Genomic DNA, 72,089 nt, shown 5'->3' on the forward strand with positions numbered 1-72,089 from the left:
TATCTGAGGTCCCTTCCATCACTGTTATGATTCAAAACCATTCAGAATTACAGAATCTCATTCACTTGGTACTTCTGTCCTGTGTTGTGTGATTAGTTATCTTTCTATGTGTTTATAATTGATGTCCCTTAATAGATGGTCAGTTCTACCCCCACAATACTCCTTGAATTGGTCTTTTCTCAAATTATTTTTCACTTTAGCTCTCTGTATAAATGCTGCACCCCATCACTTATCCTCCCAGGAAAATTGTAAGCATCTGATGTCAGCTTAGTTTTATTTTTGGACTCATTAGGTCTAGCTCAGGGTCTAGTATATAGTAGAGATGTGACCATCTTTAATTAAATTAAACTGGAGGATCACATCTTATTTTTCTCCTACATACCTCACTTGAGATATGGGCATCTTTCTAATTGAAGGTACTCAACAAATTGTTGCTTGATCATTCAGTCATTCAACAAATATTTATTGAGGGTCATCTGTTTATATGGCCCCATTCCCAAGTGAGAAGACTTTTGCCTCATGGAGCTTATAATCAAACAGATATGGAAATAAGATCTACAGTTGTAATATGAAGCTGGGTGGGTTAAGTGCAAGGCAGAGTCACAAACAACGTACGTTGGCCAGTGGATTCAAGGAGATCACGTAAGAAAAACCTTTTGTTAACTTGTAAAATACAATAAAGATGTTGACTTTCATTGGAATTGTGATTCAGAAAAAGGAGAGAAGTTTTTCAAATGGAAACCAGGGAAGGGTTCCACGAGGAAGTGGTACCTGATCTTGTAGGATGAGTAGGATTTCCATAGGGAAAGATAGGTGTGGGATGAAGGGACAATCCATTCCAGGGGATGGGGGACTCTATAAAACAAAAATACGGAGGTGGTAAAGTATGGGAATGCTTGGAGAAAACTAAGTTCAGTTACTGTTCTAATTAGAAATAGTATTTAAAATTCAATTTATAGATAAGGAAAAGAAATGCTTCCCTATCTAAGATCACTAGAGATTAAGAAAATCCTGTATCTGATGCAGTAGGAAATTAGCTAGTGAATCCCAAATTACTTCAATCCTTCAAGGATTTGTGATCACATGTGTGTGGCTTCTCCTCCCACAGATGCAGATACTGTACAAACATCCTCTTCTGTATCTTCTTGGCTTGATGCAGTGGCTTTTCTCATCTTTGTTTTCTTCAGTTCTATTTCTATTTCCTCCATAAATACATATGAGGTTGGGAAAGGAGTCTAAATGAGGTGGTGCTCTCTATGAAACCTCAGGGGAGAGAGCAGGGGGAGCCACTATCCTTGATCATAAGAAGAGTTTGGTATAAGAATCTTTGAAAATGGTTTTCATATTTGGTCTGTCAAACTTCAAATTTCATCCTTAAATTCTCTTGGGATGGCTTTCATTAGTGGGTTTTTTCATCTAACTTTCTCACCAGAAGGAGAAGCTCCTCTGCAGCTTCTTACAATACTACACAAGGTCTTCCATAATTCTTCCTTGTAAAGTTTTATGAAACAATTTATATTCTTTGACTTGAATTCCTCTCTCTACTTGGCAAGTAAGTCAAACATTTGCTGACTGTGGTGACATTTAGGATCTTTTGATTTCTAAATTATGGGGAATTGATTTACATGAGTTAAGTATGAAATTGTATGAAATTGTATGAAATCTGTATGAAATTGTTGTCATCATTGTCCATGTCTTTTCCTCCACCCATTTCCCATTTCTTGGCATCAGTTACTTGTTTAAATAGGTCATGGTGCAGTTCTTTTAAGTGCATGCCATCCTTTTCTCAGTTTTGTTATTTCTAACTTTGTAATAGTTTGGACATTTTTTTCTAGCATGAAATTGGTTTTACTGTATTTGGGAATGGTTCCCACACCAGAAACAAGCTGTCTTCTGTCAAAATACAATCAGTATCATTCTTGTGATGTTCTTAAGTACTTTTCATGTTCTCTACCTTCTGGTTCTTTTCTTTAAGCAAATATTCATAATATATAGGCAGGAGGATTCTGGGTAGCATACCAGTCCTTGGTCTCTCATTCCTTACTCCTGAATCATGTTTTCCAACATATATTTGCCATCCTTCCCTAGCCTTACCTTTGTACTAAGGTCACTGAGTATCAATTTCTCCCTCTGTCTACATGGGGAGTCATAACCTTACATGTGGGTGCTCTGTCCAAAGAAATATAAATTTTGATTGCTTAAACTTTGCGAAGTGTCTTGGGGCTTGGGGGCTAGAATTTTTTCTTTCCTACTTATTTATTCTATCATAGTTGGTTTTTTTAAAATGGGAAATTAACTCTTTTGTTGCATGTAATTTTCATTTATTATTTCTTGAAATATAGCTCTGGAAACAAGGGTTTGATAAAGCCCATTGGGATTCAAATAAAGCTATTTGAGTATTCCTTTAAACCCAAATCACTCTGGCTCTCATTGATTGACCAGTAACAGGTCCCAATCCAAGCCTCTCTTGCTCATTATTTGGGTTTTGATGGTTCAGAGTGAGTGTAAATAGCAAATGTTTCTGTTCTGGCCAGAAACTCTGAGGGTCTTCCCCTCCCAGACTGATTCTTTTGTGAAGGCAAACTAGGCCATCATTTGCCTCCATTCTTACTTAGCCTTTAATTACTGAATGGGCATTGCCTCAGACAAACTGAGACTTGTGAAAGACCTTAGCTTAAAAAGGCCAAGATCCCCCACTGCATCTGGGTCCTGACCTATGTCTTGCCACTGTACCCAGATGGCTCAGGAGAGAGTGAGTCTGGTGACTTTGCATAGCTCTGCCTCACCCTCCTGATGTCATTGATCCTTTTCCAGAAGGAAGGACAGATAACAACTGAGTATCAAAAATATGTGTTGATTTCATTTGGAGGGTCTTATTAAGCTGTTCCTAAAACTTCTCTAGTTCATCAACCCCTAAAACAGACGTCAACACATAAATTGAGATTATTTTCATGATGGTGTTTTGCAAAATTTTATCTAAGCATTGCAACACAACATGACTGAATGCCCTGTGGAATGTTGTTTTGTTGATTGCCTCCCTCCAAGAACACTTGGGGAATCGTCCTTGCACTCAGCTGCAATGGTTTTTGTCTTTTGGTTTTATTTGTAGTAGGAATGCCAAGATTGATGTGATTCATTTCTTCCAGAATTATATCCACTTGCTGTTCATTAAACAAGGATCTTAGAAGACAAATATTGAAGCTAATGATTATAGATGTCTTGAAAACTGCTGTTCCTGACAAACTCCAGCCTTTAGCATAGTGCCCGATACAGAGTATGGGATTAATAAATGTTTACTTATGGATGACTGACTGATCCTCCACTTTGTCATGATCACTCCTCAAGCAGAAGGGGACTTCACAGGCCATTCCTTTCTTCATGGGTTAGAAACATGATCAAAGAATAAAATCACCAAATGGTCAGATCCTTGGTGATGCTCCCCTAAGTACTTAGCCAGGGCGGAGCTTGGAAGGCAGACAGTATGTTTCTGTGACCGTACTGTGACCATCTATTTCTAACTTAGTAGCCCTTGCCAGAGCTCTTTGGCCTAGCCTTTGAAAATACAGGGTCATCACCACACTATAGCAATGTACCAGAGTAGGATTTTGTGGAGAGATCAGAACCATGGCAATGATGATTCTGTCCACTGATAAAGAGATAGTCTAGACACCAAAATATTTCTACTAGCACTTTTGTAAAAGCAAAACACTGGAAACAAAGGAGATGCCCATCCACTGGGAAATGGCCACACAAATTGAAGTACATGAATTTAAGGGAATGTTATGGTGCTATAACAAATGACAAACATGATGAAAACAGAAGCATGGAAAGGCTTACATGAATAGATGATGCAGAGATTCTTGCTTAAGTATGGGCTAGATTGGTTACTTTGAAATTCCGCACCAAAGGTTCTAAAGTTTGTGGATAATCTCCTTCCCACTTCAGTCTGAGCTGGCTATGGGTAGGAAGGTGGACATGAGAATGACCTTGACCTTGTTTTCTTGTTACCTTTCCCAGGACCATGGAGGATCACAACACCAGAAGCCCCTCTCTGGGATCGTCGGAATGGAAAGATGTTGGACCTTCTTTGTATGGCCCACCAGGGCCTGTGGCTATGGGGTTTTCCTTTCAACTTTTTGAGGGCCCCTTGGCTGCTTTTACTCAGTGTCATGCTATTCTGTCTCCTCTTAGGTGCTCCTCTGAGCCCTAACTCAGCACAGGAGAAGGACTCTTTCACTGTGGGGGTGCTGGGTCCATGGGAGTGTGACCTTCTCTTCACCAAAGCCCTTCCCCATGTGGCTGCCCAGTTAGCCATCATGAGAGCCAAGAGAGATTTCTTGTTGGAGCTAGGCACTCGGCTGGATTACGTGATCCTTGAGGAGGGTTGCAATACTGCCCAGGCCCTGGCTGCTTTCCTCTCCTATAGAGATGCTGTGGCCACCTTTGTGGGTCCTTCCAATCCTGGCTACTGCCCAGCAGCAGCACTACTGGGCCAGAACTGGGGCAAGGCCCTTTTCTCCTGGGCATGTGGGCCTCCAGAGTCAGGAGGTACATTAGTTCCCACTTTGCCCTCCACTATCCATGTCCTGTTGGCTGTCCTGAAGCACTTTGGTTGGGCTCATGTAGCTGTCATCTCCTCCCACCAGGATGTCTGGGTGGACACAGCCCAACAGGTTACCTCAGCCCTCAGGACTCATGGAATACCTGTGGGGCCTGTAACCTCTCTGGGACCTGGAGGCCAGGGATCTGTGGGAGCCCTGAAGCAGCTTCAAGAGACAAGTAGGTTGAAGGGTAAGTAAGTTTATGGCCCATTCCCTCCACCATGGTGTAAGGCTGTCCTTTATTTTGAGGCAGGAGCAAAATCTTCTGAACTGAATCAGACAAGAACTGTCTGATGTAGGCTAGATGATAGCACAGTTAATGAATAATATGTTGAATATCTGAACTCAGAGACTACTCAATAATGGATTGAAGTCAACATGTAGGATAGTCTCTAGTGGAATGTTCCAATGATCCGTCTTTGGTTCTTCAGTCAACATATTAATCAATGATTGAGATGAAGACATCAATGGCCTATCTATCAGATTTGTGGGTGACATGAGAAACTTGGAGAGAGAATTAATATGTTGGATGACATAATCACAATTTTAAAAGATTTCAGGAGCCTAGGAATGAGAAGCTGATTCTCACTGGATGATATTTAAAGGGAACAAATGTAAAGCTAAAAAAAAATCAATTACACAAGTACTGGATGGAGACAACATCAGCCAATCAATGAGGAAAAGAGCTATTTTAGTGTGCTGAGGCAATAGTGTAATATGGAAACCAAAAGGCTGTATTAAGAAAGGGAAGCACAGAGTCTGGAATAAGGAAGGTGATAATCTCATTTCATTGTCCTCTGACAGTTCACATCTGAAATTTTGTTCCCAATTCTGGGTACCATGCTTCAAGGAAATCAGTAAGCAAACTACAGTCTTCCAGAGGAGAGAGATAAGAGTGGAGAAAAGACTAGAGACCAAGTCTAAGTCACACCAGCAAGAATTTAATAATTGCCTACTATATGCCAGACACTGTGTTAAGTGCTGGAGATACAAAGGGAAAAATAGTTTTTACTTTAAAGGAACTCACCATCTATGGGAGAGGCAGCATACAAATGCCTACGTACGAACAAGATAAACACAAAAATTGGAGATAATATTGGAGTATTAAGGGGTATCAGAAAAGGCTGCCTGTCAAAGGTAGGATTTTAGTTGAATGCTAAAGGAAGCAAGAGAAGCCAGGATATGGAGTTGAGAAGGGAGAGAGACCCAGGAATGAGAGATAGCCAGAAAAAGTGACATGAGACAGAAGAGTGCTCTAGAGTAAGTGAGGGTGAGAGAAAAATGAAGTAAGTAGGCTGGAAAGTAAGAAGACTAGACAGTAGGAAGGGGACAGGTTATGAAGGGTTTTAAAGGCCAAACAGATTTTACATTTTAGCTTGGAGGTAATAGGGATCCAGTAGAGTTTATTGAATAGCTGGTGACGTGGTCAGATCCATGTTTTAGGAAGATCAATTTGACAGCTGAGTGGAGGGTGGACTGGAGTTGAGGCAGAGAGACTGACTAGCAGGTTATTGCAAGAGTCTAGATGTGAAGTGATGACAGGCCCAAGAGAGAAGAGCAGGACATCTAGTGATAAGATAGAAGAATTGGGTATATTTGGAAAAAGAGATGAAAGGGGGCTATAACTTTCTTCCAATACTGGAATTGCTGTAGACAGAGCAATAACCTTTGTTCAGCTTGACCCTAGAAGGCAGAACCAAACATAATGGGGAGAAATTGTAGGGAGACAAGAGTCTATTTGCTATAAGGAAGGATTTCCCAAATTTGGTACTTCCTCAAAAGAGGGCTGAGGGCAGTTAGGTGGTACAGTGGATAGAGTGTTGGGTTGGGAGTCAGAAAGACTTGTCTTCTTGAGTTCAAATCTGTGTGACCTTGGGTAAGTCACTTAATGCTGTTTGCCTCAGTTTTCTCATCTGTAAAATGAATTGGAGAAGGAATGGCAAACCATTTCAGTATTGTTGTCAAGAATATCCCAGATGGGGTCATGAAGAGTTGGACATGACTGAAATGACTGAACATCAACAATAAAAGAGGGATGAGCTGGCTCAGGAGCTTAGGGTGTTTTCTTTCATAGGAGATGCTTCAACAGTGGAGGTTGGATGGCCACTTCCTCTAGGGGTGGCATAGAATAGATTTTTGTTCAGGTGAGGGTTGGATTCTACATCCTCTGAACTACCTCCGACTCTGAGATCTAGGATGATATGATCCCATTAATTTGTAATAGGTTGTTGGAGTTGGAAGGAAACTTAGAGATCATCAATTCCAATCCATTATTTTATATAGGAGAAAATTGAGACCAAAGAGGGGAAAGGTCTTTCCTAAGATTGTGCAGTGCATTGGTGGGTATGATCAAGACTGGATTTGAGCTCTGCAAATTCCATTATTGGGTTTAATCCAACCACTACTGAAAAGAAATCTCCATGACACTTTTACTGTTGGTTTTTTCCTTCTTTTTCTGTATTTTAATTAAAAAAAATTTACCTTAGACAAATACTAAAACTTAAATACATAAGAAAAGAAATACATCATAAAACTTAAATATAAAATAAGAAAACAAAAACATATCACGTGCACAATAGAACATAGGAGAGGATTCAAAATATATAGCAATAATTTAGCATTTCAAAAAGTCTCTATAACTTTTTTCTTCTTGGGTCTATGGGTCAGCCTTGGGCCTAATGCCCTCTTGCCTCTTTATTTTGCAGTGGTGCTGATGTGCATGCACTCAGTTCTTGTTGGCGGCTCTGAGCAGGCAGTCCTGCTTGCCCAAGCTCATGCACTTGGTCTGACTGATGGCAGGTATGTCTTCATCCCCTACGATGCACTGCTTTATGGGATGCCCTACCGCAACCGGTCCTACTCAGTGCTGAGGGATGGTGGTGGCCTTCAGGAAGCATATGATGCTGTGCTGACCATCAGTCTGGAGTCTGGTACAACTGACTTCGACGGAGCCTTCTCAGCTGCGAGGAAGAGTGGGGAAATCACTGCCAACACCGAGCCTGAACAAGTCAGTCCCAACCCATGGGGGTTAACTAATGGCATGTGGAGGGGCAGAGGATCCCTCTGCTCTCCACCATCTAGCCACACAACTTCAGGCTCTCTATACCCCAAAACCCTAAATTTAACCGTGTGTGTGTGTGTGTGTGTGTGTGTGTGTGTGTGCGCACGCACATATACACTTTTACGTGACTTGCCAGTATATGTGCTTTTTGGTGTGTTAACTGTGTTTTCCCTTTTCTTCTCCTTCTCCTCTTTCTTCTTCTTCTTCTTCTTCTTCTTCTTCTTCTTCTTCCTCTTCTTCCACCTCTTCTTTCTTCCTTTTGTTTTCTCTTTTTTTGCCTCTCTGAGGCTAGGATTTTTTCCTTTTTCTTTAATAGAAAACTCACATTGGAACGAGGGTGACATAGGCTTGAGTCCCACCTCTCATATCTTTTGCCCATGTGATCTTGGGCAAGTAGCTTAACCTCTCAATACTCTAAGACTAAGTGATTCCTTTAAAATATAAACAGCAGAGATGGTGCTGATATGCATTAGAGGAAGGAATTTCCTTATCTGGGAGTTCTATATGCCAATAAAATCACAGGTCCTAGTCTCTATCCCTATGTCTTTCACTGACCCTTTCTGGTGGGAGTGTGTACTTTTTTGTCTCTTTAGTTCTGTTTTTCCCCCTATCTCTCTAAAGCCAGAGGAAGAGGGCCTTTGTTTCATCTCTTTCTATCTCTGACTCTTCCTTTCCTTGTGTGTCTGTTGCCTCTGTCTCTCTTTTATCAGGCTCCTGGTAAAAGGAAGGAAGAGTATGAAATAGGGGCAGGGGAATGAGGAGTGCGATTTCTAATGTTTATATTTCTGTGATGAGGAGAGATAGGGTAGAATTTTCTTTTGTCCTAAATGATTTATCTGGTGTTGCCATTGGTCATGTCCACAGGACAAATGCTAACCCTATCTACTCAGTTCCTTATGTCTTTCTCATATCAGAGATTAGAACATGAATTTAGGAGCAAGGACTTGGGAATGGGTCTGGGAGAAGAGAAAGGGATGGGGAAGGAAAAAATAAACATTTATGTAGTCCCAACTATGTACCAGGTATTGTACTAAGTACTTTCTACATTTATCTCATTGGTAAAATCTGATGATAGAGTAAAGATGTTAATTATGATAACATGATAACGATGATAATGGTGGCAGTGCTCATCACTGGGTATCAATAAGGGTGTGGTGGTGATGGTGACTGATGCTGAACATGATGATAATGTGATGATTCTTATGGCAATAGTGACAATGGTGGTGGTAGTGGTGGTAATGATGATGGCTATTGATTAAAATGATGGTGATAATCATGACAAGTGTGATGAGTATTAGTGGTCCTGTAGTGATAATGATTGTAATGATGATGGGTATTGTGATGATGGTGATGAGGATGGTAATGATTTTGTGATTGGTGATGATGGTAATGTCTATGGGTATCAGTGATGATGGTGGTAGTTATGATGGTGGTAGTTAGCGATGATGGTGCTGATGATGGTAATGATGATATGGATGATGATGGTGGGGATTATCATTGTAAGGATGAAGATTGGGAGAATGGTCTGGATGGTCCTAATGGTCCTTATAATAAGATTAGATCAAACCAACCAAAAAGAATACTTAGAGATAGTAATAGTGATAAAGCCAGTGACAATGAATATACAAGGCTTAAATCCCTAGATTTTTGAGCAAACTAAGCCAGGAAAACTTTTCTTACTATCTTCTGGACTAGTAATATTGCCCTTGATCCCACAGGTGTCTCCACTCTTTGGGACTATCTATGATGCCATCTTTCTTCTGGTCAATGCTCTGAATCACTCAAAGAAACAAGGGGGTCAACTCTCAGGAAAGCATCTTCAAGATCACATTATGTCTCTGGACCTGGCTGGCTTTAGTCAGAGGATCCAGACAGATGAGAGAGGGAATAGGTTGGCCAACTATGTGATCTTGGATACAGATGGTCAGAAGAGCCAGCTTATTCCAACCCATTTGCTGGACACATCCACTCAATTGGTGCAATCACTCGGTAGAACTATTCACTTTCCACGAGGAGAACCACCTCCCCCTGACTCTAGCTGTTGGTTTGATCCAGATACTCTGTGTACAGAAGGTAATTCATTTAATTATTCAATGATCCCATTATTCTTTCAACCAGGATATATTAAAAATGTCTTCTATATGCATAGCTCTATGCTTTATCACACTGTGGAGGAAACACAAGAAGAAAGAAACAAGTCTTTGGGGAACTTGCATTTTAGTTGGGGACCCAAAATTAACACATAAGAAAGAGTCATGCAAGAATTACACACAAGATACTCAACTGGGGGATTCAGATTCTGAGTTCTAGGGAGCCCCAGAAGATGGAAAGCTCATTGAGGACTTAGAGTAGTTAAACAAAGCTTTCTTGAGAAGGTAGGATTTGGGCTGGACCCTAAAGGACAGGTAGAATTTGATTAAGCAGAGAGACATGATTGAGAAAGTTCATTTCAGGAAGAGGGGAGCTTGTATGTAAAGGTATGGGGGATATATTTAAGTCAGCAAGGAAGAGGGGAACATGAGAAGTTCTATACAGAGAGTAATCTCTTACAGAATTTTGATGAAGAAAAGTGCTGTATTTGTCTAAATACAGGCCACACCAGAATGTAGGTTATTGTCTAATCCTTGAAAGATACCAAAATGTGGAGATATACTCTCAACATTATTGATTAGGAGCCATATAGAAACCTCACCAGGAAGAAGGGAGTAGATTATAGTCAGACCAATACTGTTCAAAATGTTTTTTGTTGAGTTTTTTATTTTGTCATCTTAATTTCCAAATACATCCATCCTCTCTACTTAAAAAAGCAGTTCAGTAAATGACTTCTGATAGCACATACAACGTCCAGACTTCTAGTCTTCAACCTTTGCAAAAGATGGGGGTTTCTGAAAAGCCAACCATGGACAGACCCAAATTATTGCCAAGAATTCACTTCCTTCTCTCTTTCTATACCCCTTAGCCATACTCCTTTGTTTTGTTTGTACTCTGTAATAGTTGCGCTTGATCTCTAAAAACTTGATTGTAATGAACTCCAAACTACAACCTTTACCAGGAATATTGGCAAGTTATAGGGGACCCTGGAAAATCAATAAAAGCACTTCAACATCCAAGATTCATCCATTCTTCAAATAATAAATGGCCTGAGAATATAAAAAGGCACTTCTCAAGGGAAGAAACCCAGGATATTTATAGTCATATGAAAAAAATGCCTCAAGTCAGTAACAATTAGAGAAATACAAATTAATGCAATTGTCAAGTTCCAACTCATGTTCATCAGATTGGAAAAAATGTAGGAAAAACAAGCATATGGGTGTATTAATGTACTGTTGATAGAGCTGTGAGTGGGCCCAGTCATTCTAGAAAGCAATTTGGAATTATGCCCCCAAAGTTACTAAATAGTGACCTGGTGACAAAGCCTTTGATCCAGCAGCATACCATCCCTAGAGATCAAAGAAAGAGAAAATGAGTATAATAGGTGAGTAACAGGCACTGGGATGGATATTTTCAGGGTTTAGAAGACCCTTCCTGGGACCTAACCAAATCACTCCACTGAGGGGATTTTCCTCTGTAGAGAATGGTGTAACTAATCAAGTTGATGCTAGAAGAAGATACAGAGGAACACAGGTAGAAGATTACATTGGATAGCCCCTCAATGATTCTTTCTTCATATTTGACATAGACTGGTTGGAGAATTTTCTCTTCCTCATAAGGAGTACTGATTGAATTTACTCAACAGATATTCTCTGAGAACATGCATTCTACAGGGCCATGGGCTTGGTTCTGTGTGGGAGGCATAGTTAGATAAGACAGAGGTCCTGCTTTTAGAGAATACTCTATATAATAAGACAGATAGCTGCTTTACAAGGCAGACTGTGACAAGGGCCATAGAGAAGGTCATGAAAAAGGGGCATGAGGTTCAGACTAGAAATTCCCCTTTCTGGACTTGGGGGAATTGGGAAGGTTTCCTGGAGGATATGAAAGGGAGTAGGGGGAGAATCAAAGGTAAAATTCTCTTCAGCATACTTTTTTAGGTTGTTGGAGGCTCTTGTCTGAGTTTTAGAATGTGGAATATAGTGGAAAGAACCCTGGTCTAGGGATCAGAAGATCAAGATTCAAGTCTTAGCTAGTTATTAGCTACGTGACCTTGGACAAGTCATCCCCCTATTTGATAATAATCCTTACCAAATGAACTGTTGCCCGCAATGGGAGATAATATTAATCCAGAAAAAAGAACACATTTAAAAATAAATGCTTCATTACCAAATAGGTTTAATGAATATTCATGCCAAATGACCCCTCCGTTCTCTGGTCCTTCTGCAGATGGGTGGTCCTTGGTTCCCCTCCTGGCTCTGATATCAGTATCTACCCTAGTGCTTGGAGGCCTGGGGCTCATTTACTTTCTCAGGTAAAACTAAGACCTTGCATGTGAAAATGATTTCTTCATCCCCTTGAAAGATCCCCTGTTCATCCCCCTCAACATTTGCCTCTTTGACTTATGCAATGTCAGGACTGGAAGGGACCTTAGAATAATTAGGGATTTAAGAAATCTTAGAATGGAGAATTTAAGAGTTAGAACAGATTTGAGAACATCATTGTTGAAGCTGAAAAGGACCTTAGAACATAGAGTGTAGAATATCAGAATACAGAACATGGAGTATCAGACCTTGAAGTAATTTTAGAACATAGCATGTTAAAGCAACCTTAGACCATAGAATCTTAGAGCTGAAATGGACCATAGGACAGGAAAAGAAATTGAGAGCACAGAATTTCAGATCTGGAAGGAGACGACAGAACACAAAATATCAGAACTGGAAGGAGCCTTAGAATGGAAAACACAGAATGCTCCAACAGTAATGTCTCCCCACAATCAGGACTCTGCAGTTCCAGTCTGGAGGAGGTCCCAACAAGATTATACTCACCCTGGTGGACCTCACCTTCACCCATCCTCGACTGAACCAGCGGGTAAATTCAGCAGCTCACTCAGGGGCCCTAGGGGTGAGGTTTGGGGAGGGGGCTGTGGTTGTTACTCCAGTTGTTCTTAGGGGTTGGTTCTCACCCTTATCCCCAGAAACTCACTCTGGACACCCTCAGCAACTCCCGGAGCCCCTCAGATGGCAAGAGCCTCAGCTCGGAGGTCCAGTCTCCAGGGAGGGTCCTCCCAGCCACACCAGAGACTTCCAACATGGCCTTGTACCAGGTGAGGCCTCACATTACCAGTCCTTAGGGAGAGTCTCTTGGTCGTTCTGGGAAATAGGTTCTATAGACACTATTATTGCCATTTCACAGATGAAGAAATTGAGACTCAGGTGAAATGACTTCTCTAGAGTCATAAAGCTTTTACGTATTGATCAGGGAGATGGAGGCACAGAAATAAACATTTATTAAGTCCCTACTATGTGACAGGCCCTAAGCTAAGTGCTTTACAAATATTTTTTCATCACAACCGTATGAGGTAGGTATTGTTATTATCCCCATTTTACAGATGAGGAAACCGAGACATATAGAAGTTAAGTGACTTGCCCAGGGTCACACAGCTAATAAAGCTGGATTTGAACTCATATCTTCTTAACTCCAGGATCAGTGCTCTAGCCACTGCACCACCTAGCTGCCCTCAATATTAGGATAATAAGATTTCAATAATCAATGATCTTATTAGTATGAGTCCTTTACCTGCTGATACAGATCAAAGACTTTGAGTTTCTGCAGCTAAAATTCTCCATCTGCTGGGGTGGCCAACTCTCAGGTGATGAGCCTTGGGCTCTTCAATCTCGCTCACCTCACCTATCCCATCTGTTGATGGATCTTACTTTGTATCCGCATGTTTTTTGTATATATTCCTTCTCTTCACTCCACATTCTCTCTTGCCCCACCCTTTCAGGACCTCATCACTTCATGCCTGGATCATGACAATGGCCTGCTGGTTGGTTTGCCTGCCTCCAGCCTCTCCCCGGCCCAGTCCATCTTCCACTTGGCTGCCAAACTGCTTTTCCTAAAACACAGGCCTGTTCATGTCACTCTCCAACCCCTTGAATGAGCTCTAGTATTTCCTTGTAATCCTCAGGGAGTTCCAGGGTGAGTGGAAAGAAGGGGATATATAGAAGAGATTTGGTGAAAGTACAAAGGATGAGATCTGGTCACAGATGGCGTGCATGGGGTAAACAAGGGAGGATGGCCCTGAGGCTCATCACTGGAAGGTTAGTCATCCCAGGCAATGACTACATAGGTGATAACTGGTTTTGGTTGCAGTTTGAATGCCAGAGTCCTGATCAGGACTCACAAGCCCAAGGCCTAGGTGCCCAGGCAGGACAGCTCTTTGGGAAGACTGGGCCTCATGAACCATGCTGCTCTCTGTCAACAGGGAGACTGGGTTTGGCTGAAGAAGTTCAAGGCTGGGACATTCCCTGAGCTCCGTCAGAATTCTGTGAAACTACTGAAAAAGGTAGCAGGAGGAGCACTCTACAGGCACAAGTCCTAGGGGTGAAGGGGGGGAGGGATGAGAAAGAGTGCTTAGGGAAACCTAAACTCCTAATTGAATCATGGCTTTGTTCTGTGTGTACATGGGTGTGTGCATGTGCACGTGCATGTGGATGTGAATTGCATGTGCATGTGTGTGTGGATATATGTGTGTGGGTATGTGTAGGGGTGATCCCTGTGTGTAGAGGGAGCTCCTGCTAAGGAATTGGGGTAGTCTCAATAACTTGTGAATTTCCTTTTCTCTAAAAAAGTCCCACTCATGATAGGAAGGTCTGGAGTAGAGCCACCATCATGTTCACCACTAGTACATAGAAGCTGTAAGCACTAGTCTTGAAGTCAAGACCCAGGTTCAAGCTTCACTTTTGATACATTCTGTCTGTGGGACCCTGAGCAACTCACTTAACTTCTCAGTGCTCTAGACAACTTTCTTTTCTACGTTTTGAAAGTAAATTCTAGTGATATCTTGTGTTTTTTATATAAAAAATCTTCCTTAGGTTCATCCCTCACTCCTCTCCCAGAGAAACATCCCATTTAACAAATAATGTTTTTAAGTGTGAAAAAAAAGAGGAAGAAGAGACCTAAAAACCCCATCAATACCAATCAATACATTGAAAAAATTTGAAAAGCTAGGCATGTATTTCTTGCAATCCAGGAGGCTAGTAATGGATTTCTTAGGTTCGGGAGTTCTGAGCTACAGTCAGCTTAGCCAATCAGGTTTCCACATTAAGTCTGGCACCAATATGGTGAACCCCCCAGGGGTGGTGGGCCATCAGATTGCCCAAGAAGGAGTGAACTAGCTCAACAGGAAACAAAGCAGGTCAAGGATCCTGTACCTATCAGAATTTGATCAGGATTATAACTAGCCCCTGAACTTCTAGCCTGTTGGAGATAAGGAGACCCAACCTTTTAAAAAACCAAAGTCTGCAAATATACACAATGCTTTATCCTGTGGATCAAATACTTTTGCAAAGGAGTGAAGAGAATTGTCTTTTTGTGCAGCCAAGCTTGTTCTTTATAATTTTGCAGTGTTCCATATGGGTCATTTTGTGGCTGTTACTTACATTTTACATTGTTATAGTTACTGTGCATGTTGTTTTCTTGGCTGTGATTATTTCATTCTACATCACTGCATGTAGATCTTTTGATGCATGTATTCATCACATACATTATTTCTTACAGCATAGTAATATTACAGTATATTTATTTACCACAATTTGTTCAGCTACCTCCCAATGGCTATCTGCTGGTAGCCACCAGTTCTTTGCTACCACAAAAATGTTGCTATAAATATGTTAGTGAATATGAAGACTATCTTCTTATCAAAGACCTCCTTGGGATAGATGTCTAGACAACTTTCTAAGATGATAACTTTCAAAAAAGGTGATAGGCTGTATTGGTAGAGCAAGTTTCCCCACCTGAGAATTCTCTATATCAAAGACATTACAGATCCACTTGCTAGCCCTAACTCCAGGAACAACAGTATTTCTATGACCATATTTTCTCTGACTTTAGGAAGTGACTTTCCATCTCTGATTCTCACTCACTTCCTCTGTACAGTGAGGAGATAGAGCTAAGAGTTTGGGGCAATTAAAAAGATCATTAGTAACTTTGGAGAAAGAAGTTTCCATAGAATGATGAGGTAGAAAACCAGACTGGAGAGAGTTAAGAAGAAAATGAAAGGAAAGAAGGTAGATATATGTATTGTGGACAGTTTTTTCAAAGACTGTAGCCATAAATGGGAGGAAAGATATGAGAAGATAGTAGGGGTGGATGGATCAAGAGGGGTTTTTGAGCATGGGCAAGACATGGGCGTGTTTGTAGGCAGTAGGGAGGCAGCCAGTAGACAGGGAGAGATTGAAGATAAGTGAGAGAGTGCAGTTGACAGAGAGGGTAATCTGCTAAAGAAGATAGGATGGAATTGGATTAGCCTACTTCTAAGGTGCTTTACGTCTCTAGGTCTTTATGACCTAGGAAGGTCTCTGAAAATCATTCTAGCTCTGACATTCTAAGATACGTAAGAGAAGTTGCTTCCCACTAGTACATTCCATGTTTCCTTCTCTCTTGCCTTTATAGATGAGGGACCTGAGACATGAGAATGTGAATGTCTGCCTAGGCTTCTTTACTGATCTGGGTGTTTCTGCCATTGTGTTTGACCACTGTTGCCGGGGCAGTTTGGAGGACCTGCTGAAGAACGAGGCCCTGCGGCTTGACTGGACTTTCAAGTCATCCCTCCTGATGGATTTGATTAAAGTAAGGGAAGCAATTCTTTTATGTGTCTGTGGTCATGGCTCCCATGTCAGTAGTTGAAATTGGGAAGAGGAAAATAGAGTGGTGGATAATGGTCACGTCCGACCATTTGTTTAGGCAGGAGAGGATTCTCTTCTGTACCCCTTGCCCCAAGTTAATGTAGGAAAGAAAAATCCAGCATGTGATCACAGGGTATTAATGAGATATTAAACTGAAAAAGATGCACCAATTCCTTGATCCCTTGTTCCCTACTAACAGATACCTCTGACTGTACCAATATGGAACAATGTGAAGGACTGAGCTAATGAGAAATAGCCACACTTCTACAGGATTTAAATGGCTAGGCACTGGGGAAAGATCAGCACTTGTGAGTGTGGGAGAGATTTCCAGCTGGTAGCTACATTGTAGGTGCTTCTCCAAAATAATGTTGAGGTCCTCTATGCATTTGCAGAGACATACTGGAGAGAATTTCCATTCAGAACTTTCCTTCTAGAATACTCTAATTTTGCAGGAATCTATTGTTTGTTTGCTTTGACTATGATCAAACAGTCTATTTTTCATTGTGCTTCCTTTACAAATCATATCACTTCTTTATCAAATGCTTATGTATTGCATTATTTTGCCTTATTATTATGACCATCAAAGCTAATATAGAGTTTGTACCCTTAGAAACATTGTGTCCTTAGCAATTCACCAAGAGAATGCTATGGATGTTCATTCATATTCAGTATTTGGTTCTTTTAAACTTTTAAACAGACCTTATTTTGACATCAGAGCAGATAACTTACCTGAGACCCTTATGGACTATAGGTCCAAATGATAGAGTTTGTATGTTGACCCAGAAATTCTGAATAACTAACTCTAAATTCTTATTCCCTTTTGGGAAGTCCCACACATCTTTGCAGCTAGTATGTAGTAGAGCTGGGATCCAAAGCCTTGTCCTTTCACTGCAAATCTAATGCATTATTGCATGAGCATAATCCTCTCGGTAGGGAGTATGTTCTAAAGTGGAAGGGCCCTAGCTAGAATGGGAATCAGAAGACCTGTTCTAGTCAGGGTTCTGGAATTAAACTTGGACAAATCACTTACCAGAAGGTAAGTCTGTCAATTCCTCATCAGTAAAATGAAGACATCATCCTGTATGGTCTGGAAGGCTTCTTTCACCTGTAACATATCATACTTTTCCAACTCCCACAAATATTCTATTACTCCAAATTACTCTTTCCCTTCCTTGAAACTCTACCATTAAATGAGGATGTGAGGCAGGCTGGGTTTAAAGGTCCCTTGTCAGCTCTACAGCATATACAGGAGAGCATATTCTCCTTATCCTCCAGGGTGTCCGGTATCTCCACCATCAGGGGTTTCCCCATGGTTCCCTCAAGTCTCGCAACTGTGTTGTAGATGGGCGCTTTGTACTGAAAGTCACAGACCATGGCTATTTGGCACTCTTGGAGAGACAGCAGATTCCTCATTCCCAGCGCTTGCCAGAAGGTCAGTATCCACCAGGGGCCATTCCTCCCTTCAAAGTTGTTGTGTCTAGTAAGATTTATCTTGACCAGCAGAAGGCTGAAAGCCTATTCTTTAGAGAACTCTGAACAAGTAGGTATTTCTTTTTAATCTGGTGCTTAAGGCCACCGTTTAGGAACTATAAGTAACATGTTATAATTCATGAGGTGATGTAGGCCAGTAATCATACCCCTTGCCCCAAATATCTCCTTTACTCATCTTATATAATTCCTTGAAATTTCATCTTTCAATCATTTGGATGGATATATTGGAGGACTCAATGGAAAAGTGTTCAATAATCCAATAGAATAAACATGGATCAAATGCTTATTATATGCAAAACCCTATTCTATTCTGAAGGGGGTGGAGAGTTTAGATTAGGCCCTCCCCTCCCCACATTTAATTCATAGTCGATTAGGGAGACAACACAGGCACAAATAACTATACTTTATAACAATAATACATATTATGCACTACTAGAGAGAAGGAATCAGGGAAGGCTTCCCAAAGGAGATTGTCATTGGCTCCCTATAAAAAGTCTGGTTTCCTAAATGCTTATGTCTAGTTCTGCTTTCCCCTTAGGTACCCTATTGATCTTCACCATAGCTATCATCATCAACATTATACATGCTGATGCCTTCCCCTCATAGGTTTCAATTAATAACTGTGAGTCATAGTGAATAGAGTGATGGACATGGAGTCAGAAGACCTGATGGAGTTCATATCTTGACCCTCAACTTTCTCATCTGAAAATGGGCATACCTTCAAAGGTTGTCATGAGAATAAAATGAGATAGTTTTAAAATGCTTTGTAAACCTTAAAGTGTTATACAAATGCTAGCTATTATTATTCAGTCAACCAATAAACCCTAATTTTATGATCTATAGAGATAGAGTAATAAGGAACCTTTGACAATATCTAGTTTCAATCTCTTCTTTTTTAATGAGAAAAAAATGAAGACCAGAGATGTGAAGTGATATATGTCCTAACTCATAGAGGAAGTAAGTGGAAAAGCTGGGATTGGAACTCAGGTCCTGTGATTCTAAATTCATCTTGTTTCCATTGCCCCATATTGAGCTTCCTTCTCTGTAACAGACCTATATTTAAATGCTAAGAGGAAGACAGAAATGAATAAGACCTAGTCCCTCATCACACAGAGTTTACAATCTAGTTGGTGGGACAAGCTTAGGGAATACCTTGCCCATTTCCTTGAAATTATAGAAAGTTGGAACTGGACATTAGTTTAGAATATTGAATAGCTAGTTCCATTCCATGGAATACTAGAATTTTGAATTTTAGAGCTAGAAGAAATCTTAGAGATCATTTAATCCATATCCCTCATTTATAGAGAGAAAAAATGAGTTTCATAAGGTGGGTCAACTAGTCAGTGTCAGAGTTTGGACTTGAACAAAGGTTTCCTGATGACCAGTCCAGTCATCTTTTTACCCTTTCCTATTGGCCTTCTGTCTTCTTTGCAGAGTTGTTGTGGACTGCACCAGAATTGCTCAGAGAATCTGAAGGGCCTTGGAGAGGCACTTTCAAGGGTGATGTCTACAGTTTTGCCATCATTTTGCAAGAGGTGCTGGCCCGAGGGCCGCCCTACTGCACATCAGGACTCTCTGCAGAAGGTAGGACCTCTTTATCCTCTGTCATTTTCTTACCTCTGTTCTCTGTAGGGCTGGCCTTGTACATTCTGGGAGGTGATATTCACTACCCTTCAGAGATCCAAAATGATCTTTCACTAATACCTTAAGTGGCACCATTAGAAATCTATTCCTTCATATAAATCCTGATGACCTCTGTCCATTGTGCTGAAAAGAGCTAAACACAGAGAATTGACTTGCGTCGTTCCGATAATTAACACACTCCCAGTCATTTGTTGGAGGTCATTTATGAAGAAATGTCCCTTTCCTTAAATTGGTCCAAGTCATACACACTTTTGACTGTATTGCTCAGTGATTATATTGTACTCAAGGATAGAAAGGCAGTGTAACACAGAGGAGAGAGGACTGGCCTTATAGTCACAAAGCCCTGTCTCTGACACATATTATCTTCATGACCCTTGGCAAGTCACATAATTTTTCAGTGCCCCCTGGCAATTCCGTAAGACTTTACATTAAGGACAATTATCTGATCTGCATAGAGGGATGAGTGTCCATACCTGGAGCTCACTATGCCAACACCAAAAAAAGAAATAAAATAAATCAAATTCAAAGAATCTGTGAGAGTTCCTCAATGTATGTACTTCCACTCCAGTGGTCAGGATCCTAGCCTCATATCACCATAGGAGATGGTGTGTTGCCATGGCCCCCTCAGAATTCACCATCCAGTGAAGAGCCTTCTCTGGCCACAAATAGGCAGGTTTGCAGATGATAGGTATACAGTCTTATTACAGCTGGACCTGAATCCAAAACCTTTACAATCTGGTAAGAAGGAACTCTTAAAACTTTTTAGTTTTTGCTCCCCTGACTGAACCCTCAATGGCCCCCTCACACTATGAGGAGATCTTGGAGAACCTTGGTAGATATATAACAGTACAAAACAAGGGCTTTGCAAACAGTAAAGCATCATAGAAATTATATTTGTTCAAAAATGCTATTCATCCCCAGGCAATGAATAGATGAAGTTTGAATATAGATCAAAGCATACTTTATAAACTTTATTTTTCTTGGGTTTTTCTTTTGATGTATGTTTTCTTTCACAATATAATATGGAAATGTTTTGCATAACTACACATGTATAACCTATGTCAAATTGTTTTCCTTCTCAACAAGGGGGAAAGGGAGGGAGGGAGAGAATTTGGAACTTTTTTTTTTTGGCGAGACAATTGGGGTGAAGTGACTTGACCAGGTCATACAGTTATTAAATATCAAGTGTCTGAGGCTGGATTTGAACTCAGATCCTCCTGACTCCAGGTCTAGTGCTCTATTTACTGCACCTCTTAGCTGCTCCCCAAATAAAAAAAACACTAAATGTCAATAAAATAAAATACCAAATAAATAATTTTTAAAAGAAATTATATTCATTCACAATTATAATTCACATTACATTTATACATAAGCCACTCTGACTCATGACCATATGTAAGACCTCCTATCACCTTAATTCTTTACCATTCACAAATCTCTTTCTTCCCCAACAAGTCTACGAAGGAAGGAACTTAAGGGTTATTATGACCATTTTTAGGGTCAGCTAGATGGCTCAGTGGATGGAGTATTGGGCCTAGCATGAAGAAGATCTGAGTTAAAATCTAGCCTCAAACAGTTATTAGCTGTGTGACCTTGGGCAAGTCACTTAATCTCTGTTTGCCTCAGTTTCCCCATCTGTAAAATGAACTGGAGAAGGAAATGGTAAACTTTTCCACTGTCTCTGCCAAGAAAACCCCATGGACAGTATTGGTATGCTGTGGTCCATGGGGTCATGAAGAGTCAGACATAACTGAACAACAACACCCCCACTTTATGGGAAATGGAGTAGGTTAAATGATTTTTCCTATGGTTGCATATTCATTTATTTTTTCATTCATTCAACAAGTAGTTATTAAACACCCACTAAATGGCAGATATGGTGCTAGATTCTGGGGAAAACAAAGATAAGAAGAAATAGCCCTTGTTCTCAAGGAGTTTATATTCTATTGGGTAATAAATGGTTGAACTAGTCCTCAAAGTGAGGTTTCCTGGGCCTAATTAGGCCTGGTATTCTTGCACTTGTCCCTGCTGCCCTATACAGGGCATCAGAAAATTATGAGGCCTCCGTAACTGGTGTCTCACAGAGGTGGAGGCAATTAGTATCTGTCAAGGTCCTTGGACTCTACTAGTGTCTAACTACAAGACTCTTCTGAGCTTTGACTTTGACAAGCCCTAGGGAAGAGAGAAGGCATCCTAAAGAAGGCATCCATTGTTTATCACTGCTACATGCCCTTTACTTTGATCTCTTTGGGATACAGACTTATTCATGGATTTGCTGAGTCAAAGGGCATGAACAGTTTTATAGCCCTCTAAGAAGAGTTCCAAATTAGATTATTAATATATGTAAGATATTCACAATCCCATTCTTCATAGAGCTTAAAATCTTATAGGACTTAAACAACAGGAAGAAGCATTAAAAGTCTAGTGTCTAGATTAAGAGACCCTATAGTTCTACTGTCCTTTGTCTTGGGGACCGGAGAACATGGACGATGGAATGTCAGAGCTGGAAGGGACCTTAGAACATGGAACATGGGAGAGCAGGACTGGGAAGGAACTTAGAACATGGAATATGGAATGTCAAAGTTTGGAGGGATCATAGAGCACAGAATATTAGAGCTTGAAGAGACCTTAGCACCTAGAATGTTACAACACAGAACATAGCATGTTAAGTCTAGCAAGGTCCTCAAATAATAGAACATAAAATGGTAGGCAGAGTTGGAAGAAACCTTACAATGCTGACTATTGAAGTATAAACCTAAAATGGAAAGAACCTTTGGAAACAGAATACTGTGGCTGGATGGAACCTTAGAAATGACCTAATCCAATGTCCCTCTTCTTTAAAAAAAAAACAACAAAAAACTTCTATTATACTTTTTTCAATTAATAACATTTATGTTCTCTCCCTACTAACTCCCTGCCCCTTGCAATGAAAAAGAAAAAAGAAACTAAACCTTTTTAACATATATATACACATATGTATATACATATATGTATAGTCAAGTAAAAAAAATTTATTTTAATTCATGGCCAAAATCCCATTCTACGTCTTGAGTTGATCACCTTTCTATCAAGAGGCGCAACCTTTCTCCTCTTATAGATGAGGAAACTGAGGCCCAGAGAATGGAAGTGATTTGTCCAAATAAGTCAACCGGACCCAGGGTCTGATGATCTCTATCCAAGGGTCTTTCTATTACACTATGGCCTTGACATTATGAGAAAATAATGAACAACTTTGCTGTGGTTTCCTGGCCTTTAGACATTCTTCTCTCTATTAGCGTCAGATGTCAACCTCTGACCTGGGTGCTTGGGGACCAGGCTGAATGAAACACTACATCCCCTTTCATCTTATCCATCATGGAAGTTATATTGTCAAGGAATCCCTGTAGATTAAGCCTAGCATGATCTCTCCCCCTGCTTGCATCGGCAACTTACTTTTCCAGATGTTGCCCTGCTCCCTCCTCCAGCAGGGCTCTTCTTCTCCCACCCCTCCCCCAGCAGAGAGTTTTCCCCAGGCAGGTGTTAACCTCTCTTCACCCAGTGCAGGGGGGAGAGCAGAGTTATGTTTGCCACCTTTCAGTCTTGTACATGTATCCCGAGGCTGGGGCAGTGAGCTCCGGTCACCCCTCAGTCACTTACATTTCCCTCTCCCATCCACAAACACTCACCCAGAGGCAAGAATGTGTGTTCCAGGTGCTGGGGCTCCTGCCAGATATTTATGAAGTGGAAGAGAAGGAAGGAGGAAGGGATTTTAAGCAGCCATTTGTCCAACAACCCCCCTTAGGCCTCCAGAGGTCAATCCCAAAGACTTAGAAATGAGGCCAGACATCACTCCTTGGACATCTATGTAAAACTGGGTTATTTATCATGAAATTAAGAAAATGAGGAAAATGTCATTTGCAAAGCCAACTCAACATCCACTTATTAAGCACCAACTACGTACTTAGAACAAGACAAGGTAATGTAAGAGCTGGGGGCAATGGAATGTACATGCTGGGTGCTGCAGCTACAAGACTTTGCTCCCAAGTAACTGACATTCTATTGGGACTGGAGGGGTACAACATGTCTACAAATAAGCCAGAAGAAGGCAATCTGAAGAGGAAGTGAACATTAAAAATTGGAGGGAACAGAAAAGGCTTTCCTTAGGAAGTAGTTCCTCATAATGATCTAAGATTACCTCTGTGAATGCTTTAAGATGACCTTGCACAGGTATCATTGTGCCCATTATATAGATCAGGAATTTGAGGCTCAGGGAAGTGAGGGGAGAGGAGTCATATAACTAGTCATCACAATAATAACATCCATATCTATGGTGCTTTACACTTTGCCACACACTTCCCTCACAAGTCTACAATGCAAGCAGTGTGAGTGCAATTATGTTCATTTTACAGATGAGGGAATTGAGGCTCAGAGCATTAAAATTGATATAACACCTACTGTGTGCCAGGAACTGTGCTGAGCACTTTACAAATATTATCTCATTTGATTCTTACAACAATCTTGTGGGGTAGATGCTGTTACTATTCCATTCTACAGCTGAGGAAACTGAAACAAGCAGAGGGTAAGTGACTTGCCCAAGCTCATACAACCAGTAAGTGTCTGAGGGCAGATTTGAACTCAGGTCTTCCTGACTCCCAGAGTGCTCTGTTTGCTAGAGTAAGATAGTATACCAAATAAACACACACACACATATGTATGTATACACATATATTCTATATGTTCATGTATATATGTACACACATGTGTATATGTTGTATACTATATGCAAATATACATATGCACATATATTTATTTATATTTACATATGATTTTTTTAAAAACTGCCTTAGCAGGGTATGATAATTTTTATCTCTTCTTTTAAACAAGAAGTGAATTACTGTTCAATACTGTGATTGTAGGAATTGTCTCAAATTTTTTTCTATTTTGTCATTATTGTTAGACACATTTACTATATGTATTTTAAAATTTATTTCATTTATCATGAATTTTTTTTATTCAGAATGAAAATTTCTGACTGGAACTGTTGTACAACGAAATTTGGGTGTTTGCATTTTAAAATATTAATTGAATAAATACCAAGGATTCATTCTTCATTAAAGCCTGCTCTGATGCTTCCTCCTGGCATGGATTGCATCCTCTGGTTTCCCAAAGACTGTGCTAAGTGCACACAAGCACCACATGCCCTACCAAGCTGGAAAGGACTCAAGGATAGCCCTCTCAGTGGAATGTGTTTGTTGTTTGAAGTCCAGCTTAGCTAAATGTAGAGAGGTTCGCCACCAGAGGGCAGGCCACTAGGAATGAATTTTTCAGCCACAGAAACACAAAAAGACCTAATAGGAGGCATGGAGGGCTTAGAATCTGAACTGGTAGATTTTCAAGACAGCTGCCCATATCAGTGAAATCCCAAGATCCTTGAAGACAATCAACAAGTTAAAACATTTCTTAAGTATCTGCCCCGTGCCCCACACTTGGCCACTGGAGGCACAATAATAGAAAAGACATAGATGTGTCTTTTTCACAGATATGAAGCAGTGTGGTTTACACTGGACTTGGAGGGAAGAGATGTCAAATTAAGTCCCAGCTCTGCTGTGCTCCAAATGTGTGACCTTGCATAAGTCATTTTTCCTCTCTAAGCCTCAGTTTCTCCATCTCTGAAATGATGCAACTGAGTCTTAGGTCCCGTCTAGATGTAACTTGCTGTATTTGGAAATTCCCTCTGGTTATGATATCTTAGATTTCACTGTCTTTCTCTGTAACATAAAGGAGGGGATGGCATAGCCTTCAAGAACCCAGGGTCACATCTATGCCTCAAGGTGCAATCTGAGGAAGACTCTAGTAGAAGAGCCCTACTTTACAGGTGGGAAAACAGGCTTAGGCAAGCTGCATAATTTACCCTAGGCTACACAGCTAATATAAGGATTTAAATTCTGGTCTCTTGAGTCTAAGCCTTGGTGCCCATTTGCCTTTCCTCTATTACGATCTAATTGAGCGCTAGAGGAAGGGAGATGTACATGCATGGACATGTACATACTTAAATATGACACAAGCTAGAGTGTATTAAGGTCTAAAGAGAGATCCATACAAAGTACTATTGGTCACATGAGGAAAGAGAGATTACTTTGAGCTAGGGAGAGAGGAGAGTGGAGAACCAATCTTCCAAGCTAGATCTTAAAGGATAAGACAGATTTCAGTAAGAATCAATGATGAGTAAATACATTTCAAGTATGGGATTGGGGGCGTCCCCCTCATGAGAACTCAGAGAAGGAGTCCCCCCATCTCTCTGCTACAGAAATCATCAGGAAACTGGTGTCTCCTCCTCCCCTCTGCCGTCCGGTGGTGTCTCCAGACCAGGGACCACCTGAATGCATCAGGCTGATGAAACAGTGCTGGAGTGAGGATCCGGAAGACAGGCCTAGCCTGGATGACATCTTCAGCCAGGTAAGTCTCTAGCCCCTCCTCCTTCTCCCCCTACTTCCCTTCATTAGTGGTCTGCTCTGTCTTCTCTTCTCCACAGCAGTGATATGAAGGAGAAATATTTGAAGACTGGTCCTTACTAGCTGTATGACCCTGAGCAAGTCATGTGACTAGTGACTTGGGCCTTAGATCCCTTCTCTGCAAAGTGGGTATAATAATTCAATCTCCCTCATCTTACAGAAGCCCAGATTTGTGGCATGATTTGCCCAAGGTCACATAGGCCATAAAGAACAAAATCTGAATTGGAACTCTGGTCCTCTGACCATCTTGTGCTCTCTTCACTAAACCCTGATGAGGAAAAAAAATGGGTATAATAATATTTGCACTCTCTCATAGCGTTATTTATAAATCTTAAAGTACCATGTAACTACAGCAACAGTCATGATAACAATAACACACATTTTTATTCATTTAGGACATCTGTGTAGGGAACTCCTGGTACACAGAAACTCTTCCCCTCCCTTGGCTATGGATCAGCCACTTAGTCTTAAAGGATTTCCTTTAAGAGAATAAGTAACTCCTCTGTGGTCACCTAGTTAGCATGTTCAGAGGCAACATTTGAGCCCAGACTCCAAGCTGATCCCCTCTCTCTACTGCCCCAGGATGCCTCTCCAGCTCATACTTATATAGCTGCTATTATGGGCCGTAGAGTATTACATGGTGAAGGTGGCTGTATGGTCTCTATCACCATTAAAGCATTCATGGGTGATGGAGTCAGCCCTAGTGTGGATCTGGTCCTGCCTCTACCACTGAGGATCACAGCTCTAAAGCTGGAAGAAGCATCAGAGGCCATCTAATTCATCCACCTCATTTTATAGATGAGGAAACTAAGGCCCAGAGAATTTAAATGACCCAATGTCACACATAGATTGTTTAATATCTGAGCTGAGATTTGTACCCAGATCCTTTGATGGCAGAACTGCTGCACTTTTGATGGTACAACACTACTTCCCCAGTCCCTTTCACTCTCTGGGCTTCCATTCCCTCTCTTGTAAAATAAGGGGCTTAGACAGCTTGGTCTCTGAGGGTTCTCCCAGTGCTAAATTCCTTAATTCTAATGCTAGTGAGGCCTTCTCTTGTGGTCCATGATGTAGCAGCCCCAGGAAGGCAGAGATTAGGAGGGGAAGGGACCCAAGAAGTTTGGACGTGTAATATTCCTCATGATGATGGATGGTGTGCGATTGACTAAACAGGGTAATAACTCCTGGGAGACCAGTGGATTTCTCTTGGTATGACATGCTCTCCTGATTCCCCTCCTCCACTGCCCCATTCCTCATCTTCCCAATCCCACCCCAGTCTTAGGAAAATTGATGAAAGGAGGTTAATCAAGTGAGAGAAGGAATGCAGTAAGAGGTCTGGTCTGGGAGAAAGGAGAGTAGCCCCAGCTCTGCCACTGACTTGTTGTGAGACCTTGTGCAATTAATTTTCCTTCTCTGAGCCTGTTTCCTTTTTCATAAAATGAGGGGGCTGGACTGCATCAGGAAGACACTCTTAACCTGTGCTTATAATTTCAAGGTGGAGGGGTGTCCAAGAACTTGGAAATTTTGATATTTTGACAACTATTTCAATATGATTGATTTTCTATGTATTTTCTATATGTTATATAATTGAGTGCTTTGTACGTATTTGTTTGTATGTTGTCCTTCCATTAGATTTTAAACCCTTTGAGGACAGGGACTGGGTTTTTTTGGGGGGGTTCTCTTTTTGTATCCCCAGCACTTAGCTGACTGCCTGACACTTAGTAGGTACGTAATAAGAGTTTGTTGACTGACTGATTGATTAATGTAAATATTTTCTATGTTTTTTGTTTGAAAACATTATTCTGACAAGAGGTCCATAGACTTGTGAAGCCTGTTGCCAATAAAGCATGTGACAAAAAAAGACTGAGAATCTCTAGACTTTATAAACTTGAAGATCTTGCCCAGCTCCAATAGAGCTCCCTCTTAGCTCTGACATTCTATGTTTTAAGGTTTCTTTCACTTCTGACATCTTGTTTTCCAAGATTTCTTCTGGTTCTGATATTCTGTATGCTAAGGTTCTTCTCAGTTCTACCATTCTTTGTTCTAAGAAGCTTTCAGCCCTGTAGATTGTGTTCTAAGGTCTCTCCTAGCTCTGAAAGTCTATGTTCTAAAGACCCCTTCCAGCATCTCTGTATCTTTCTATAATCTCTCTCTTTCTCTATCTCTTTCTCTGTCTCTGTGTCTTTCCCTTGCCTCTGTCTTTGTCTTTCTCTGTTTCTGTCTTTCTCCCTGTTTCTGTCTCTCTGTCTCTCTGTCTGTCTTTGTCTCTCTGTCTCTCCGATGTATGTAGTCCCTATATCTCAGGATTATAGCAAGGACCAATTGAGATAATTTATAAATAGCTCTTCAAAAATGTTAAAATGCTCCATAAACATTATGGTGATTATTATGACGCACCATTGTTACCTAAGCTGCAAAATTCCCTGCTAGTTGTAAAGCATCTTGGGACTCTGTGAAGCATTCTCCAAGCTGTAGAGCGCAGTCTCCTAGGAAGGGGTTCTGCTTTTTTACTGGGGGGAACTGATCTACATCTCCCTTCCATCTTCAGTTTAAAAGCATCAACCAAGGCAAGAAGAGCAGTGTGGCTGACTCCATGCTGCGGCTACTGGAGAAGTACTCCCATGACCTGGAGGACCTGGTCCAGGCCAGGACAGAAGAACTGGAGATGGAGAAACAGAAGACGGAGAAGCTGCTCTCACAGATGCTTCCTCAGTAAGTAGGAAGGATGAGGCTTAAGTCTGTGCACTTGGCAATCAGCAAGACTGGTAGCCATCCCTGCATGGCTGCCTCCTTGGTGTGAGACTCAAGGCCACATGTGGCCCTCTGGCTCTTCAAGACTTCACAGAACACCGCCTTAATAGGAGGATTTGTTTGTAGCTGAGTAACTATGAGCAACTCATTCTCTTTTCTCATCTGTAAAATGGGGATAATAATAGCACCTACTTCACAGGATTATTGTGGGGAGATCAAAGGAGATAACAGGTACAAAGAGCTTTGCAAGCTCTACACATTCTAGCTCCTCTTCTTCTCCTCCCTTCTGGGACCAACAGAACAAATCTAGTCTGTCACCCTTCAAATACTTGAACATCACAATCGTGTCCCCTCTAAGGCTTTTCTTCTCTAATATAAACATGCCCAGTTCCTTCAACCAATCTTAAATAACAGGGACTCAAGGTATGTCCAATACACCTACAAAACAGAAAACTTTGGTGGGGAAAAGGGAATAAAGGGACTAACATCTGGGGGTGGAGTCAGGATGGGTAGGAAAAGTTTTTTTGCATTGGGTGGGTTTTGATGTAAGTCTTGAAGAAAACTAAAGATTCCAAGAGGCAAAGGGGCAGAGGGACTACATCCAGACCTGAGGAATAGTTAAGTTATTAAATCTAGCCCCCTCATTGCTGAGATGAGGAAAACAAGGCCCTTAGAGTGGAGATGATTTGCCCAAGTTCTCACATACATGGGAAGGGGTATTCCATAGGCTATCTCTATACATACAAAATATCACATTGGTATTCTCTGTTCTCTCTTTTCTTATTTTATTATTTTTTATACTTAAGAGGTTCATGACCAAACAAGAAATGGGAGGCAAAGTGGAGAATTTTGATTACACTCAGTTAAAAAGGTGTTGCACAAACAAAACCAATGCAACCAATAATAGAAAGAAAGCAGGATATTAGAGGAAAATTTTTACAGCAAGTTTATCTGATTAAGATCTCATTTCTCAAATATATAGAGAACTGAGCCAAATTTATAAAAATAAGAGCCATTCCCCAAATAAAAAATGGTCAAAGGATATGAACAATTAGTTTTCAGAAGAAATCAAAGCTACCAATAGTCATGAAAAGAGACATTCTAAATCTCTAATAATTAGAGAAATGTGAATTAAAACAACTCTGAGATACCACCCCATACCCATCAAAATGGCAAAGATGACAAAAGAAAAATGACAAATGTTGGAGAGATGTAAGAAAACAGATATATTTATATGGTATTGGTGGAGCTGTGAACTGGCCCAACCATTCTGGGGAACAATTTGAACTATGTCTGGAAAGCTATAAAACTGTGCATACTCTTTCATCCAGCAATATCACTACTAAGTGTATATCCCCAAAGAGATGAAAGAAAAAGGAAAAATATGCATTTGCCCAAAAACGTTTATGGTATTTCTTTCTGTGGTGGCAAGGAATTGGAAACTGAGGAGATGTACATTAATTGGAGAATGGTTGGACAAGTTGTGGTATACGATTGTGATGGAATACTATTGTACTATAAGAAATGACAAAGGGAAATGGTTTCAGAAAAACCTGGGAAGATTTATACGAGCTGATGCAAAATGAAGTGAGAAGAACTAGGAGAACATTGTACACAGTAACAGTAACATTGTAATAATGATCAACTGTAAAAGACTTAGCCACTCTGAACAATATAATGATCTGCAACAATTTCAAAGGACTCATGATGGGAAATGCTATCCACCCCCAGATGGAGAGCTGATTAACTGGGTGCAGACTGATACATGTTTTCTTTTATTTTCTTTATTTTTCTTGCTTCTCTCACTTCACAATATGGCATTTTGCATGACTTCATATGGAGAGAGACAGAGACAGAGTAGGCACAATTGCCAGGGGCAAGGTATACAAAGACAAAGATGGATTCATACAAATAAATGAGCACTTGGAAATATGAAAATATGCAAAGTAATTGGGGGGATCACCAGTAAGTGGAGGGATTAGGAAAGACTTCCCATAGGATTTGACACCAGAGCTGATCTTTCAAGGAAGGTAAAGAGTCTAACAGGCTGAAGTGAAGAGGGCATACATTCCAGTTATGGGGAGATCAGCCACATTAAAGGCACAGTGATGGAAATCATAGAGGACCAGCCAGTAGATTACAACAGGGTACATGAAAGGGAGCAAGTGTGCCAAATCTTGAAAGGCTGGCTGGAACTAGGATGTGGGGAGCTTTAAATGCCAAATGGAGGTGTTTGTATTTTGTCCTAAAATCAATAAGGAGCACTAGTGCGACATGATCACACTTGTACTTTAGGAAAATCTCTTAGGCAGGTGTAGATTGGAGGGGAGAAGTTTAGGAGGGGAGATCAATTAGGAGGTTATTGGATTGTCCAGGAAAAAGGTGATGAGGACCTGAACTAGAGGAATGGCCATATCAGTGAAGAAAAACAAATGTGTGAAAGATGCTATGGAGGGATTTGTAATGCAATCTCTACCATTCACCCTACCGTAAAGCAAAGCCAGTTCTCCCCTGGACTTGGCTTAATTCACCCTCTTCTTCTTCCAGGTCTGTGGCAGAGGCACTGAAGGCTGGGACCACTGTAGTCCCAGAGTACTTTGACCAGGTAACCATCTATTTCAGTGATATTGTTGGCTTCACCACCATCTCAGCTCTGAGTGAGCCTATCGAGGTGGTAGACCTACTGAATGACCTCTACACGCTGTTTGATGCTGTCCTGAATAGCCATGATGTGTATAAGGTGAGCTGAACCTCAGGGGCAGATAAGTTCTAATGGAAAATCTAATACATAATTGTACTGTGAGATTTAAAAAGTACTTTCTTCACAATAACCCTATGAGGCAGAAAGTACAAGAAGTATTCTCCACATTTTACAGATGAGAACACTGAGATTCTGAGAGGAAGGGAGATACCAATTACCACTCAGCCAATAATTATCAAAGTCAGAGGATGATGTTTACTGCTGTGGAGTTGGGGGTAGGGAGGGTGGGGGCATGAGGTTGAGCTAAAAGTTCTATTTAATTTAACTCAACAAAATGTCACCTACTAAATATAGGGAAAATATAAAGATTACAGTATCCATTTCTCTAGTACTTTAAGTTTACAGAGTGTTTTCCTCTTAATTGCCCTGTGGGAAGGAAGGAGCAAAAAGATTACTGTACCTGTTTTATGAATGATGAAACAGGATCAGGGAAAGGAAGTGACTTGTCTAGGGTGATGTAGCTAATGATAAGAGTCAAATTTGAACTCAGGTCTCTTGACTACTACTGCTACAACTATGAGATGGTACTTATCGATCTATCTATATGTATGTATATATACATATAAAACCAAACACTCAAATACACAAGTGGATTTATGATCTTATCCATCCAAGAATCCCCTCCAAAGATGAACGTTGTAACCCATCCCTCCATTCCTGCTCCTCCATACTTCTTGTCCATGCTCTCCCAAATGTTCACACTAAATTGTCTACCCTGTGTACTAGAGACTTTCTTTACTTTCTCCCTAAATCACAGGGTAACACTGAAGCTCTGGCCATTCACCTGTCATCCCTGACAGATTTCAAGAGGTAAATTTTAGAGATGGAAGGGACCTTCGAGATCACCGAATCCAGTGCCCCTCATTTTACAGATGAGGGAACTGAGACACAAAGATTCTTGTGACTCACCCAGGATCACATAACTTGCTTTCCCCACAGTCTCTTCTTAAATTCCCCATGATCTGGCTTCCAATCTCATTAGTCAAGTGAAATCGCTCTCTCCAACATTATCTTAATTGCCAAATCTCAATCCTCATTCTTCTGGACCTCTGGGGATCCTTTGACCCCTGTGGATCCCTCTCTTCTCCTTGACATTCTCTTTTCTATTGGTTTCTGTAACACTGCTTTATCCTGGCTCTCCTCCTACCTATCAGACTGCTCTTCAATCTCCTTTGCTGAATCTTCATCCAGGTCATGCGCACCAACAGTGGGTGTCCCACAGGGTTCTGTCTTGGGATCTCTTTCGTATCTCTTTATCCTATTTCCCTTGCTGATCTCAGCAGCTCCCTTGGATTAATTATCATCTCTATACTAATGATTCCCAGATCTGCTTTACCAGCCCTAACTTCTAATCTCTAGATTCACATTTCCACCTGCTTATTGGATATCTCAAAATGGAGTCTCCATAGATTCCTTAAACTGAACATGTCCCACACGGAATTTCATTATCTTTCCCCCCAAACTCTCTCTTCTTCCAAACTTCCCTAATACTGTTGAGAGTGCGATCATTTTTTCTGTCATTCAGGCTGGTGATCCAAGGGTCATCCTCAGTTCCTTTCACCTCCCATGTCCAATCTGTTGCCAAGACCTGTTGATTTCACCTTTGAAACATCTCTTGTATATGCCCCCTTCTCTCCTCTGATACTGCCACCATCCTGGTGCAGACCCTCATCATCTCACTCCTGGACTATTGCAATAACCTGCTGGTCGGTCTGCCTGCCTCAGGTCTCTCCCCACTCCAGCCCTTCCCTTCATTCAACTATGTCAAAGTGATCTTCCTAAAGTCAGCTTTAGGCTACATCATGATTTCTTCTCCCAACACCACCCCATTGAATGAGCTCCAGTGGCTATCTCTCTATCTTCTCTAGGATCAAACATAAATTCATCTGATGTTCAAAGCTTTCAATTACCTTCCCCCACACCTTTTCAGTCTTCTTACACTCTAATCCCCTACACCCGTACTTTTTGATTCAGTGACACTTTCCTCTTTTTGCTCCTGGAACAAGACAATCTATCACCTGACTTTATGCATTTTCTCTGGCTATCTCCCATGCCTGGAAAACTCTCCCTCCTCATCCCTGCCTCCTGGCATTCTCAAGTCCTAGCTAAAACCCCACCTTCTGCAAGAGGCCCTTCCTGACCACTCCTGGTGCCTTCCCTCTCCTGATTATCTCTGTTTCAACCTTGGTGATGCATAAAAACCCTGAGAGAAAGAGTTTCTGGGTAATTAATAATCATTTTATTAATTAGGTTAGCCATCAATCAATAAATGGATGGTCAGTGGTTTCTCTTGGTAACCAAAGATGCCAAGAGAGATCCTGAGACTCCTTAAATACCTTTTGACAGGAAACTCCCCTGATAAGTGAAACTCAATCTGATTGGTGGACACTTAATGAAGAAGTGGGCTAAAAGTCTTCAGCTCCACCTGCTGAGAACAGATTTGATCATGAAACTCAGCAGTCTCCAAGAGTATGGGCAGGAGGAAGCCAACTTCATCTGGACCTCTCTGTCTGGTTTTCTCCTTTATGAGCTGGGTCACCCTATCCTCTAATAGCTGGGACCAAGGATGGGGGTTCCTTTCCTCAGGGTAAGGGCCAGCCCTGACTGGATTCTAAACAAAAATTAGGTGTTCTAATTGGCTGGGGTCCCACCCAAGATGGACAAGTTTGTTCCTTAGCTGATCAACCAGCCACGTCCTTCAGAGACAGACTGACCTTAATGAGTGCTGGGACTCTACACAGAAATTAGGGAGAAAAGCCTGGATCACAAATTAATGATTAGTTATTAATAGAATAATAATTTCTCTCAGCTGTTTACATCTTGTTTGGACCTAGCTGTTTGCACATTGCCTCCGCCATGGGACTGTGAGTTCCTCCAGAGCAGGAACCAAAGAGATGACTTTTCTTCATATCCCCAGTGCTTAGCATGGTGCCTGGGACATAAAAAGTGCTTTACAAATGATTGACTGGTATAAGTAGTAAGAGTCTGAGGCAGGATTTGAACCCAGATCTACCTGTCTCAAAGTACAGCATCCTATCCACTATGCCACATTATTCAAATCATACCTCAAAGCAATTCTTATTGGATATATCTACCCATTGGTTATCCAAGCCACTGCTTACAGATGTCCAATGAGGGAGAATCCATCACTTTCTGAGCTATATATTCAATATTTGGACAACCTTAATGCAGTACTTTTGCCATGAAGTAAATAACACAGATAATAATTATCATTATTTTATAGGTGATAAAATTAAAGCAGAGAGACTTGATCAAAGTCGCATAGTAAGTATGTGACAGAAGTGGACTTCTTCAAGTCCAATGCATTTCTAGTTCACTATTCTGTCTCCTAATACCCATTAGGCCCTTTGTTGTTTAATTTTTCAATTGTGTTCAACTCTTCATGACCCCTTTAGGGGTTTTCTTGACAGATGCTGGAGTGGTTTGCCATTTCCTTCTCCAGCCCATTTTAAAGGTGAGGAAACTGAGGCAAACAGGGTTAAGTGACTGCCCAGGGTCACACAACTAGTGAGTGTCTGAGGCTAGATTTGAATTCAGGTCTTCCTGACTCCAGGCCTGGCATCCTATCCACTTTACCACCTAGCTGCCATTAGGCCCTTAGCCACAAATAAAGAATCATAGAATGTCAAAGTAGGAAGGAAACTTAAAAGCTGTCTAGCCTGATCCATACCTGACCAAAAATCCCCTCTACACCACATCTCTTCATTGCCTGGCTATCCTTTTCTTGAAGATGGTCACTGAGGAAGAACCTGCTCCTTCCTGAGGCAACTGATTCCACTTCTATATAAGGAAGTCTTTCCTCTTATAGAGAGTAAATCTGCCCCTCTTCCTACTTCTACTCTCATGGATGAACACAATAAATCTAATCTGTATTCCATATGGCAGACCTTCAAATATTTGAAGACAGTGGACAAGTCACACTGTGCCTTCTTTTCTCCAGGCTAATAAATACTCCCAGTTCTTCCAACTATTTGCTAAACAGCACTATCTTCCTGGTCACCCCTTTTGGGACATGCTCCATTCATCAATTTCCTATGACACTTGTAAGATGTGGTCCCTGCCATCAAGAAGCTTACAATCTAGTAGAAGGATGATACAAATAAACATGATGCAAAGTCTTTGAATATTTTTAGACCTCTCATATCATCCATATGGATTCTCCTTCTGCTAATGGAGTATTCAACCTCCCTGTTCTTTAGTGGAAGACAACGTACAGTCACTTCTACAATGGTCGAAAGGACATACTTTAATTGCTTTTAAAAGGACTCATCCCTGGCTCAGCAAATTCCCAGAGCTGAATATTCTAAGAGTTTAGGAGGCTGGTCCTTGATGACAAATGTACATGTGCCTGCCATTACAACCCTGCACGACAAGCCTTTCCAAACTGGATATACCTGTAGAGTTTATGCTATGCTAATGTAACATTCAGGAGGAACTCAGGACCCTCTCCATATCACTATCTGATATTGGAGGAGCTTTAATGAAAATAATAGAATTGTGGAGCATAGAATTGCAATAAACACCCACAGTTCAAATGATGCCCTCTACCAAATGGATTTATACAGGAGTAGAAATTTTTTTAAAAAATAGAATTTTAGAGACAGAGGGATCTTTAGAACATAGAATGTTAAAATGAAAACCATACTAGGATATAGAATGTCAGAGCTGGGGGGCCCTTTAGGACATAGAATATCAGTACAGAAAAGAAATTTAGGATAGAGAATATCAGTACTGGAAGAGAACTTAGAACAGAAAATGTTATAGCTGGAAGGGACTTTAGAACAGAGAATATTGGGGGAGCGGAGGATCTTTAAATAAGTAATGTTAAAGTAAAAATGGGTCTTAGAAGAGAGAAGGGAGGATGTTAGAAGAGACTTAGAGATCAAAAGTCTCACACCTCCCTCTCCCCTCTTACAACTGATAGCACTGAGGTCCATAGAAGGAAAAAGACTTTCCCAGGATCACACTGCTTCCCCAACCATGTCCTCCTGTCTGATGCAGTACTGAATCATTCCTGCCCCCACCCTGAGCCAGGCTAGGGTCAGTTCATTCCTTTTGTGTTAATCTTTCCTTACACAGAGATCTCCCCTTTTCCTGAATCATCCCTCCTGCTGCCCTTCTCTGATCTCTCTCCAGTCACTCCATAGCTTTCTGCCAAGGAATGCACAACGTTTTCCAGATGTCCAGAGACCCATTCCTTCCAGCATTAGAAACCTTTCTTCACAGCTCATGCCTCAGGGGTGGACTTTCTCTCCATCGGGATCTTGTTACTGTTTATCTGGTACTGTTTGCAAAGCAGGCTGGAAACCATTTTCATGCGTTAATCCTCACAGTGGTTTTAATGGGATAGTGTAGGACGATTAGCTCCATTGAATATGAATTATTTGTGACCCAGAATGGAGTGTGATAAGCTCAGAGATCTTGACACCTTGGCCAGAGGCACACAGCATATTCATTACCAAGATAAAATTGGAGCTCTGGTCACCCAGAATTTAATAGCCGATGAGCAACACCGTCAATTTTCTATGGTACTGTAATCCTCTCTTTTTCTCCTTTGTCTTTATCTCTCAATGATTACTCTTTATAAAGCATGATAACAATTACACTCTTCTACTTTTATGGCATTTACAAACACTCCTCAAAAGAGTTCTGGGAAGTAGATAATCCAAATGTTATTATTCCCATTTTATAGAAGAAGAAACTAAGTCTCGGGCAGGTGAAGCAACTTGACCAAGGTCATGTGACTGGTTAGTTGCAATGCTAAATTGCATATAGTTCTTTGACTATACCACCTTTTGTCTCCAATGCACTTTATGTCACTATCTTAAGTGATCCTCACCACAATCCCTGGGGTAGTATAGGGATTTGAATCTCAGAGTTGGAAGAGAAAAAAGCAAGTTAATTTCAGTGCCTTCCCTTGGTTAATTATTTCCATTTTATCCTGTAGATAGCTTGCTTTGTATTTGTTTGCCTGTTGCTTCCCCCATTAAATTGTAAGGTCTGTGAGGGCAGAGACCATCTTTTGTTTCTTTTTGTATCCCCGGCACTTAGCACACTACCTGGTACAAAGTAGGTGCTTAGTAAATGTTTACTGACCGATCAATTGATTGAGAGTTGGGAATCTCAAAGGCCACCCAGCCTCTATACAGAAGGTGAAAACATATACAGTGTCAGAGACAAAAGAGGCTTTACGAATCTGAACAAAAATGCTTTTGACAGCCTACCTGACATGTGGTCGTCTAGGTTTCACTGGGAAACCTTCAAGGAAGGGCGGAGGGTGGGGGATTCTCATACTGGAGTAGAAAGGATATAGTCTGTTATCACTGAGAGGACTTTAGAACACAGAACAAAGAATGACAAGCTGGAAGGGACTTTAGAACAGAGGATGGCATAGTTGGAAGGGACATTAGATATCATCCACTTGGACCATTTCATTTGTATAGAGGAGGAAGCTAAGGGCCAGGGAGAGAAGGCAAGTTGCTCAAGGTCACACAGCTTTATGTTAGAACTCTGTATTTCTGATACAAAGCCTGGAGTCTTTCCATTAAACCAAAGTGGCTGAGTTTCACACTCCCAGCAGTGAGAATGTGGGAAGCCACAAAGTTCCTGGGCAACAGTCATGTGCATTCTTCTATCTCGAATCATTTAGTGAAAGAAGTGAGTCAAGCCTGACTTCAAAGTAGCTGAAGGTGAAAGTTAAGAGCGAGAAGTCTCTTGCTAAACACCGGCTAAGAATCACAATACCCAGCCCTCTTGAGATGCCTCAAGGGATGCTAATGGAAAACAGAGATAGTACAACAAAGACAGCTGGGCAAGCCAGCTCTGGCAAACACCAACTGCTTGGGATATTGACAAATTGGAATATATCCAGAGAAGTGCCTGAACTATGGGAAGATATGGGGAGGGGGGACGGGGATTGAAGGTGGGTAGACATGAGGGCTGTCATCACAGAGGAGAGAGATTAAAATTGTTCAGCTTGGTCTCAAAGGGCAGAATCAGGCGCGAAGAGTTGAAATTTCATGGAGGCAGATTTCAATTTAATAGAAGAAAGAATTTTCTACCCCAGCTGTTCAACAGCAGAATAAGCTACCTCAGGAGGTGGTAAGCTTTCGGCTTCACTGGAAATGCTTGAGCAGAGGCTGGATGAATGCAATAATGGGAATTTTTACCCTGAGAGTGAAGTTCTACCAAATGACCTCCGTGGTCCCTGCTAGCACTAACATCCTTGGATCCAGTGTTTCCGTGATTCTAAGAATCAAAAAATACTGTTATTTTCAGCTCCTAGATTCTGTGGCTTTTAAAAAAAATATATCAGTAACTTTTATTTTTATGTCACCTTCATTTCCAAACATGACTCCCCTTTCACCTACCCAGAGGTCCTATCCTTTGCAACATAAAATAAAAGAGAGAGGAAGAAAAGTGGGTCAGCAAAACTAAGGAATAAATCAACGGAGTATGACAGTATATTTTTCCCCAAATGTTTTATTCTAAGTTCCTATGACTGATATGAATGTTCTCTGATTTTTAAGATTCTGTGAATCAGTGGAGAAGCACATGATAGAGTGGGGAGAGAACTGGCCTTGTAGTCAAGAAGACTTGGGTCTAAAGCTACCTCTGACACATTCTGACCTTGGGAGCCTGGGCAAGTCACTAAACTCTTCAGTGCCCCCAGGGAATTCTCTAGGAAGGAAGAACAAGGAGGGGAAAAAGCATTTATTAAGTTCCTGCTGTGTGTCAGTCACTGAGCTAAGCAATTTATAATTATTATCTTATTTGATCCTCGCAACAACCTTGGGCGGGAGGCGCTGTTATTAACTCATCTTACAGATTAGGAAACTGAGGCTAATGAAGATTACATGACTTGCTCAGTGTAACACAGCTAATGTCTGAGGTGAGATTTGAACTCAGGTAACAATAGTAGCTAATATTTATAGAGGACTCACTATATGCTAGGTGTTGCACGAAGTGTTTTACAATTAGTATTTCATTTCGTCATCGAGAAACCCTGGGAGGCAGGAGCGATTAATGATCCTCATTTTACAGGTGAAGAAACTGACACTGGGGTTAAATGACCTGGCCAGGGTCACTCAGCTAGTAAGAATCTAAGGCCATATTTGAACTCAGGCCTTTCTGACTTAAGGCCCAGAGCTCTGTCTACTGAGCCACCCACCAAACTGCTTGTCTAAGGCTATAAATTGTACAGGAGGTTGCTGTTCAGTCATTTCATTTGTGTCTGACTCTTTGTGACCCTATTTGGGGTTCTCTTGGCAGAGATACTGGAATGGTTTGCCATTTCCTTCTCCAGCCCATTTTACAGATGAGGAAACTGAGGCAAGCAGGGTTAAGTGACTTGTCCAAGTGTCTGAGGTCAGATATGAACTCAGAAAGATGAGTCTTCCTGACCTCCAGCCCAGTGCTCTATGCACCATGGCACCACCTGGCCTCCAAGTGGAGAAGGTACTGTTCTGCCTTGGTAGATTCTGTTTCTTCATCATTTCCTACATCAATGAAATAAAAAATTTGGAATTAAAAAAAGAAATCTGTAAGTTCATAGATTTAGAGGAACCTTTGAAGCCTTCAAGTCTAACTTCCTCATTTTAAAGATGAGGAAACTGAGACTCCAAGAGATTAAGGGCCGTAGTGGATCAGTTAAATAGCACAGTGGATAGAATTCTGGGTCTGGAAGACCCTAGTTCAAATCTAGTTTCAGACACCTACTAGCTATGTGACCCTGGGTAAGTCACCTAACCCTGTTTGTCTCAGTTTTCTCATCTGTAAAATGGGCTAGAGGAGGAAATGGTGAACCACTCCAGTATCTTTGCTAAGAAAACCCCAGGAAGGGGTGATGAGGAGTTGGACAACTGAACAACAACAATAACAATGGTCCATAGCTCTGTCCATGGCCATACAGCCAGCAGCAGAGGCAGACTTTGAAGCCCGGTCTTCTTGACTCAGCTCACTGAGGTATGCTTCCTCTTCCACATACAGTTTGAGCGTTCTCAGTACTGCCCTGCCATGCTACATGTTGTATGGATGAAAGTGCTCTGGGTGCTCAGGGAGGCCTACCCCCTCTGTTGTGAGGGCGTGCAGAGCCTTTTCCAGGGCTGCTCATCCATTAAGGGTGTCCAGCTTCACCCAAGGCTCCAAGAAGCTGTAGTTCTAAGCAGTGGTCACACCTTGGCAAACCATCCCAGTAGACGAGCTACACCAGGTTGAGGGTAACCGACCAGGCCTCAAACCCATTGGTTAGTTAAGGGAGTGTCTACCCCAGGCATGTGAAGACTTTCCAGCTCAGAATGGGTGGATGAGAACAATTTGTTCCAATGACCATGAAGGGGCTGAAAGCAGGCATTGTGAAGAGCTTAGAGCTTGGTTAGACATTGCAGACACCAAGGTCACCCGCTGCTTCCTAGGCCATCACCAATTGTCCTGACTTTTGTCCTGCTACTGGCCTTTGATGACTCAGGAAGAGAGAGGGAAATTCTGCCTCGCTTCAATCCAATTCACCCACAGTCAAGAGACCACCCCATGATCTCATCACTGGTCCTCTTGGAAAACAAAGGACAAACCACAGAGGAAATGAACGTGAGCCTGTTCATGGAAGAGTCAATGTTTTCATGAAAAAAGACGAAACTGGAAAACACTATCAGCCAACAATAGGAAGTGAGATATCTGTAATTTCTCTAACAATACTGGTTCCCCACATCCATGGGAGTGGGCCCAGTCAGGGACAGACCAGGAAATTGAGTTGGACTCTTTGGGGAGGGTTTCCTGGAAGAGGTGTCCCTAAGTTGTAGGATAAAGAAGGAGAGTGTTGAAGGAGGGAGGGGCATGCTTCCCCCGAGCACAGTCTCTTAGGGGTGATGCTCTGACTGTTGGACAGGTGGAGACCATCGGCGATGCCTATATGGTGGCCTCAGGGCTGCCTAGGCGGAATGGCACCCGGCATGCAGCTGAGATAGCCAACCTGGCCCTGGACATCCTCAGTTCTGTGGGGGACTTCCGCATGAGGCATGTGCCTGAGGTGCCCATCCGCATCCGGGCTGGCCTGCACTCAGGTGAGTGGGTGCTGGTGGTCCCAGCCTATGGGCACAGGAGAGTCAAGTCCTAGGACTGCGTACACTGAGCTGAAAGTGAGGGTGGATGGGAGACTTTGTGGGAGCCTAGGGTGGGCATAAAGAAGGAAGAAACAAGTATTCATTATGTGCCTACTATGTGCCAAACTCTATGCTAAATACTTTACAAACATTATCTCATTTCATCCTCACAACAACCTGGGGAGATGGTTGTTGTTTGCTCTCCCCATTTTACAGATAAGGAAACTGAGACAGAAGTTAAATGTCTTGGGCCACAGGCTGGATTTTAACTCAGATCTTCCTGACTCCCAGCCTAGGGATCTATCTAATATACCAAAGCACCTGTGAGGTAGTTTGTGTAAAGATGAGGTAACATCATCTTTGACAGATGAGGAAACAAAATGTTGAAGCACATTCCATGGGTTCTGGAGTTCAAAACCTGCCTCAGATACTTCCTAGCTACGTGTCTCTGGATAAACCACTAATCCCCTGCCTCAGTTTCCTCAGTTGTAAAATGAGGATAATAATAGCACTTCTCTCCCAGAGTTGTTGCAAGGATCAAATGAGATAATGTTTGTAAAGCACTTTGCAAGCCTAAAAGCACTATATAAGTGTAGGTATTTTATTTTATTTATTTTTAAATAATCTTCAGAAAAGTAACCTGGTCCAAAGCCATAGAGCCAGGAAAGGTCAGAGTTTGGATTCTAACTCATGTCCCAGATCCATTTTCAAAGCTGTTCCCACTGTCTTGTGACTTTCTCTCAAACATTTAACAATTTACAGAAGAGAAAATGGTAGCCCTCCCCCCCATTTTAAGTGACTTCTCCAGTATCACACATAGTTCATGCTTAGTAAATACCAGATCTGAAATTTCAGCCTAATTCTTTTAACTTCAAATTCCACCCTCATTCAATTGTGTTTCAGAGGGGAAGCTATCACCAGCACTGATGAGTTACCCAAGTGGTCAAATTGGGAGAAGGGGCACAGGGCTGGAAGGGAGGGGAAGGAGGAAGCAGCCCCATGCTAAGCATCCAATAAAACCAGGTTCAGAATGCCAAGATGATGGTCCTTGTTTAGCCTCTAAGTGTCAGTGATAACTCCCTGCCCCAAGTATCAGCTGAAGAGGAGAGAGACTCTAGCCTCATCTCTGCATTCTTCCCAGATCCTGAGACTAGGGAGAAGGGAATAAGGATTTATGTAACTCTACTATGTGCCAGGCACTGTGCAAAGGGTTTTTAAAAATTATCTCCTATGATTTTCGCAACAGCCCTTCGAGGTAGATTATTCCTATTTTACAGTTGGGGAAACTGAGGCAAACAGAGGTTAAGTGACTTTCCCAGGATCACAGAATTAGTAACCTCATCTCTGTTGTCTTTCCAAATCCTAAGACCAGGAAAAAGGAAATAAGGATTTATATAGCACCTCCCATGAGCTAATTGCATAATGCCATTATGGTAAGAGCATTGAAAAAATATCTCATGTGATCCACACAACAGCCTTGAGAGGTAGAGGTTGTTATTATCCCCAGGTAATCCCAGTTACAGTTAAGGATACTGAGGCATATAGAAGTTAAGTGATTTACACAGGGTCACAAAGTCAATAAGCATCTGAAGTCAGATTTGAACTCAAGTCTTCCTGACTACAGGCCCAGTGTTCTACTCAGTGTACCACCTAGATGCCTCTCCATGGGATGGGGGTTAGGAAGGGAGACCAATAAGATATAGTGGAAGGGCCACTAAATTTGGAGTCAGAGGACCTGGGTTCAGATCACCACTTTGCAGTTTATCAACTTTGTGACCTTAGGCAAGTCTTTGCCCTCTCTTGTCCTCAGTTGATCTAAGATGGTCTTTAAGGTCCCTTCTGCTTCTAACTCCTATGATCATTGGGGTGGGGTCTGGGGTTTCAGGGCCCTGTGTGGCAGGTGTCGTGGGCCTTACCATGCCTCGTTATTGCCTGTTTGGAGACACGGTAAACACTGCCTCCCGGATGGAGTCTACAGGACTGCGTGAGTTATGATGCTAATGAGGATGAGGAGGATGATAAGTCAATACTTCAAAAACCCTGTGGTTTCATCAGCATAGGTTTTCCCTCCATTGACATGGATCACAGCCCCTCTGTACCTTTGTAGATGGGTGTTTTTTCATTTTCTTTGTTTCCAAACAACTTGAGTGGTCCTACTGAGGCAACTGAAGCCTTGGGAGGGAGACAGGTCATTGGCAGACCCATATCTGAAGCTCTTTCTTGAGCTCAGAGCCCCTAATTCACCCTTAGGGAGCCCAGGATGGCAGCCACACCATGAGATATGGAAGGAGGGCTTCAGTGGGAAAAAGGAACATGAAAATAATTCCCTATACTTACAGAAAGCCAAGATAAATCCTTTCTTTTTCTTAATTAAACATATTCGAGCCTAGCAGTTCTGTAGGCTGTAACAAAGCTACCCCTGGAGGCAGCAGGTATGTTGTTGCTTGGTTATTTCCATTGTGTCTGACTCTTCGTGACCTCATTTGGGGTTTTCTTGACAAAAATGCTAGAGTGGTTTGCTATTTACTTCTCCAGCTCATTTTATAGATGAGGAAACTGAGGCAAACAAGGTGAAGTGACTTGCCCAGGGTCACACAGCTAGCAAGTGTTTGACACCAGATTTGAGCTCACAAAGATGAATCTTCTTGACTCCAAGTCCAGCACTCTATCCACTGAGCCACCCAATTGTCCACGTCTCCCAACTTTCATTCTGGAACCTTCTCAACATCAAAAGGGCTGGATAAGGATTAGAACACCTGAGGTCAAGCCTCCATCTTTTTCAGACTTGCTGCTATCTCATCATGTCTGTCTCATCTTGTACTCACAAAGCAGACTTTTTGTAGCCCAAAAGGGAGACTTAAAATTTTTCTCTATTAATTTGACCTTAGTAGGTTCAGCTCCTTGTTCTGACCTGCTGAGATCTCTAGGGACCCTGATTCTGTCATCCCATGTGTTAGCTGTGCCTTCTCATTTTATGTCTTTTGCTAATGTGATAAACACACAACCTATGCCTTTACCTGTGTCAGTGATTAACATGTCGGGCCATGCACGGTCCCTGTTATGTTCCACTGGGCATCTAGGTGGCACAGGGGGTAGACAACTGGAACTGGAGTCAGAGATATCTGAGTTCAAAGCAGACCTCAGACACTCACTGTGTGACTGAGCAAATCACTTAACCTTTAACTACTTCAGTTTTCTTTTCTGTAAAATGGGGGTAATAACAGCAGCGACCTCCCAGGATGGTTGTGAGAATAAAATTAGATAATATTGTTAAAGGACTTCACAAAACTTAAAGCACATATGAAATGCTATCATTATTTTTATAGACTTTCTTTTCAGATGATATGGAACCATTAATGACCATTCTTTAAATCAGCTCTCAAACTAGTTGACTGTAGTATCATCTATCTAGCCCAATGATGTCAGACTCAAGTAGAAATGGGGAATCACCAAACCTGGGTATATTGACTTAGAAATACACCTATTAACATTATCTGCATTCTATTATATTTTTACTTTATATTTTATTTATTCTATTATATTTTATATTTTATTTTGTTAAATATTTCCCAGTTGTGTTTTAATCTATTTCAAGTCACACAGCAAGCCATGTGTTGTACAACTCTGACTAAGCCCATATCTCATTTTTCCTTAAGACTTTAAAGAAAGACTTTATCAAATGTGTTATTAAAATCTAGGTAAATTACCTCCACAGCATTCCCCTGGTTTACTGCCAATCTAGTAACCCTGTTAAAAAAAAAGGAAGTTAGTCTGGGATGACTTGTTCTTGATGGAGACATAGCTTTGAATATCATTTGTGTATAAAACTTGAGTGCGTCCTATAGTGACTTCTATTGCCCATTGTCTATGTCCATTGTCTACCTGCACACGTTTTTCCTTGAAAGAATAATGCATTTTAGGGGTATGATATACATATATACATATGTACATTCTGGGGTGGTCCGTATTCCATTCGATATGGTAAGTCATTTTGTTTCCCAACATTATGATCCTCTGGGGGTTGCTTGGGTTATCGTCACCTGGAGTCACTCTGCTGGCTTAGCCAGAACAATTGAAGGGGTGTGAAAGACCTCAGCTTCCGGAGAGCAGAAAGCAAAGATACTTGAAGAGGTGTTAACAGAGCTTAACTGCTCTGACAAAGTCTTCCAAAGCTCCCCCAAAGGGGACAATCATGTTTTTGTATGCAATAGTATACATGGTAGTCTACTCTCACTCAGCAGACACTCAACTGGTTCCAACCTGTCAGTTGACCTGCAGAATTGGGCTTCTCTGGACTCCACATTAGGTAATCATATCTCTCCTAAGGGGTTGAGATAAGAGCAAATAAGAATTTAGAGGCAGAAAAACTAAATTAAAATCCTGGCTCTGCTACAGAGACCTGTGTGACCTTAGAAAAGTAATTTACTCTTACTTGAGCCTTGGTCTCCTTCCCTGTAAAATGAAGAGATTGAATGAGATGAATGCAAACATTCCTTCTGTCCCTAAGCAATATAATATTATAAATATGGTAGAGGTCTGGGCCCGCCTGTTCTCCTAGAGACCTTATTGTGGAGACTTGGTGCACTAGGGTATATGCCTACTGGTTGGCCAGACATTACCCAGCATCATCCAAGTACCCTTGGTTTCAGGATTGTTTTAGTGATCTTGAATGGACTTCCGAGGAAGAAGCTAGGAGGTGACCATGCCAAGTCCAGTCTCTATCTTTCCCCAGAAGAATCAGAGGCAGCTTTGGCAGAGAAAATGTAGCTGTGAGGGCACAAAAAGGGGCAGCATCAGCGATGGTTCCATATCATCTGAAAAAAAAGTCTAACAGCTTAATAGAATAACAGATCCTCTAATGTTTGAAGTCTGTATAGATTCTCGCACCAGCCCCATGAAGTAGGAAGCACAATAATTATTTCCCCCATATTTTGGAATATGAGGTCATACATTTAAATCTGGAAGGACCCTCAGGGGTTATCTAGTTCACCTCCCTCATTTTATAGATGAGAAAATTGAAGATTGGAGAGAGGTAAAGGGATTTGCCCTATGATATAGTAAATTGAATAGCTCTGATTGGAATCTAGGTCCTGTAACATCAAATCTGCTGCCCCATAACGTAGGATCCCAGGTCACACAGGAAAGTGGAGCCAGGTCCTCTGATCTCAAGTTCAAGGTTCTCTCTGTTGACGTAGTTTTGTCAATATGGATGAACCTGTTGTGAAAGCAAAGATCATTCATGTCTTGACTCTCCTCTGTCTTCTCCCACCAGCTTACAGGATCCATGTAAATGGAAGCACTGTCCAGACTTTGGTCAGCCTAAATGAAGGCTACAGAATTGAAGTTAGAGGTCAGATTGAACTGAAGGTAAAGAGAGTTCATCGGAATGGTGCTAGAGACTGATACACTGGTTCATGACAGCCAAGCCAATTGATAAAATTTTCATGTGAGCACTTACACCTTAGAAATTGACATGTTACAAATAAAGATTTGATTTCTTTTTTTAGTTTCATTATTTTTTTGATCACATTTGAGTTCCAAGTTATTTCCCTCCAACCTCATGTTAGAGAAGGCCAACATTTGACACAGATATATGTGTATATATGTATATATACACACATATGTTTGACACAGATATATGTGTATATATGTGTGTGTGTATGTGTATGATGTGAAACCATATAAATACATACTTCCCTATATCATTTTGGCTGTTTCAGTCACATCTCACTCTTCATGACTCCATTTAGAGTTTTCTTGGCAAAGATACTGAGTGGTTTGCCATTTCTTTTTCCAGATCATTTTCCAGATGAGGAAACTAGGCAAACAGAGTTAAGTGACTTGATCAGGGTCCAACAATTAATAAATGTCTGAGACTGGATTCAGATTCAGGGAGAAGAGTCTTCCTGACTCCAGGCCCAGCACTCTATCCACTGAGCCACTGGGCTATCCATATTATGACATAATATGTAATAATATATGATATAATTAAAGCTAAGTTCCCTGTTCTCTTTCATAACCCATTTATCTCATGGTGTAATTTCTCTATACTCAGTCACAGACATACCCACAAACTGGCAGCCCTCAATCCCAATCTGTCCATGAAACTGGGAAATGTACGTTTTTCATCCACTTGATTTTCCCTGTGTGAATTATGAGGCTGATCTTTTGAATGGCCAGGGGTTTCCTTGTAGAGACCTCTAGTGTTCTGCAGCTCAATGCAGTTAGCACAATATTATTTCTAGAAGTCAGGAGCTCCTGGAGGGTCTCACAGGTTCATTGACACTAACCCGATCGTATTTATTACAAAGGGCCAAGTACTGAGTTCGTCTCTACTTTCCTTAATACTTCCTTAATCCTTATAATGTGAACAGAGTTTTCACACTTAAAAACTTCAGATGCTTGATATGTATGTAGGCCCCTCATAAAAATTTTACAAAATTGGGAAAAGTTGGCCAAAAAGGGTGTGTCTGTATGTGATGTGTGTGTGTGTGTATCTGAGTCTATGATTCTAAAAATCTAAATTCTATGACTCTAAATTTTCTCAAATAAATTTCAAATTCCAATAGGTGATGAAAGATATTTTTGTTTGTTTTGATTTTGCTGATAACACGAAGGGGTTTTCCATTTTCCTCCAGGGCAAAGGTATAGAAGAAACCTATTGGCTGGTTGGGAAAGCAGGCTTCCCAAAAGAACTCCCTAAGCCCATGGATATCAAACCAGGGTGAGCACAAGGGATTTAGCAAGGAGGCTGGTGGGTTCTTCCAGGGCTCAGATGGCTGTGGACAGGAGAACATGGCTCTCCCTCTTATCCCTAGAATGTCCTTTATCAACCTCTTCACCTACTGAATTTCCACCCATGTCCTCCAGGAAAGTGGCCATGGTCTTACTCTCTCCCTACAGTTGGTAAGAACTCCTGCTTGGACTCCACACACCATTTGGTTGGCACATTTTTGATGCACTTTTCTATGCATTATAGCTACATGTTTTGTCTTGTTCAGTGCTATTAGACTATAAAGGCACAAAGGTATCTCATTCCAGTCTTGCTCACAGGGCCCACACAGTAGAAGCTTGCTTAATAAATGTTTCTTGATTTTTAATTGCAAATATAAACCCTGACCTTAGGGAGCTCACAAATCCACCATAGATTATAGTCTGAGACAAAGGAAATAAAAGTCATTTTAAAATCCCATGGAGTTTAAGAGGAGGAAAAGAGGTCACTGTGGGCTGTAGCAGTGAAGGAAGGCTTCCCAGAGGAGGTGGTGTTTGAGCTAGACCTGAAAAGATGAATGAGATTTGGAGAGGAGGTGGAATTGTAGAATCTTCCAGAGTCAATAATCTCAAGGGCTCCCCTAGAAATCTTAACCTTAGTTTAAGCAGAAGAGTAGTGGGGTAAGGAAAGATAAAAAACCTCTGGGGTCCAGGGGAGATCAGTACTGCTTGTCTTGGTCTCAAGAGAACCTCCTCCTTCTCTCCTCAGCTCATGAAGGCTCTAGGCCAAGGTGGAAGAATTTGGTAAAGGCCAGAACTGGGCACCCCAAATAAGGTCTGGGGAGGGATGGAGAAAGGAGGGGGGGGAAATTTGATCTTTATATGGGTCAGTTGAGCTCAACAGGAGGAACAAATGTTATGTTCCAGCTTTAGACTAAGTTATGATTCCAGTCCTATACAGAAGGCTGACCTTAGGACCCCAACTGAGTTGATTTGGGCCCCAAGATTACCCCAGAAGCCACATCACTTTGATGGGTTTTGGACAAAAGACAGGATATTGTTGCAAGTGAGGACTGGGTAAGAAAGTGTAGATGGCTTTATGTGATGCATCCTGACTCCTGGGATAGTCCTCCTAATGAGAAGTAGATTTCTACTATATCTGTAGGTCAGGGTTTCTTTACCCTTTTAAAGTCATGGAGCCCTGTGACTGAAACCTAAGGAGATTCTACTTCTCAGAATAATACTTTTAAGTAATTGAAGGAACTACTAAACTTCAGTTTTTTTGTTGTTCAGTCGTTTTTCAGTCATACCTGAATCTTCATGATCTCTTTTGGGGTTTTCTTGGTAAAGATACTAGAGTGCTTTGCCATTCTCCACCTCATTCTGCAGATGAGGAAACTGAGACAAACAAAGCTAAGTGCCTTGCCCAGGGTTACACAGCTAGTAAGCATCTGAGGCCAGATTTGAAATCAGGAAGATGAGTCTTCCTGACTCCAGATCTGACACTATTCATAGAGCCACCTAGCTGCCCTTAAAAACTTCAGTTGGAGGTTAATGAAAATAAAGATGCCATTTTTTCCCTCCAAGTACCCAGTCTTCCTGAAATCCATGGATCCCAGTTTAAGAACCCTTACCAGAGAAGGATATTTTAACTCTTACCATCTATAGTCACATCACTTATTGTACCATGTTTAGTGTTGGCGTTAGGAAGGCATGGGTTCAAGTCCGACATAGTGGGTGTGGGTCCCTGGACAAATCACTTAAAATATCTAAGAATTTAAGTGGCAGAGCATGTGCCAATCTACATTGGTAGAGGGGGTTTTCCTCACTGGAAATTTCCTACACCAATGAAATTGATGTCCGTACCAGGGGAAGAAAAAGGCAGAAAATATAGAGAAGCTTAGTTGGGATGAGGGAGAAGAAAGGTCAGGAATAACATAAACTCCTGAAAGTTCTGGCCTGGGCCTAGCTGTTTTCCTGTTGGGCTACACCCCTAGGACCTCCCATTCATCACCAGGGCTTAAGCAGAAGGGTATAGGGATAGGGAAACCAAACGGACAGATTAATGACGGGAGGACGGAACACCCTGTTCCCCACCTCCCTGACCCCAGACAGGGCTGGACCTTTTCTGAAAGGGCCCAATTGTTTTCTCTGGGCAGAGGAAACTTACATCAGTCTGTACTTCCGCCCCATGGATGTTGATGAGGGGTGCCAAGGCTATAGGGTGTAGGGGTTGCGGTGGTGGGGAGCACTTCCTGCTGACAGAGCAGTCTGGGCAACATGACCCACAGGTCTGGATGCTTGAAGGCAGTCCTCCAATGACTTCGGTAGGGAGAAGGTTCCCCAACCCTTTGCCATACCATTTTGTTTTCAGGTGCAACTCACTCCTATTTGTATTCTTTGAGAAATTACAAAGTCATAAAAGTAGAGGAGACTCTAGCATATAGATTTATACCCAGAAAGGACCTTGAAGATCTTATGGTCCGGCACCCTTGTTTTACATAGCAGGAAACTGAGGCCCTGAGACAAGCCATGACTTGTCCAGGATGACACAGCTAGTAGTAGCAAATAAAGCTGGGATTCAAACCCAGGCCCTCTGAGTTTCCATTCTAGCAGTTTGCCTGGACAGCACAGAGGATGAGACACTGGACTTGGTGTCAAAAGGACCTGGTTTTCCACCTTGCTTCAGACACTAGCTTGGTGACCTTGGGCAGATCATTTAGCTTCTTTGTGCCTCAGTTTCCTGGCTCATAAAATGATACAACAAGCACTTAAAGTGAGGATAATAATAGGACATACCTCCCAAGACTGTTGGGGTGATCAATGAGACAGTATTTGTCACCTTGCAAATGTTAAAGTGAGTCTTCCCCACTACAGTTACCTTCCATCTACTCTGTTTGTACATATATTGTGTTTACCTCATTATTTACAGGTTGTTTCCTCCATTAGCATGTCAGCTTCTTGAGGGCAGAGGTTGTTTTTCCCTCTCTTTGTATCCCTAGAACTTAGCATAGGGCCATGAACGTAGTTAAGTGCTAAATCAATGCTTGTTGACTGGTTAATTGGTTAATAGATGACCTCTAACATGCAATGCCACTTTAAACACCATGATCCCACGAGTTTGTGTGAGAGTGTGTGTGAATATATATTAGTTGAGTATAAATGCTTGTATGAAGGTGTCTAAGTATGTGAATCAATGAGAGTATGTATTCATGTTGGTTGTTATTAATGTTAGTTATTATTATTGTGGGTAGCTAGGTGGCACAGTTGATAGAGTGCTGGCCCTGGAGTCAGGAAGACCTGAGTTTAAATTCAGCCTCAGATGCTTACTAGCCATGTGACCCATGACAAGTCACTTAACCCTGTTTGCCTCAGTTTCCTCATCTTTAAAAAGGAATGGAGAAGGGAATAGCAAACCATTCTAGTATCTCTGCCAAGAAAACCCCAAATGGGGTCATGAAGAGTTGGGCATGACTGAAATGACTCAACGACAACAAAATGATTATTCCACATACTTGTATAAGCATTCACACTCACACGTTCATTTCCACACATTCATTCACACTCAGGGACATCTGTTAGCCACCCATTCACATCCAAGCACACTTTGACAAATAATTTCATTTACACAGGCTCACACACAAATCCTTACCTCTAAAAGACAATCTTACTTCTACGTGTTCATACTTAACGTTCACATTTCCATGTTAAGTGTGCACTCCTATACATTTTTACTCATGGTCTCTCTCTCTCTCACACACACACACACACACACACACACACACACACAACCACTAAGTAAGGATTCTCTGAGGTCAGGGAACTCATAAGTCCAAGGCTTATCTTGGTCTCCCTGCAGCCCCAGCCTGGACACAGAGTGTCCCTGTTGTTTGATTGCTATGCATGTGGTAGCTAGAGTCTCACTCATAATCAGAGGTAGCCAGGGTATTATTGAAGGAGCCAGGTGGTACAATGGGTATAGGGTTGGACCTAAGTTCAAATGCTTCCTCAAATGACAAGTGGAGGCCCCTTGGATGTAGCTATGGAGGTTAGAGAAAGTCAGGGTCAGAGGGGCTAAGGAGGAGACAACATTTACCTATAATCTTAACTTTTCTACTGCTTCGTTGTTCAGTTGTTTGCCAGTTGTGTCTGACTCTTTCTGACCCTGTTTGGGGTTTTCTTGTCAAAGATACTGGAGTAGTTTGCTATTTCCTACCTCGGTCCCCATCTAATTAGGACCAGAGAACATAGGAACAACCAATTTCTTCTCAAACAACTAAAAGATACTTTGTATAAGTACTTGGTTTTAGGATCTCCCAATCTCTTACCTCAATACATCCCAGAATAGGGAAGGGTCCAGAAAATGCCATCACGGGCAGCTAGATGGCGAGGTGAACAGAACACTGGATCTGGAATCAGAAAGACCTAAGTTCAAACCCAGTCTCAGAAACTTACTAACTGTGTGATCCTGGATAAGTTATTTAGCCTCTGTCTATCTCAATTTCCTCATCTGTAAAATGAAGATAATAATAGTGCCTCCCTCCCAGTGCTACTGGGAACATAAAATAAGATGGTGTTTGTAAAGTGCTTGGCAAACCTTAGAGTGGTATAGATATTTTAGCTTTTATAATTATTTATACTGCTATTATCATAAAAAGGGAATCAGATTTGGAGTTAACAGACCCTAAGGGATGCTGCTGACTAAAGGAAATCAACAAGGTCCAAGGAGGTAACCCACTTCAGAGAAGGGTATGTGATACAAGTTGTGATCGGTGATTGCAAATCAGAGACCTTTCCGAGTCAAATTGGAGGTCACCAGAATCACAAATCTAACCAGAGAGATGGGAGGTGGGAAATCGAGTTCATTCCAGTGTCCACAAAGCCGGGGAGTCAGTGGGGAGCCTCTCAGGGTGAATGTACTCCAGAGAGGATCATGTTTTGTAAGGGGGAAGCGAGTTTGTCTCACATGACTTCCCCACCCAAGATATAACGTTTTTGTACTTCTGTGACATGCCCCGCACACCTCCCGCCTCACTCTAATGCATCAATCCAGCCACGGGCCCAGACACGACCTTCCCCAAGAGGCCTATGATGACATCTGGAAAATGCATTCAGCTCCTTGGGTTGAAGGTGATTGGGACAGGCCTGTCAGAGACAGAGTTGGGAAGCTCTGATGGGTTTGCCAGATCACTTTGAACTCCCATTGAGGACTGAACTCTTTGGCATTGTCTCTTGTGTGAATCAATCAATAACTTCTCTCCATTTTTCTTACTCTTTGCCTGGAATGTTTTGATGTCTTAATAATTCAAAGGTCAGTGATTATGTTAGTTCATTGGACAAGCATTTACTGTGTACCTGCTATGTACCAGGCATTGTGACATAGTGGACAGAGACTCAGCATCAGAGCTAAAAAGACCTGGATTCAAGGTTTGTCCCTATCTGGTCCCTTTACTACCCAGATCCAGGCAGCTTTGTGAGAGCCTTTCTTCTTATACTGATCACTAGCTTTGATGGAAGCATCTTAGATTAACCTCCTAACCAGTGAGCTCTGTGATAGACTCCTCACTTCTATAGGTAGACATTGCCATTGCATGCAACATAGCTGACTCACTAGGTCTGATGTGGGGGATGTCACCCATGAAGTCCTTCTGTGTACAAGGTGCCATCTCCACTGAGGTTATAGAGTATCTACTGGCAGGAACCCTAGAACACAGACTATTAGTGCAGGGAGGGACCTAGAACATAGAATGCCAAAGCTGAGAGGGCCCTTGGAACACAGGATGTCAGAACTGGGAAGGGCCTTAGAACACAGAATGTCAGATCTGGGAAGGGTCTTAGAACACAGAATGTCAGAGCTGGAAGGAAGAGATCTAGAAGCGACCCTTAGCAAATAGAATGTTAGAGATGAAAAGGACTGGAGAAAAGAGATTCTCGCATCAATTCCTTTCATTTGACAGATAGGAAAATTGAGACCAGGCAAGGGAGATTGACTTGTCTAATATTATATAGCTAGTCAGTGGCCAAGTCAGAATTAGAACCTAGGTCTCCTGATACATGGACAAGTGTTCTGTTCACTACTCTATGTTTACAGCAGTCCCTATTTCTACAGTTTACTTTAAAAAAAAAAAAAAAAAGCACTTTTGTTCACACTCTCATCTGATTCCATAGTGCCCATAAGACCAGGTAAATGTCATTAGCCCCATTGGGCAGATGAAAACCTTGAAATGAAGTCCAAGGGTGCGATAGGGAGCATCAGAAGCAGATCCGACATCACGCAGAGTGTTCCTGGCTCCTCTTTGCCAAAGTTGCTTTCTCCTCTTGTGCTGACCTGTCTACCCTTCGTATATTTGTCTCCTTTCCCAGAGATGCCTGGCAGGAAATGGTGAATCAGGAGATCAAGTCATGCTTCAGGGAGGCCAACCGGAGAGATGGCAGACCCAAGAGCTCCGAAAAGGCAGAATCAAGTCCCTAGAGGAGAAGACGCAGGCAGGAGACACGGCGTGTGGCACAACGCTGGGGAGCAGCTTCCAGGAACCTGCCTTCACCTCCTCCACAGCTCCCTGCCCGTGTTAATTATCCCATTTGTTCCTCCCTTGGTAGGAATCAGACAGCTCATTAGCAAGTGCGCTGCCCTGAGGCTCATTGGGTAGATTTTATTATTATTATTATTATTATTGAGTCCTCAAAGGGATCATCTTTACAATACTAACATCTCCCTTGTCTAAAAAACTGGGTTTCAAAAACCTTCTCCTATTTCAACCCTGGCAAGGATCATTATTTCTACTTTGCAGATTAGGAAACTGAGGCTCAAAGAGCCGCAAGTCACACAGCTAGTAAATATCTGAGCCAGGACTCGGCCCCAGGTCTTTGGATGCTCAATCCGGTTCTCCTTTCAGGAACCCCAAAGCATCCAAGAGTGTTTGCAGAAGGCCCAGAGCGCTGACCCTAGTACTAACTAGCATACTACAGATTCCTTTGCTACAGAGCTCCCAGATAAGGAAGATGCTGCAGTCCTCCAGGGGTCAGAGGGCCTTGTCCTAACAGCCTCTATCAGCTTGCTTTTCAGGGACTGTTGGGTCCTTATGCTAGAGCATCAGTGAAGTCAGTTTTCTCTCTTGAATCCTCCTGCCTAGAGTCATAGGGATGAACTGAGTGACTTCTCACCTGGTCTGTCTCAACTAACTCTGCTTTTCTCTCTCTATGCTTCCAGTTTCCCTTAAATCTCCCTAAAGTCCAGCCCTGATGAGGTCCCTATGCTGCTTGCCTACTGGGTACCATCCAAAGTCCTGCCAGTCTAGGCTCTTCACAATCTGACTTTAGTCTGATTTATGCTGCTGACAATTTAGCATTTCCTGATTTCCTGCCACTATGCCTTTGCTACCTCCAGCTTCTCTGCCTGGAATACCTTTCCCCAAAATGCTATCTATTGAAGTACTCTCCACACTTCAAGTCTCAGGGCAATGATAGGATGTTGCACTATCTTCTCCATGAAGCCTTCTTTGATACTCTTTAGCTGGGAGTGATTCCTCCTTGTTGTATCAAATCCCACCCCTGTCCCCAGCCCTATGACAATATCTTTCTTTGCCTCCTTATGGCTATATATCTTCCTTCCTTCCTTCCTTTTTTTCTTTTTTGTAAAATCAAGTATTTTATTATTCATTTACCTTAAAATTGAATATGCCTCTACTCAAAACTGAGCTTCCTGAGGTCAATTACCAGGTCTTATTTAATCTTTGTAACTCTCCTAGAATAGAGCACAGAGATCTTGTAAATGTATGATAAGGGTTTCCGGATTGGGTGGAAGGAAGGAAAGAAGAAAGGAAGGAAAGAAAGAAGGAAGGAAAGAAAGAAGGAAGGAAGGAGGGAGGGAGAGAGGGAGAAAGAAAGGAGAGGGGAGAAGGGAGAAGGAAGGACAAGTTCTCATGTGCTATAGGGTCATAGGGCTCCCAAAACACCATGTGCTGTGTACTTGCTGAGCTTTTACCCATGTGAGGAGGGCAGTGGACCTAGAGTCACCATGATGTAGAAGAAAAGGTTCAAGAATGGAGCCAGGAGTCCTAGGCTAGATTACCAGCTTTGCCATTACTTAGTTATGTGACATGTTTGAGTGACTTGTCCCTGTTTAATCTTCTGTCTAACCAGGAGCTAACTCTAGATGGACTATGAGGCTCCTTCCAGGTTCAACATTCTATTCACCTTGAAATCACCTCCTTTCTTTCCCACCCCTCTCGGTATGACTTCTGCCTCAACCATTCTAGTCAAGCTTGCCTCTCTAAGTGATAGATTCATTAGATTTTTTTCAGGCATGGAAAATTAGAATGACCTTCTAAAAGGCCTTACCTCTTTCACTCTGCCCCTCAACCCCAACTATTCTTTTCCAACTCAGATTTATTTTACACAGGACCAATATCACTCTTCTGCTCAAAATCTTTTAGCGGCTCCCTATTCTCTTTCAAGTAAAGTTCAGACTCCTCTACCGGACATTGGATGCCTTCTCAAAACTGGTGACCACCTCCTATTTTAGCCCTTTATTATAATTTACATTCTAGACAAACTGGTACACTTCATCTCCCACCTCTGTGACTTTGCTTCAGCCATTCCATATTTTCATAGGACCCTCCTTGCCCTTTTTGACCTGTTAAACTTTTATCCAACCTTTAAGTACAACTCAAATACCACCTCCTCCAAGAAGACTTCCCTGACACCTAACTAATAAGGCCAGTGTACCTCAAACCTTTGTTCAGCTCTTGAACCCATTTCTCAAATAACTCTGTGAATTATCATTTTCTATGTCTGGTTTATCTCCCAATTAGATTATCAGCTCCTGGAGGGTAAGGACCATTTTCTCCACAGCTTGTAGTAATAAGACACAAAACTGTAAAAAGGAAGCACACAATAAATGTTTGGTGAATTGAATCCTACTGGAGTGGTCATGTCTTCTGAGAGTTTGGGGGGAGAGTAGGAAATCTTCAACTAAACCAACCTTGAAAATGTAAACAAACTTCCCAGTAGCACTCCTTTCCCAGCCCCTGTGATCTGGGCTAACAAGTGACTCTACAAAACAAAACAAAAAACAGCCAAACCTCATACATAACACTTAAGTTTAATTCATTATTGACATTTTCTTTACCACTTTATTAAATCTAGACTCTAGGTATTCAACAAAAAATAAATCAAGTCCTCATTTGTAGCATTTGCTGATTTCTGGCACCTGGAGCTGATAGGATGCTCACAACTGGGCCCACTTTGCTTCCTGTTCAACCACAGAAGGAAGCATGAGAAGAGGAAAATATCCGAGTATCCTTTCAGCCAAAGCACCTGGTACTTTTTGATATTCTTTTGCCACTGTCATATATGTCCTATGTCCAATTATAAACAAAGAAAATCCAAATTGGTGTCTGGTGTGATTAAAGCTGGCATGCTTAAACATTTGAGAAGTTTTGATCCCTTTAGAGAGACAAGAGTCACATCCCCTGCTTTCATGTAGAGTGACTAAGGTGAAGTGAGTAGACCCAGATCCCATTTGAAAGGCCTGTGTGCAAGAGACACATGATTACAACCCCAGGCAAGTACAAGTTTCCAAGAAATAGGGAAACCAAATGTTTTTATATAGCCCTGGACTAAATGGCACTTGAGGCAGGTGAGAGATGAGCCTGGGCAGGACCAGCTTCCCATGGGGTATTCACAGTTCATTGAATTGGGGCTATCTTTCATATGACTGAGGAGATGTGCCCTGTGATTTAGACAGTTAGATGATGTAGTGGATAGAGTACCAGACCTGCAGTCAGGAAGACTCCTCCTCCAGTTCAAATCTGGCCCCAGATATGTACTATTTGTATGACCTTGGTCAAGTCACTTAACCTCTGTCTGCCTGTTTCCTCATCTGTAAAATGAATTGGAGAAGGACATGGCAAACTACTCCAGCATCTTTGCCAAGAAAAGCCCAAATAGTGTCACAGAGTCAGACATGATTGAAAATGACTGAAAGAAACACACTATGATTTGTTATACAGTCATATTCTACACAGGACTCCTACTCCTCCAAAATCTTACATCTGAATGCTGTTTTATGTCCTTCATGATGTACAAACACACACACACACACACACACACACACACACACACACACACACACATACACCAGGCTGGTCCTCAGCCCCTAGAGTCTCCTGGTCTGTGCTCAGGAAACAGGGGCAGTGAGATAGAGTGGAAATAGTATTGTTTCAAATGACTTGGAACACAGTCCTGACTTTTCCATGAGCTTGAGTAAAATTTCCATTCGACCTTGAGTAAAATTAAGGAAGACATCCCCTTCAAGGACTGAACTTCCCCTTCTTTAAAATGAAGGAGTAGAACTAGATTATTTTTAATCTTCCTCCCTGTTCTGATGGTCCATGTTCTAAAGTCCTTCTAGCTCTGTTCTTTGTTTTAAGGTCCCTCCTAGACAAGTCAAGTCAACAAGCGTGTATGAACCAGTCACTTAACTTGGGTTAAGTGCCTCCCATACAACAGGGACTATGCTAAGCACCAGGGATACAGAGACAAAAAATAGCTCCTGTCCTCCAGGAGGTTATGATCGAATGCAGGAGATAACATACAAACAGTTAGATACAAACAAACTTTGACAGGATGAATTGGAGGTGATCTCATAGGGGAGGCATTAACAAAACTCTGTTCGGTTTCTAAAGCCCATTCCATCTAATTCTGAAATTCTACATTCTTGCACCCTTTCAATTCTGACAGTCTAGGATTATATATGGAGGAACCGAAGTGGAAGAAGGGAGAGGGGGCTTCTGGGGGAGATTAGGCTGGATTGGCTCACAGGAAACAGTAACTTCTGACTTAAAACAACAAAAGAGCCTCTCCAAGTTGGCTTCAGACATCAAAGAGCTTTCACGGAATCCTTCTTCTGACGCTTGCCATGCAAAGGAGCCCGAAACACATGGAACTGATTTCCCAAAGATGCAGAGAAGGAAAGGATGAGAGACAGGGTAGGGAGAAGAGGAAAAATGTAGGGACTAAAGAAAATCTCTCTCATCTAAGGGCTTTTGAGATTTCACTAAACCTTCAGCATTTAGAAATTTGCAAGAAAGATACCTTCAGAATGATTTTTTTCTAGCCATAAACCGTCCCTGATGCCCTTGAGTGCATATGTATTGTGTTTCTCTGTCCGTGGTTACAGGTGTAGTTGAATCACTGTGTGAATATAACAAGAATATAACAGTCATTATTATTATTGTTGGATTCAGGATAAGTAATTTCGGGATTACTGGCATCCTTTAATCACAAGCCACCAACACCTAGAAGATACCAATCTTAGTGAATACTTTCAGAATTGTAAACAGATCCTGGCAGACTTGGAAAGTACCCTCATAAAAACCCCCACAGTATTAACAAGATACAGAGTGCATGTCTTTAAGGCAGTTATAGGAAAATGAACATTTCTTCTCTTCCAGCTATAAATCTATGTTCCTTTCATTCTATAAAAACAGATGTTGACTCTTTTCGGAAATTCTTACTAAATTCTTCATATTTCTTTGGCTCTTCTCATCCTTGACTCTACAAGAGTCTTTTCTCTTCCTGGGAGGGGAGGGGTTTTTTTTTGTTTGTTTTTTGGGGGGTTTTTTTGGAAATAGCCATGATGAGCACTCCATGACCAAGTATCCAAAGAAATTAAGTTTCTTATCCCCTATGAATGCATAATTAACTAATCATCTCTTTTTTATTTGTTTCTTCAAGGAGAATCAATGCACCACTTAGCTGCAAATTCCTTTTGTCTGGTGCTTTTCTTTATTGTAAAAATATCAATATGGATGGAGTTGGGCTCTTTCAACAGTGTGCCACATGGATAAAGATCTTATGTTTAGAGTAGCAAGAGTCGGTCAATAAAAAATTTATTAAGCCCTAACTATGGGCTAGGCACTGTACTAAGGCTAGATATACAAATATAACCTGAAAGACAGTCCCTTTCCTCAAGAAATTTGCATTGTAATGGTGGGAAGCAGCATAGAAAAGAAAACTAAAAAGGGGGCGGGGGTTGGTGAGGCATGATGGAGAATTCCAGAATGTAACCTGGTGAGGAAGAGAGAGATGATTGCCCTTAAAAAGATGTTCTGGGAAGAGTCAACTAAACTTAGAGCAAGGTACTGTTGTGGTAGTTCTGGAATGATCTAGCATAAAGAGGTTTCTGGGGCATGAAGAAGTCCAGAAAGGACTGGTAGAAAGGAAGTTAAATTCAGCGATCAAATTCATGTTTATATATGGCTTAAAAATATGAGACTTAGCATATATTTTTGCCCTCTTCTTCCACTACTCCATCATTGTGACTATGGAATTGGCCACTCTCCTGATAAAGAAGCATCAGGGGCTCCCTAGTGCTTCTAGGTTAAAATACAAAGGCATCTGTTCAGTCTTTGAAGCCCATCACAAACTAGATTCAGGCTGCCTTTCCAGATTTATTACATTTTACTCCCTTCATTGACTCTGTAATCTAGCCATTAACCTACTTGTTATCCCCCATATATTACATTTCATCTCCTACCTTTATATCTTTGCATAGGCTGCCCCCTATGAAATTCATCCCCCCCCTCACTTCTGACTCTTGGAACTCCTAGGCTTCTTCTAAGCTCAACTCAAGTGTCCCTTCTACATTAAGCCTTACTTAACTGTCTCTATCCTATCAAAAACAAAACAAAAATAACAAAAATTATTATTTTTTAATCTAATCATATACAAATAAGTTGTTTCCAATAGAATGTAATGTCCTTGAGGTCAAGGGCTGTTTTTGGTTCTGACTTTGTATTCCTAGCACCTAGTACAGTACCTAGCACATAGGTTTATTGATTGATAGAATATTTGTCCATCAATTGGAGATACTCCCAGGGGTGGAGAACATGTGGCCTCAAGGCTATATGTGACCCTCTAGGTCTTCAAGTGAAGCCCTTTGACTGAATCCAAACTTCGCAGAACAAATCCCCTTAATAAAAGGATTTGCTCTGTAAAATGAACTCAGTCGAAAGGCCACACCCAAAGACCTAGAAGGCCACATGTGGCCTCAAGGTCCCAGGTCCTCTTCTCTTGCACCATTTTTCAACCTTGTTTCATGAGTTACCATGGCCAATGACTTCAAGGTGCTCACCCACTAGGGCTGAGCCTCTCCTTACTTGCCTGGGTTGGTCCTAAGCAGGACTACAATGGAAATCTTTCTCCCTGGTAGAACCAGTCAGAACTTAGACTCCTTGGTCTAAGCCTTCGAGAGCCTGAGCTCAGCTCCATGTCAAATTAGGAATAACCAGACATATAGCTAGTAAATGCTGGAGTTTAAACCCAAATTCAGGTCTGCAGAGCTGCACCTATGACAAATGTCAGAGTTGAAAGGCAGCTCAGAGAGTGGCCAGTCCAACTGCTTACTTGATGCAGGAATCTCCTCTACCATTTCCATGTATGGAGGTACAGCTGAGGAAGGAGGGAAATGATCAAACCTCTATCTAACAGGAAGTTCATTTCTTCCTGAAGCCTCCCTTCTGAGGCAGCCTGTTCCCATTGTGAGATGACTCTGAGTTGTAGGAATTTTTTTTTAATGGAGTCAAAGTCTGCCTCCCTGTAATATTCCCCTCCTCTGACCCACTGACCGTAATTCTGCTCTCTTGTGGACAAGCAAAGCAAATCTGTGCTCTTTATCGCCACTAATTATGTACTTGTGTGTTTGAGTCCATGTGTATGTACATATGTCTAGTCATATGTGCGTGTTGGTGACCTGCATGTGCTCACACATCCCTATGTCTCTATCTGGATCTACTTTTCTCCATGTAACTCTAAATGGGTGCTACTTAGTAAAGGTCCCTTGAACATAGCAGATACCCTATAAGAATTTGTTTGTGCCAATGGAATTGATCATTTTTCCCACATGGACATCTTCTAATTTACCAAACAGTTCACATGTACATTAGTGTGTATTACATTTACATTATGTGTGACACAATAACACATTCTTACGTATTATGTTATATTGGCATCATACATGACATAATTATGTTTATATTCTGTATGACACAATTCATTTTATGTATGACATAATACATTTGTGTGTGTTATAAGTTACATTTACATTATACATGACAATGTATTCTGTAATCTACATTAGGTATGATGTAATATATTTTATGTATTACAGATTGCACTTGCGTCTCACAGTAACACAGTAAAGCAAGCAGGGGAGGTATTATTTTCCCTATCTTATAGATGAAGAGAAAAGGCAACCTTGTGTGGTTGCTGTTGATGGAAGACCAGCCTTGGAGTCAGGAAGACCTGGGTTCACATTTCACCTCTGACACATACTGGTTTTGTGACCCTGAGCAAGTCACTCAACCTCTCAATAGGAAACTCTTTACAATGATAGGTGCTCTCTGGGCTCATTTGCCAAATTCCAACACATATTGGCAGGCTGGGTCCCCAGAGGGATGGCTGCTACTGCTTTCAGTGTCCTAGGGGGTTCATACTATGAGTGGCTATTGTCCTTTCACTATCTTCTGAGCCCCCACTGGTGTGTGTTCTCTTAGCAATGAACCAGTGGACACAGTCCTTTAGCAAAGGCATTTACTCAAATGACATTGCAAGAATTTAGTTTATAAAACATTTTCCCCCAAACCAGGGGTGTACACTCCTGAAAATATACATAGAATCCACGGGGAGAAACAATGGGCATGAATTTAAAGTACAATGGTAGCAAGTCTCATGTATTGGGTATACACAATACATAATTCCAGAACTTTAGGGGCTGAATATCTTTTCTTTCTCTGGAGAGTCCTCACAGAGAGGTAAGGCATCTCTGGGTCCCTCATAAATGAGTTGTTTAACTGCACTGGCTCCTCACAGGGTATGATGTCTTGGCTGGACAGGGCAGTCTATTTCTGGTTTGGCCCAAGCAGGTCACTGAGCTGCTGCTCTGGATGTGGCCGTTATTGGAGAGGGTCAGGCAGACCACTCTTCCACTAGACAGTCAACACAAATAATGTTGGGTATATTGCTTTGCTCTAAGATAGCAGCTACTGAACAGTGTCAGGCACTATTCTACTGCTGCTGTCCTCCAGTAAGGCCACTCAGTTTGCTCTTCTCTAAAATGAGGGGTTGGCCTTGATCTCTGTAGTCCCTTCTAGCTCTAAATGTCTGATCCAGACTCGCAAGTCAGTCTGCTTTCCACTACCACAGCCTATCCATAAAGAGCTATATGAGGGCAGGGATGGTTTCTGCTGATTCTTTGTATTCTCCTCAGAGCCTAGCACATAGTAAGCACTTAATAAATACTTGCTGGTTCACAGGTTGATTGATTTGTATGTTGGAACACATGCTTTTGTGTTCCATATACATATATTCATATGCTCTTTAAGATTTACAAAGAATTTCCTTTAAATCTTATTTTTAGGAAATATCCTATAAATCCTCTATGTGCAGACTGTGAAAGGCTTATATAAATCTGACATCTCAGAAGGAATTCACTGGCTGGTGGTGTCATGAAAGAGATAAATGGAGGCTATTTGCCCGGCTCAGGGGAGAATCTGGGGGATGCTTGGAGGTGGTTTCCAATCCCTTGCATTCCTATTTAGTGAGGAAGGGCTATCTAAGGAGGCCTAGCCTCTAAGAAATTATAAAAGATTCTCCTTGCCAGCAGGTCTGTCCATTCTGCCATCCCCCTTTCCTGACAGATATTATCATCCCATAGTCATAGTGCAATGGACAGAGCTCTAGATTTGGACTAGAGTACAGTTTAAAATCCCAACTTTGTTGCTTACTAGCTATGTGACCTTGAGAAGTCAAGTCACCTCTATGGGCTTCAATTTCCTGAAGAGACTGAACTTCATGATGTCTGTGATTCCCTCTCAATTCCATGATCCCCTTATGAGGGGCTGTGCCCCAGAGTGCCTAGACTAGTTTCAGTCTGGCATAAGAGCCGGAGTTCGCTCTTTGTGGTGAGGCTGTCAGAACTGTAGAGATTGAAAGATATACTCTTCCCCACCTTCTCCCTCCACCCCTGCTGCATCTGACAACTACCCCACTTTGGATGACATTATTAAAAGAGAGTGCTTCTGGCTCCTGGATTTATGCTCTGACCAGAGCTTTCTCTCAGGGTAGATTCAGATCTTAAGCGAATCTGCAGATAGGAGCCTGCCCTTTCCTTGGAGGATAGAACAAAGATAGATCAGAGCTTTGGCTCTCAACATTTCACCAGCTATTTCTCTCCTGAATCATCTTCCTCTTTTCTTCCAACTCCCTCATCTCCAACAGGCCTGTAGCTCCTTGGAGATTCAGCATTTTATTTTATTTAATCTTAAATCATAGAATATAAGAACTTGGAGGGATACTAGAGCGCAGAATGCCAAAGATGGAAATGACTTTAGAACTCAAAGAACATCAAATGTGAGACCTGAAGGCACCTTTCCACCACTCTGGTCCCCCATATGATGTAACATAGCAAGTTAGAAGGGATCTCAGGGCAGAGGGCTTAGAATACTGTCGCTGGAAGCTGGAAAGTTCAATTCAGTACGAGATCTGAACGTCTTATTTCCATAAACTCATATTATCTAGCCCTGAGTCTTACGAGCATGTCTGGTACGACCCAGGACTGATGTTCACCTTTTGGCAAGTGGGCACCAGGGTACAGGGCTCACGTATTCTGGCTCTAGCTGAGCCCTGACTCCAACCATACACTTTATTAATGCTCATCATTGACATTGGTCAGGTAGAGTGCACACCTGCGGTCAAAAAGACCTGAGTTCAAATCCAGCCTCAGACACTTACTTGCTGTGTGACCTTGGGCAAAATCACTTAGCTTGTTTGCCTCACTTTCCTGAACCGTAAAATTGGAATAATAATAGCACCTCCCTTCCAGGGTTGTTGTGAGGATCAAATGCGATCCTCACAAACAACTGTAAAGTGCTTAGCCAAGTACTCGACACATAGTAGGTGCTATAAAAATGTCAGTGTTTTTAAAAAAATTTTCAGCATATGCTAATTCATATGCTCCCTCCTGATGTTCTCTGTTTCTATGTATATGTGAACAAGGGTTTCCAATGTCTCCCCCACAGTGTATATAGCCTAGTTCAACAACGGGGGCAAATAAAAAAATATCTGCATTGAATTGAATGGTATTAATCTGCATTCTAGTCTTCAAGTATTTATTAGATGTCTACCTACTGTGGGCAGGCCTCTGTGCTTCACTGGGAATACCTAATCCCTGACCTTAAAGAGCTTAGAGTCTCATAACAGGGAATTATTTTTAGATTCTTAGAACTGGAAGGAGTGTTCGAGGTCATCCAATCTAGCCCCTCCCTGATCAGGAATCAGCTCTGCCATCATGACATGAAATGCACTGCCTTATGAGGCAGCCCATTCTGCTTTTGGACAGCTTTGTGGCCCCCCTACCACGTGTCCCTCTTAGAAACTGTTAATGAAGAGAAGGGGGACAAGTGGTCAAGAGGCCAAACACAGAACTCTTGAACTGATCCAGAGAGTTATCTGTATGTTTCTTCACCCCTTGTTGAGTGCAGCAATGTGACATGTAAAAATAAAATACAGAAGGAACAAGAATGCAAATATAAGATGATATATGCATAAGAGAGGCCTGACCAGATTCCCCCTACCAAAAAAAAAAGAGATTCGGGAAAGAAGAATTGGTTTCTTGCTAAAAGAAATCTAGGAAGGTTTCATAGAGAAGATACTTGAACCAGATTCACAACCACAAAATATTAGAGCCTGAAGGGCCTTAGAAACCATCCCCTCCTTGCCATTTTAGGGAGGAGGAAGCTGAGGTTCAGAGAGGGGGAGTAACATTCCCAGGGTCACATGGCAGTCAGGACACAAACCCAAACCTTCTGACTTCAAATCATAATTTGAATTATGCCTGGGCTGTGCCACCTGGCACACAAACCAGCTGTGCCCACATCCACAGAAACCAGCTGTGCCTTGTATAAGGAAGTATGTGATTCCCAGAGCTATGACCTAGCACCCTCCTGCCCCCAGGGCACGGGTCCCTAGAGGCCACATTCATACTGCTGAGCAGATTCTAGAAAAGACAGTCCTGCAAGGCTATTGAATGGTCCAAGGGTGAAGAACCTATGACTTTCAAGTTAAGTCATGAGCCACGGATTGCCGAAGGAATTCCCCCCAGCTACCCAAATTACTTCTTACTAACAGCAATTACTTCAAACTTCTCATAAATAGTGACTCTTCCGAGTATTCTATAAAGGTACTGAGATGGCTTGGGATTTCTGTTAGAGGCTCACTTGACAGATGGAGCAACAGACACAGCAGCCAAAAATGATCTACCAAAGCCTAGAGCAAGGCAGTGGGACACTGGTAGTTTATTCTCTGTTTCTTTCTGGGTCCAATGGTCCTAGATATGTAGGAAGACAGCGGAAACCATGAGTAGAGAAGGCAGGCTGTTAGAGGACCTTAGGCTGGCTCCATGGAACTAAGTCATGGAGCACAGAGGACCAGACTAAATCTGATGCTTCCTCTCCTTTCTAGTGGGAGTTGAAGTTCAAGTTGTGAAGTAACTGTCCCATAGGACTGAAGGACACTAAGAGAAAGCAGATAGGAAAGGGGGAAATGAGGATAGAAAATGGAGGGAAAGGAAGAAAGGACAGAGGAAGGCTGGAACAGAGAGAGGAAAGAAAGGAGGAAAAAACAGAGGGAAGGTTCACAGATTTAGACGAGGAAGGGGCCTCAGGGGTTACCTAGTCCACCAACAAATTTTACATATGAGGAAAATTGCAGTCCAAGTAGATTCAATGATTTGCTAAGATTACACAGATACGTTTCAGAAGCCAGATTTTAACCCAGGTCCTTTATATTTGAAGTCAGGGCTCTTTCCAAACTTGGAAGAGTCAAAGAATACAGAGATCTTATAAGTGTATACTAAGGGTTGGCAGACTGGGTGGAAAGAAGGAAGGAAGGGAAGAAAGAAGGAAGGAAGGAAAGAAGGAAGGAAGGAAGGGAGAGAGGGAGGAAGGAAGGGAGAGAGGGAGGGAGGGAGAAAAGAAGGAAAGAAGAAAGGAAAGGAAAAGAGAGAGGGAGGGAAGAAGGAAGAGGAAAGATGTGAGTAAGGAATGGAAAGAGGGCAGAAGGGAGAGTGGAAGGGAAAGAGGAAGGGAGGAAGAAAAGAGGGTTATTAAAGTATTTTTTAAATGCACGGTAGAGAAAGAATCATGGAGAAACAGAATGATTTTAAAAGTTACATGTTGAATTAATACGTATTATTTCTTAATTAATTAATCAATTAAGAATTAATTAATTCTGTTGTACTCTATGGAAAAGCTAATTTTATTTAGGGTTAATTCCATTCTATTTCTGAGTTTAGGATTTTTCATTGAGAATCTTTATGAGACCACTAGGGGGCAGACAAAACATGTGAAAATTGATTTCAAGATCCTGCAGACCAACTTGGAGTTAGTTTTGAACTAGAGAGAACAATCTTCCAAAGCTGAGAGTCCTTACTGATAATCTATTCTAATCCCTTCATTTTAACGTGAGGAAACTAAGTCCCAAAGTTGGTCTGGGCTTCCAACATTCTCAGGTCCTGGACCCCCAGGATTTCTGACTCACAATTCAGTTTCCTTCCAATCAATCATTCAACAAACATTTATTAAGTACCTACTGGGTACCAGGCTCTGGGAGTGGGAAATCAAAAAACAAAACAGCCCTTGCCTTCAAAGAACTTACATTCTATCTGAGTGAATATATGTAAATATATATAATATATATACATATATATATTTTTTTCTTCACTATGCCATAGATGCCTCTCTGTTCACTCTAGTTTCCACAAGTAGAGATGAAGAATGGGAAGTAATAGGGAGGCAGATTCTGGCTTGATTAACAGTCAAAGATATTCCCAATAATAACAACAATTCATAATTTCATATAGCACTTTGAGACTTACATTTTCTTCCCTGTGAGATGGTGCCAATATGGCTGTACTACACAAATCCAGTGTGGTGCAATGGTTAGAGTGTGGGACTTGCAGTTGGAAGACTTGTATTCAACTCTACCTACCAACTGTGTGTGTCTGGGCAAGTCACTTAATCTTCCTCATTTGTAAAATGGGCATAACACGTAACACTTGTAGCACTTATCTCATAGGGTTTTTCCGAGGCTCAGAGAAACTACTGTTGACAAAGCACTCTATAGATATCAGCTATCACTTATTATCCCCATTTTACAGATGAAGAAACTAAGGTTTGGAGACCATCTGAATCTGTAGAACATAGAATGTTAGCTCTGGGGAAAATTTTAGAACCCAGAAAGTCAGATCTGGAAGGGAATTTGGAGATTATCTAATCTAACTCCAGGAGTATACAGAAAATTGAGATGGGGGAGGGCAGGAGTAGAATGACTCTACTTAAATCATATTGATAATATGCTGCTGAGTCAGGACTTGTATCTAGGTTCTTAGTCTCTAGATCAGTGCTCTTGCCCTTCTGTTAGATGAGGCCATGACAGAGTTGGAAAGAGGACCTGGGTTCCCAAACTCCTATCCTAGGACCCTTCTCTTAACAAAATCACAGAAAGTCAGAGGTAGAAGGAACTTCAGAGATCATCTCTCTACCCATTTCATAGACGAGAAAACTGAGTCTCCGGGAGAAGAAGTTACTTGCCCAAAGTGACTCTACCCTCCTCATTACTGACACCTAGAAACTGGTGTTCTGATTGCCCAGTCCTGCCCTGCCTGCTCAGTTTTTGATGGAGAATCCTGTTCCCCTCTGGGACCTTGGTGTCCTCGGGATTCCTGACTCCCCTACTAGTCTCCACCCACTCTTTGATAGGAGGCAGGAATGGAGGAATGGTTCCTCGGTGTTCTGGGAAGCACTGTGGTCCTAGAAGCTGTTCTCTAGACTCCCAAAATACTATACTCCTTCACCAAACCTTTGTCCCTCACATATAGCCTTTTACATGGTAGGCATTCAATGAATATCTACTGGACAAATAAATAAATATATCTCATAGATGCAGGGAACTTTACAGCCCTTTTATATCCATTATTGTATGGGAAGTAGAGTTGAGATAATATTCTTCCTATAGCTGCATGACCCTGTTTGCTTCAGTTTCCTCATCTGTAAAATGAGCTGAAGGAAATGACAAACAACTCCAAATAGGAATACAAAGAGTAAGACATGACTGAAATAAATATGACAACAATTTTCTAGAGAAAGGTGTTAAGGTCCAGAGTGGAATTACACAATGATTCAGTGGCAGGTCCCAGATGATGGTGGTGGTGGTGATGAGGCGGAGTGGGGAAGGGGGAGGGAATGTAGAGGGGAAGGGCATCCTGCTGGCAGATAGTGGCCCAGGATTGGATCAGGACAATGAGAATAATCTAAAGAAGATGAGCTGAGGGGGGCCAGGCTGGAGAAGGGGAAGGGAAAGTAAGAGGGAAGAAAAATCAGCAGGATGCCTGCATTGTTTTCCTTCCCCTCAACTAGGGCCTTGAGCCACCCAAATCCCATCTTTCTGAGGAAAGGATAGAACCTTCAGCAAGGGAACCCCTTCCCCTTATCTTTTCCTTCTTTTCCAATCTCTGTCCCCACTCCAGACTAAAGCGGAAACAGTAAGATGGGAAGAACATCATGGCGTCTCACATTGCCTGGATGTGCTGTTGGGAGTCACTAACTACAAGCCCCTGGATAAAATGGAGGATCACCAGTCCTCAGCATCTGTCCTCCCTATAGTTCCTCCCAACTGAGCAGCGCTTTGATCTGAGCTGCTGATGCACCCGAAGGACCCCTAAGTCTTTCAATCTGCTTGACTCCCAGTCTTTGTTAAGGCTTCCATCTCTCCCATCGATCCTGCCCTCCTTAATATGTGCTGTCTTCCCTGATCAAAAGTAAGTTCTTTGAGGGCAGAAATTTGGTCTTGATTTCTCTATTTGTACCCCGAGTTCTTAGCAAAATTCTTGGTGCATCGTAAGCACTTAATACATTATTTTTCATTCATTCATGATTATAATTCTCCTTTATATGACACTTTTGCACTACAATGCATATTTCTCAAAATAGTCGGGAGAGATAAGTACAGTACAGTGTTTACTGACCTTATTATAGAGATGAGGAAACTTATTTGCCTTTGTATTCATGATTAAGTGGTGGAGCCGAGACTAATCAATTAGTGAATAAGCATTTATTAAGCACCTACTATGTGCCAGATACTGTGCTAAGTGCTCTGGATATAAAGAGAGGCTCCACTGGAACCCCATTTTCTGCTCTTTTCATCAGAACCCATCTGACCTTGACTGCCCACATAACAGATGGTATGGAAATCACCAGCTCTCTTCCTTCTGGTGAGGAGGAGGACCCCCAGGCCTTACCATCAACCCTGTCTCTGTGCCCTGCATTCTCTCCTCCCTCCCTTGTCTTCTGACTTATTGTCTTAACCTAGAAATTTCTGGGCTTTTCCATCCTCCCCAAAGCCAAATTTTCTTTAATGTGTTGTCTTCCCCGATTAGAGAGTGAGCTCCTTGAGAGCAAGAACTGCCTCTGTGCATGTACTTGGAAGATGCTTTGGCACGTAGTAGTGCTTAATAATTATGTATTCATTCATTCAATAATTCATTTATTTCATTCACATTTCCCTAACCCCTACCCAGTGACCACAACTGTCCATTTTCTAGACCTGGGCATCTCCAAACTCCCACTCATCTGCTATCGATGACTCCCCACCTTGGCTTCCCATCAACATTGTTCCTCCTTTCTCTCTCTTCTCCTTTTCTCTCCTCTCCTCTTCTCTCTTCTCCTTTCTCCCATCCTTTCCTCTCTTCCCTTTCAGTCTTCTCTCTGTCTCCTCTCTGTCTTCTCTTTTCCTCTCCTTTTCTCTCCTCCCCCTCTTCTCTTTTTGTCTTCTTTCTTCTTTTTCTCTTGTCTCCTCTCTTCTCTCCTCCCCTTCCCTCTTCTTCCTTCTCCTCTCTTTCTATCTTCTCTCTTCTCCTCCTTTCCTTTTCTCTCTTCTTTTCTCTTGTCTCCTCTCTTCTTTTCTCCATGACTTCTTGTTCATAGAACCATAGATTGTCAGGCTCAAAGGTCTTTGAGATTCTCTAGCTCAATCTTCTCATTTTTAAGAAGGAAGTTAGGCTCCATTGAGAAAGAAAATTTGCTCAAGGTCATCCCACTGGCCTCATCTCCAGGAAACAATCAATCAACAGATTTTTATTCAGGGCTAACCAACTAACTGAACTCTTCTGGATGAAGTTCCCTGAGGCAGGAGTGAAGTTTGAGCAATCCAATCCTATCACATCCTAATTAGTCCATATTAGTGAAGTTCAGGCACTGGACAATATGCTGGGGATACAAAACCTTGCCTATAAAGAGAATCCCATTCTCCCATTCAAAAGTTATGGCTGCTTCCTAGAGTAGGTGTTCAAAAATAGTTTTTGAATGAATGAATGGTAATCTTGGTGAGTAGAAAGAATGATGAATTTGAAGTCAGAAGACCTAAATATGGATCCTGGCTCTGATGCTTTGCTGTGTGCTTAGGTGACTTGGAAAAATCATTCTCCCCCTCTGGGCTCAGTTTCCTTATCTGTAAAATGAGGAGGTGGGGCCAAATGTCCCTCCCAACTCTGATTGCAATGATCCTAATCATCCTTATTTCTAAAGTGATTAACAATTAATACATGTTGTAGCTTTAAAAGTCC

General features: G+C 41.8%; 1 protein-coding gene across 1 annotated transcript; it reads left to right on the plus strand.

Annotated features, from left to right (window-relative positions):
- Window positions 1-4,169: 4,169 nt before the first annotated feature.
- GUCY2F (guanylate cyclase 2F, retinal) lies at window positions 4,170-55,009 on the plus strand. Its single transcript, XM_072616799.1, has 18 exons — window positions 4,170-4,791; window positions 7,307-7,608; window positions 9,381-9,735; window positions 11,983-12,067; window positions 12,534-12,624; window positions 12,731-12,859; window positions 14,021-14,101; window positions 16,210-16,386; window positions 17,718-17,874; window positions 19,368-19,517; window positions 25,864-26,012; window positions 28,617-28,780; window positions 31,367-31,559; window positions 41,485-41,659; window positions 43,584-43,682; window positions 46,971-47,065; window positions 48,337-48,422; window positions 54,773-55,009. Exons 1-18 carry the CDS (start codon window positions 4,170-4,172, stop codon window positions 54,879-54,881), a joined length of 3,219 nt encoding a protein of 1,072 aa, XP_072472900.1. The 3' UTR covers window positions 54,882-55,009.
- Window positions 55,010-72,089: the final 17,080 nt, after the last annotated feature.

This window comes from Notamacropus eugenii, chromosome 5, assembly GCF_028372415.1.
Source record: "Notamacropus eugenii isolate mMacEug1 chromosome 5, mMacEug1.pri_v2, whole genome shotgun sequence".
In the NCBI taxonomy this organism is placed as follows: Eukaryota; Metazoa; Chordata; class Mammalia; order Diprotodontia; family Macropodidae; genus Notamacropus; species Notamacropus eugenii.

Bases quoted from the DNA above. Each gene is read 5' to 3' on its own strand.
- GUCY2F (XM_072616799.1), top strand. From the start codon at position 4,170: ATGCTATTCTGTCTCCTCTTAGGTGCTCCTCTGAGCCCTAACTCAGCA. The intron at 12,860-14,020 runs GTGAGGCCTCAC...CTCTGTCAACAG, and splicing joins CCAACATGGCCTTGTACCAG to GGAGACTGGGTTTGGCTGAA. The intron at 14,102-16,209 runs GTAGCAGGAGGA...TTGCCTTTATAG, and splicing joins CTGTGAAACTACTGAAAAAG to ATGAGGGACCTGAGACATGA.